The sequence below is a fragment of the Beta vulgaris genome, chromosome 6 (assembly GCF_026745355.1).
Source record: "Beta vulgaris subsp. vulgaris cultivar EL10 chromosome 6, EL10.2, whole genome shotgun sequence".
Taxonomy (NCBI): domain Eukaryota; kingdom Viridiplantae; phylum Streptophyta; class Magnoliopsida; order Caryophyllales; family Amaranthaceae; genus Beta; species Beta vulgaris.
Window position 1 is genome coordinate 51,928,637 of NC_079207.1, and position 72,089 is coordinate 52,000,725.

General features: G+C 35.5%; 2 protein-coding genes across 2 annotated transcripts; one reads left to right on the plus strand and one right to left on the minus strand.

The window, feature by feature from the left end:
• Window positions 1-24,317: 24,317 nt before the first annotated feature.
• Window positions 24,318-25,575, minus strand: LOC104896999 (17.6 kDa class I heat shock protein). Its single transcript, XM_010683798.4, has one exon. The coding sequence runs from the start codon at window positions 25,061-25,063 to the stop codon at window positions 24,491-24,493; it is 573 nt and encodes a 190-aa protein (XP_010682100.1). The 5' UTR covers window positions 25,064-25,575; the 3' UTR covers window positions 24,318-24,490.
• Window positions 25,576-44,241: 18,666 nt separating this feature from the next.
• Window positions 44,242-49,741, plus strand: LOC104896998 (uncharacterized). The gene is made up of 3 exons (XM_010683797.4): window positions 44,242-45,165; window positions 45,248-45,436; window positions 49,250-49,741. Exons 1-3 carry the CDS (start codon window positions 44,506-44,508, stop codon window positions 49,286-49,288), a joined length of 888 nt encoding a protein of 295 aa, XP_010682099.1. The 5' UTR covers window positions 44,242-44,505; the 3' UTR covers window positions 49,289-49,741.
• Window positions 49,742-72,089: the final 22,348 nt, after the last annotated feature.

Here is a 72,089-nt window from a genome sequence, read left to right on the forward strand (position 1 = left end):
CTGTTCTTCCTCCTTTAACACACTTTCTTACTTCTCACTTCAACTAAACTAGGTAGAAAGCAAGGGAAATCTATGAGTTTTAGTATAATAAGCAACACGTTTTTGCATACTAACAGTACGAAACAATAAAACATTCCCATAAATTAATCAAAAACAACAAAAATAGGGCATACATGCGTAATTTCCACTTCTCATCAAAATTATTAAATACACAAAGGTTCAGATATAGTAATTAAACTTTTGAATCGTGAAACTGAAAACTTAAAAAGCGAAAATTAAAAAACTGAAAAGTGAAAAACGGAAATCCGAAAACAAAAATTCAGAAACGAAAATTGAAAATCCAAAAACTGAGAATTCAGAAACTGAAAATCCAAAAACTGAGAATTCAGAAACTGAAAATTAAAAATAAAATAAAATATACCTGATAAAGAAGAGGCGGTGATGCTTGAAGACGGCGATGATACTCAGAGAAATAACCAAAAAAAAACCCTAACCCTAACCACAACCAAATACCAGATCTAAACGAGGGAAATAACGAAATACCAGATCTGAGGAAAATGAAGAGTTAGACAGAGGAAAGAATTGAGGTGAGAGAGAGCGGTGAAGGGAGGATTTTATTTCTTATTTAGGACAATTGGAAGGTTTGAGGGAGCGATCGATTTATTTTGGTAAGACCACTAAATTAGCGTCTGCCAAACGGACGGTAATTTACTAAACGGACGCTAATTAGTGTCCGTTTTTGTAAACGGATGCTACTTAGCGTCTGTTTACAAGAACGGACGCTAAAAACAAGAGAGCAGACGCTAATTTGCATCTGTTATATATCAGACGCTAATTTTGAATTTACCGTCCACTTATACTATCAGACGCTAAATTCAGATGCTAAAATGACGGATTCTATCTTGTTGTGTTGGTGGCCTCTGCGTAGAGTACCCTTCTTCCAGTTTCTCTCTAGTATTCATATTTTTCAAGATCTTGAACTCAACAGGGTCTCCTGGTTATTAGAGTTCCCGCTCTGATACCAATTGTTGTATAATATGAGCACTATAAGAGGGGGGTGAATTATAGTGAGAGAATAAGCTATACTTTTTGCGGAATTAAAAGTAAACTTGGGAACAAACAATGGGAACGAGAGAGATTTTACGAGGAAAAACTTCCTAGGCCTAGTAGGAAGAAACAACCTCGACCACAAGGGATTTTAAACAACTTTCCACTATAATAGGCCAAAACAACTCTGATTACAACCTATTACTTTTCTCTCGATTCTCAACTTAAGTCACTCAACTCAAGTTCCCAACGACAGTTCCCAACAACTGACGTTTTCTCTCAAACTTCACTCGAAGTTCCTTCTCTTTCTTCTCTTCTCTTTCTCTTTCTCTTGCTTCACTCAAAGCTTTCTCACACTTACAAGAGTTCACTCAAACCCTTTTTCTCAAAAATACACTTTATAAAATAATGGAAGAGTAATAAACTCGATTAATGTAAGTATGAATTCTCTTAAGGAAAAGGCACTGACACTTTAGATAACTTAAGACAAATTAACTAAGTCAGACACAATTTTGCTCAAATGAATTAGGCGCCTATTTATAGACAATTAAGACAAGACATTACCACTAATTAGACCATTATCACATATTCTCCATGATTTTAATTAATTAATTAAATTAAATTAATTATTCCATGTCATGTAAAGCATACTAATCCACTACTTCACTTCATAGAAGCAGTAACACATTACGTGGTTTTTACAAACTTGGATAATAATTAAACTTATTTAATTAAATAAATACTTGGAGGATAATTAACTTAAGCCACTAAATCCACTAACTACATAAAACGTGTAGCATTAGTTTTAGGCGTGCAATCTAGTTTTTAGGAAATAAATAAATAAAATACTTTAGCTAGTTTTTAGGAAAAATATCTTTTTCAAAATCTTTTATAAAACCGGAAAAACAGTTTTTATAATTTAAAAATCCGAAACATTTAAAAACCGGAAATATTAATTTTCGAAAACTAAATCTTTTAAATAAAATATAAAAGATAAAATATAATATTTTAAAAAGATAATATTGAAAATCAGTTAATTTAAAATCAGAAATCTTTTTAATTTTTCCTAACAAACTTAAACTGAATTCCTAAAATAGTGGATCTTAGTCAAAATATCCTAAAAACTCTAACAACTATATTGGGCACAGATTTCACTTAGGCGCACAATATTAGAGTCACTTAGGAGTTCCTAAATTAGTTTTAAGTCTTGTTCCCTAATCTTTAAGTCTTGTTCCTTAACCTTGTTCCTATAGTGCCAGGTCTGTTCCTTTCATGAGAACATAACCGAGTTCCTTTGAGAATTCACCACGAACTTAATTAAGCTTTTACTCAACCTTAACAAGAAGATTAATAAATACCCTAATGTATTCTAATCTTCATTCCATGCTTGAATCTTCATCTCTCGAACATCTTTACTTCGATCTTAATTCTCCGCTTTAATCTTCAATCAAGTATTCTCTTAGCTCGAGCATGAATTACCTTGCAATAACATAAATAAAATATACTATGTCTTTTGTGGTTAGGGCATCTTCAAAACTCAAGGGTCAACATAAAAGAAATAAGAAGTGGGCCATTGCAAACTTGTAGCTCATATGCATTTGAGGCCCACATTTTCAGTGATCATATTTCAACTATGATCACCTTAATTAGAATTTTCCTAATTTATGATAGGCAAAGAAAGGTGAAATGAGAAAAATTTTACTGCAAAAATAATAACATATAACTGGTAGGACATTTCAATAACAGAAAAAATAGTATTAATCTTATAAATAATAATGCAAAAAGAAAATCGAGTAAACTAATAAAAATTGAAGGGAATATGTCCTAATACTAGAGTCCTGCTATCGCAATAATATCACATATGATATTCTATTCTCATAATGAAGAACTCCATCTGTATTTTTTTTATATTTCTCACTTGTAATATTGATATATTCATAATTAGAGAAAATTCTCTAAATTCTTCTCAAAATATAAGAAATAAATGTAAAGATCATGAATTTACATTGTATGGGTCAACGTTTGGATGGATCGAAGGGTTTGAATGAGGGGTAAAACTTGTGTGCAAGTCTCCTAGCTTGACTTTTTATTTCTTTTTACCTTTGGCTCTTTATTTTTGCACTTTTGTATGTTCTGCTTTTGCTTTTGATCTTTTTTTTTTGTTTTGTTTTATGAAATTTTTTCTTTTTTTTTTGTTTTTGGATGGCATTGATTTATTTTGATGTAGTAAGGCTTGCACACAAGATCTTGGTTTAGGAAAGTAGAAGGTTTGCAGGATATTTGTGGTGTTTTAATGTCGAAGGGATATTTGGCTAATGATGGTTTATGGATGATGGAGGGAAGAGAAAATAACTCTTAATCGAAAGTATGTCCATTTTTTATTTTTCTTTTGTTTTTTATTTCAAATCTTTTTTATTATTACTATTAATCAAATTCGTTAAGTGATTTAAGTTTCATCATTCAATTGAAAGCATAAATAAAATGATGGAAGACGGATGAAAACAAAAAGAGAAATAAATTTAAACGAAAATGGAAAGGCTATAATAGATGATGCCCAAAAGTGACATAGACTCAATGGAAAATGATAGAAATGGCTCAGGGTAAGGACTCTCTGACTCATCTTAGGAAATCAGAACACAAAATAATAAGACTATATTGAATTGTTGATGCACTACGCAAAAGGGTTGCTAGTTGTCTTGATTCTCATTGTAGCAAGTATTAGAAGTTTGTTGTCATCGACCATGTTTTTGAGTGCATTGGTGGTATTCGACACTAGATGTCAGGTGGAATTATTCCTTTGGAATTCGTTGCAAAAATGTTTTTTTTTTTGATAAGCAAGATGTATTTTATTGTATCAAAAAAAACCAACACCATAATCTCTACTTAGGACAAGTCCCCAAGCTCAGAGCAAAACAACCAGGCTAAACATAGCCTATATACAATTTACAAGAGAGAAAAGTTCTCTAAACCAACTAACATCATCAGATCCTTTACTATGTGGGATAATACTATGAATTCTATTGAAAACATCCTTCTTTATCCTCTTTACAGTATTATCTATACTACTAATTTGTGCATTCCATAGGACATTATTCCTTTCTTTCCAGATATACTATACTGTACAAAGTAACGCAGTGAAGTGAACCTCACGCCTGAATTTCTTCATTTTCCTCCTGCGCAGCCTAGTTATCATCTCCAAGATTGTATGCCCATGTCTGTTATTGCCTAACCATATGTTTATAGTTTTCAAGCATTGAAAGCTATAATGGCACTCAAAGAATAAGTGCTGGTGAGTCTCATTGGCAGCCCCACATATCAGACAACTTGCATCCTATGTTATATTCATCTTCATCAATCTATCCCTAGTATTCAGTCTATTGAGCATAGCCAACCAAGCAATAAATCTATGCTTTGGTTGACTTAATCTACACCAGATTCCTCTAGTCCAGTGCACTGTATCACTAGGCATTATCAACAGTTTGTACACTTTATTGATGGAATACTTAGAAAAGCTGCATAACTGATTGTAAGTAACCCATCCCTTCATTTGCTCCTTAATCTGGCAAATTCTCCTCCAGTACCAACTGTCACTACTCTTTGGCTGGTAATCCCACCACTCCTGACCCTTGAGATACACAGCGTGCACCCATTGAACCCAAAGATTCTCCTTCCTAGTAGCAATCATCCAAACATGTTTCCCCAAAGCTGCAATGTTCCACTTACTGATATTAAGCAACCCTAACCCACCTACCTTCTTAGGTTTACACACTGCACTCCAAGCTACCTTCCCAGGGTAATTTGACTCTGCAACTCCTTTCCAAAGGAAGTTCCTACAGATTCTATTAATTTGGTCATACAGACTTTTAGGAAGAGAAATCATCTGGGACCAGTATATCTGGATAGACATCAGCACAGAATTCACCAAAATAGCCCTCCCAGCAAAAGACATATGTCTTGTGCTCCAAACCTTGATCCTAGACCCCATTTTTTCTAGGATGTTTTCACATTCCCCACTGGAAATCTTCTTTGAACATATGGGAAGTCCCACGTATCTAAAAGGAAAAGTTCCTTTTATAAAGCCAGTCATATCTAGAATCCTTTGCACTTCTTCATTTGACATCCCTGAGCAGTATACTGAAGTTTTTTCAGGACTAGCCTTCAGCCCTGTTGTATTAGAGAATAAGTTGAAACCTTGCATCAGTAGCAAAACAGACCTATAATCACCTTTGCAGCATAGGATTATGTCGTCTGCAAAACACATATGGTTCAACTTTAAATCTTTACACCTTGGATGAAACTTGAAGCCTTCTTTCTCCCCCACCATTTTCAAGAGTCTGGAAAGGTATTCCACACACAGGAAAAAAAGAAGAGGGGAAAGGGGATCACCTTGTCTCAATCCCCTCTTTCCTTCAAAAAAACCATGTAATGTACCATTTATGGACAGTGAGAACCTAGGTGATCTCACACAGACCATTATTAACTTGATGAAATGCTCTGGGAATTTTAAGGCAACAAGCATTTCCTCCACAAAGTCCCATTCCACTGTATCATATGCTTTCTGAAGGTCAAGTTTGATTATACATCCAGGGGAGTTATTCTTCCTTTCATACCCTTTAACCAAGTCTTGACACACCATTATATTATGTCCTATGAATCTGCTGTGCACAAATGCACCTTGATTCTGTGCAATTATCTCTGGCAATATCTCTCTCATCCTAGTGCATAACACTTTGGAAATGCATTTGTATAGGACATTACAGCAGGAAATTGGCCTAAAGTCTTTCACACTTTCAGGGCATTTACCTTTAGGAATAAGTGTTATACTGGTAGCATTTATTTCCTTTAAGAGTTTCCCAGTGTTGAGGAAATCTAAGATAGCATCAATCACATCAGTGCCCACCACATCCCATGCATCTTTATAAAAGGCACTCCCAAAACCATCAGGCCCAGGGGCCTTGCTTTCATCTATAGCCCACATAGCAGCTTTCACTTCATCCCTAGTATAAGTTGTCATCAGTAAATTCTGCATTGAACTCCTCAGAACTGGACCTTCATTGACCACTCTTTGCTTCACCCTAGTTCTTGAAACAACTTGGGAACCAAGGAGCCATTTATAGTAATTTAGGAACACTGTAGGAATCTGTCCAGGATTCTCAGTCCAGCAACCATTCATGTCTTTAATAGAGAGAATTGTGTTTTGCAGTTGTCTCCTTCTTATTGATCTATGAAACATGGCTGAATTTTCATCCCCTTCCTTTGCCCAAGCCATTTTCATCTTATTTGAGAGAAAACTAAGGTAAGCTTTATGCACCCTAATGTATCTTTCCAAAGCCATGTGCTCCAATTCTGCAATATTCATATCTGCTGGGTTAGAGTGAAGCTCAGTTTGCCATTTATTCAAATCCTGCCTTGCTTGAGCCTCCTGCACCTCAATTTCATGAAACCCTATCTTGTTCAACTCCTTTAAACCACCTTTCACCTTTTTCAGTCTTTGCACCACTCTATACATCTTGGTTCCCTGAACCTACTCTTGCCATGCTTGTGATATAATATCTCGATATTGCGGAGCCTGTTGCCACATTTTAAAGTATTTAAAGGCCTTTCTACCCGTGGGCCATATAAATTTAAGATTAGGTACAATAATAGAGACTCATCCCATACTTGTGGGAATTCTAAAAACTCAAAAATTCACCTTTTGAATATTCTTTTAGGTGCAGGGTTTGGCGTAGACCCTATGAAAGTGATCATCGCCTCTCTTATGAAGGCGATAGACCCTATGAAAGTGATCGCGCCTCTATTGTGAAGGCGGTAAAAAGTAATCTTCATGACTTCAAATGAAGTCGGGGTGGTGATAGTGCGATTTCTGAGCTCCAGAGTAGGCTCACATTTCGTTCCTCCATTAAGCGTTCCTAAGTTGTAATATCTCGATCATTCATGAACAGAATCAAGTGGATCTTTTAAAATGTTAAGAAATGACATCTTCAAAATGAGAAATGGGAGAAATGAAAAAGGAAATGAGAGATAAAGGAGAAAGTGAGAAAGAGGTGTCCATAATATTTGTGTAGTATACAAAAGTTGGAAGTAGAAGAAGAAAAGATGCAGAATATTCTTGAATTAATGAATTTCAGTATGTCTTTCTAGAAGAAATCCCTGGAATGCCTCGAATAACGGAGGTGGAGTTCGCCATAAACTTAGTGCCTGAAACTGGCCCAATATCTAAAGCAGCAGATCGTATGACTCCAGCTGAAATGAATGAGCTTAAGACCCAATTAGAAGAGTTATTAGAAAAGGGCTACATAAGGCCTAGTGTATCCCCATGGGGTGCGCATATCTTGTTAATAAATAAGAAGGATGGTAGTCTAAGGTTGTGCATTGACTACCATGAGTTAAACCAAGTGACCATCAAGAATAAGTATCCTCTCCCAAGGACCAATGATTTGTTTGACCAGTTGAAACGAGATGAAATTTTCTCTAAGATTGACTTAAGCTCAAGGTATCATCAGTTAAGAATTGTTGATAAGGACATTGCTAAGACCACTTTGAGGACGCGTTATGGCCATTATGAGTTTATAGTAATGCCTTTTGGATTGACTAATGCGCCAACGGTATCTATGGATCTCATGCACCAAATTTTCAAGCCATATTTAGATAAATTAGTAGTAGTATTTATAGATGATATATTAGTTTACTTTAATAATAAAGAAGAGCATGAAAAACACAATAGTAGAGGAATGTCGATTTGCGTCGAACCTGAGACCCCTATTTGCGTCGGACTTGGGTCCGACGGCACAGGTCTCGACGCAGATGACCTATAAATGATCTGCGTCGTATGCGGAAACGACGCAGATCTTTTACCTATTTGCTTCGCACGTTGTATACAGTGTGACGCAGATGGCTCTCCCTAGCCCCAGATAGAAGGGGAATTTGCGTCGCACATAGTACTGGGTGCGACGCAAATCAAGCATCTGCGTCGCATCATCAGCAATGTGCGACGCATATTAGGCCAAAGAGTTGTTCTATTTTCAGTAATTTGCGTTTTTTTTTAATTTTCAGCTTTTTTTTCCTCTCAAATCACAGTATTGCATATTCCCACAATATGACTTAAAATCGCAATAGTTTTGCATTGATATGTAAATATTATATACAAACAAACCTTTACATTAATATGTAAATATTAAATACAGACATATGTAAAATGTAAAAAAATATATACAATATATACAAAACAAATTACATTGTAAATATGTAAAAAAAATGTAAACTAAATGTAAACAAATTACATTACAAATGTAAAAATAAAACTGAAACGAGGATGAGACGCGCCCGGTTTTCGACGAAGAAGACTTCGAGAAGGACAAATTACAAAGATCTGCAAATGAAAATAAGAATTTCAGAGAATTAAAAAGAAAATCCTAGACTAGGATAAATGCCAATAAAAGTAAAAAATCAGATATAAAAAATAAAAAAAAACAAAAGGCCATAAATTTCAGTTGCATGAACTGAATCTAGAACGTTTTTATTTTTCAGATACGATAATTAAAACATAAAATTAGATCTAAAAAATTAAAAACGAAATAGACTACATAAACGCCAAAAAGAAAACAGAAAATTTGATCTAAAAAATGAAAAACGAAATTGTAGATCTGAAAACCTGAGATGCACGAAGAAACTCGAAGAAGTCGCCGGAGATTATACTCGAAGAAGAAGCCAATAAGCGTTTTTCAATTTTTTCGCCGGAGATCTTCAATTTTTTGGCCTGAGGCGCGGCGCGGCGGTTCGAGTGGGAGAAAGAGATAGAGGGTTTGAGAGTGAGAGAGACGAGTTTGAGGGTGAGAGAGGGTTTGAGGAAGGGATGGAGAAAGAGAGAGGAGTTTTTAGGGTTTAAGGGAGGAGGTAGAGAGAGAGAGAGAGAGAGAGAGAGAGAAAGAGAGAGAGGAGTTTTAGGAGTTTTAGTGCGATTAGATAGGTCGAAGGAAGGAAGAAGGAACGAAATGAAGCGGCGCGGTGAGTAGTGAAACTTTTTAGGTTAAATATTTGGATGGGCCGCAAATCTGCGTCGTATGGGGTACGAGGTCCGACATAATTTAGGCTTTTGCAACGCACTAAAGTACCATGCGACGCAGATAGTGAAAGACGATTTGCGTCGTATTTGCCACGTGGTCTGATGCAAATTGGGCTTTTGCAACGCACTTTTGTTGCATGTGACGCAGATAGCTCATCTTAGTGCTCATTTACCCATGATGTGCGTCACACTCTTCTTCAAGTGCGACGCAAGTAACACTTTTGCGTCATTTTGCTTTAGATCCGACGCACTTCGTGCGACGCAAATCGTTGTTTAAAGGTGAAAGTTGTGGGTTGATGAGTGTAAAAGTAAATATTTTGAATTTACAAATAATGGAGATAGTATTAAGATATCAATATGATGAAAGTATCTCTAATAAATGACTCGTATAGTATAAAGTTTGCTTTTATTATCGTCAAAACTCAACTTCTCATTTTTATATTATGATCATTATCTATTTACTTTGTTTAGTTAAAACTCCCCTGCCCTGAAATCTCTCCCATCCGAACCTAACTCCTCCACTAAACTCGAAGAAGAAGCCCCTTCCTCTACCACTTCTCTGTCTTCCTCCTCATTCGAGCCATTTTCCATCCAAACCCAGCTCTTATGACTCTGACAACCACCCACCCCAAAACCCAGCTCTGCAACTTTAAGCGAGAAATGTGCACCATTTTTGGAGATTTATGAGATTTACTTTGTTGGATTTACTTCAGATCGAACAACATTAAATATGAGAAAATTACTACGAAATGTTCGATCTCTCATCTTTTAGTTGAAGTTTCAAGTTTTTTGTTTTCTTCTACGCTAGTGTAAGTGATGTAGCTCATCTTTTAGTTGATGTGGTCACCATGTTGAGCCTGAAAGCAAGGCATGGGTTAGTTGGGTGAGGGAAGGGAAGAAAATGGGTGGTTTGAGTTGGTTAGGCAAGGGAAGGAGTAGGGACCAAGGGTGGGGTAGGGTGAGGGAGGGAGAAAGAGGGTGGAAGGGAAAAATTGAGAAGAAAGGAAAAACAAGTAAAACAGTTTTTGTTTTATAAATTTAAATAAAAAATTAAAAATCCAACTAATAGAATAATGACACGTTTTTTCATGAAGGGCACGCCATCCTATTTACCTTCTACAACAAGTTAACAATCAATATGAACCTACATGAAAATTATTTTTAAAAATCTAATTACTCCCTCAATCCTTTAATATAGTGCTTGTTTCTTTTTTACACGATCTCCAAGACGTAACTTTAACCTTTAGTAGCTTCGATTCCGTACTAATAAAAAAATATAAAAAGTTGATATTATGAAACTACATATTGAGACGAATCTAACAAGATCCCACATGAATATGTTTTTTTATATATACAAATGAGAATACTTATTCGGTCAAAAATTTTAAAATTTAATCCATAAAAAATGAAGTAGGCACTATATATACAAGTGTTATAATTTTTACTTATTGATAATTGAAGATCTTTCTTTCTTTTATTTCTTTTGTCCTTCATTTTCACAATTTTTTTTTTCTATTTTTGTGACCATACAAGCACATTAACTCACTTTTAATCAAGACTTAGTACCATAACAACTCAACTCAACACAAATTAGACATACACTCCACTTTGGGGAAAGTTTGGCTATGACTCATTATGTAGGTTAAGCAAAAATAGGATAGAAAGGCTCAGATGGGTTGAGAAGCGGATATTATGCAGGTATTCAAGCTTTTGGTTTTGGAGCTCCTATTACTAGCAAAAGAAACGCCCTAAATCATTCTTCTAGAGGCTCGTTCTTATATAATCTTGGGGAGCTACAATGCAAGTCACAAGTTAGGCGATCGATGTGTGAGGGTTGTGAGTGAGTCTTACGAGGTTCTTGGCCCTCCTTCGGGATTTGTCGCACAAGGGGCAAGGCAATCCATTCATCCAACTCACCTAATTTTAAAGAGACTCTACCAAAAGTTATCGTTTTCAAGAGACGCTTAAAGTCACAACAGGGATTCCAAAATCATCAAGTCTAATATAAGGAAGGTCTTCCAATCAAGTCATGAACACTTTTAGCCACAAATCATGCATGCAACCAAGCTATCCTAATTGTAGAAAAAAGAAGAAAAAAGAATAAAAGAGGAACAGTTTTTTTATTTTTTTTTAAAATATATATATATATATATATATATATATATATATATAATATATATATATATATAATATATATATATATATATATATATATATATATATATATATATATATATATATATATATATATATATATAATATATATATATATATGCGTGTGTGTGTGTGTGTGTGTGTGTGTGTGTGTGTGTGTGTGTGTGTGTGCAAAGCAAAACAAAACTACCAAAGCAAAGCTGTACAGTGAAAGAGAAGTCAGCAGGGGTGGGGGAAGTCAAAACCAACAAACAGGAACAATCACCGACTGATACCGAAAATCAATGAGACCCCTAAATTCTAACCATCAATGACCCCAAAACTCCCAAAGATATAGGCATACATGCAAGTCTCCCAAGCTTAAGCGAAACTCTGCGCTCGGAGTTGCAAAAGGAGGGAGAGGGGTTATGAAAAGCTCCCCGGCAACGACGCCATTTTGATAAGAGGTTTTTAGTGTGTCGTTAAGGCACTAAGAACCGCTTTCCAAACAGTATTTATAATCCTAACAAGCAATTACTAAGGGAATAGTAAGGGCAAGTCAAGGGTCGATCCACAGGGAAACAGGGATTGGTTAAAGTCTATCAAGTCTAGAATACCTAATTGAAGGGTATTTGGGGGTTTGAAAGACTTTTGGTATCGATTGAGTCTAACTAATAGCACGAACGAGCAAATAACACGAGTTTAAATATCAGATAAAAGACACTAGAGTTACGGTTACTAGTATGAATGAGAATAGCCAATGAATGCTAATGCGATTGTGATGTACGGAGATGATTATGCAAGGTTTAGTTTCCCTCTAAATTACTTGAGTCATCTCTCGAATGGTCCTCAAGAATAATCACTTAATCAATCAACTAAATCCTCTCTCGAATGGTCTTTAGTCAATTGATTAAGAGATTCAATAAGTTCGGAAAACCCTAATAAAGGATCCCCTTAATTTCTACCCAATATTTTGGCCTAGAAATGAAGTTGATTCTTGGGGATGATAAAAGAGTCAAAATTCGATTAAAGAACTTTTGAAATCTAAATACCAAAGTATAAATGTGATCAATATCTATCCTAAGGTTTCAAAACACCAAGATCAATGCATAAACTTCTCTAAACATCACAATCACCTCAACAACATATTTAAAACCCTAATTCATACTTTCACCCTAACCCTAGATTATGAAACTACTCACTAATCATGGAGTTAAAGAAATTAAACAATGAATCTATGACTAATCTAACGCTAAACATGATTAAGTAATGATTAAACTAATGGAAATCGCAATTATTAAACTAAGAGAATGAAGATCTAAAATAATCTAAGAACAAAAACGAACACCAAAAGAATGAATTAAAAACTGAAACTTTGAATTAAGATGAACGAAAAGTACCTTCAATATCAATGGAATCACAAACTATGATCACTAATCTCAATTACCAATGAAAACTAAAGTATTTTCTCTCTAATACAAAACCCTAGAATGTTGTGTAAAAAGCTAGAATAAAGCGTAAGTCTAAAACTAAAAGAGAAAAAAGGGTTTAATGATCGAATTTTCCTTTCCGGAACGCATGGTGCGGGCACACCATGCTAAGGTGCGGGCGCACCATACCTCAGGTGCGGGCGCACCAGACCTCACAATTTTTTTTTCTACTTTTGTGACCATACAAGGACATTAACTCACTTTCAACCAAGACTTAGTAACATAACAACTCAACTCAACACAAATTAGACATGCACTCCACTTTGGGGAAACTTTGGCTATGACTCATTATGTGGGTTAAGCAAAAATAGGATAGAAAGGCTCGGATGGGTTGAGAAGCGGATATTATGCAGACATTCAAGCTTTTGGTTTTGTAGCTCCTATTATTAGCAAAAGAAACGCCCTAAATCATTCTTTTAGAGGCTCGTTCTTATGTAATCTCGGGAAGCTAAAATGCAAGTCACAAGTTAGGCAATCAATGGTGAGGGTTGTGAGTGAGTCTTACAAGGTTCTTGGCCCTCCTTCGGGATTTGTCGCACAAGGGGGAAGGCAATCCATTCATCCAACTCGCCTAATTTCAAAGAGACTCTACCAAAAGTTATTGTTTTCAAGAGACGCTTAAAGTCACAACAGGGCTTCCAAAATCATCAAATCTAATATAAGGAAGGTCTTCCAATCAAGTCATGAACACTTTTAGCCACAAATCATGCATGCAACCAAGCTATCCTAATTGTAGAAAAAAAAAGAAAAAAGAATAAAAGAAGAACACTTTTTTTTAAAAAAAAAAAAATAAATATATATATATATATATGCAAAGCAAAACAAAACTACCAAAGAAAGTTGTACAGGTGAAAGAGAAGTCAGCAGGGGTGGGGGAAGTCAAAACCAACAGACAGGAACAATCACCGACTGATACCGAAAACCAATAAATTCTAACCATCGATGACCCCTAAACTCCCAAAGATATAGGCATACATGCAAGTCCCCAAGCTTAAGCGAAACTCCGCGCTCGGAGTTGCAAAAGGAGGGAGAGGGGTTATGAAAAGCTCCCCGGCAACAGCGCCATTTTGATAAGAGGTTTTTAGTGTGTCGTTAAGGCAATAAGAACCGCTTTCCAAACAATATTTATAGTCCTAACAAGCAATTACTAAGAGAATAGTAAGGGCAAGTCAAGGGTCGATCCACAGGGAAACAGGGATTGGTTAAAGTCTATCAAGTCTAGAATACCTAATTGAAGGGTATTTGGGGTTTGAAAGAGTTTTGGTATCGATTAAGTCTAACTAATAGCACGAACAAAAAATAAGACGAGTTTAAATATCAGATAAAAGACACTAGAGTTAAGGTTACTAGTATGAATGAGAATAGCCAATGAATGCTAATGTGATTGTGATGTACGGAGATGATTATGCAAGGTTTAGTTTCCCTCTAAATTACTTGAGTCCTCTCTCGAATGGTCCTCAAGAATAATCACTTAATCAATCAACTAAATCCTCTCTCGAATGGTCTTTAGTCAATTGATTAAGAGATTCAATAAGTTCGGAAAACCCCTAATAAAGGATCCCCTTAATTTCTACCCAATATCTTGGCCTAGAAATGAAGTTGATCTTTGGGGATGATAAAAGAGTCAAAATTCGATTAAAGAACTTTTGAAATCTAAATACCAAAGTATAAATGTGATCAAGATCTAAGGTTTCAAAACACCAAGATCAATGCATAAACTTCTCTAAACATCACAATCACCTCAACAACATATTTAAAACCCTAATTCATACTTTCACCCTAACCCTAGATTATGAAACTACTCACTAATCATGGAGTTGAAGAAATTAAACAATGAATCTACGACTAATCTAACGCTAAACATGATTAAGTAATGATTAAACTAATGGAAATCGCAATTATTAAACTAAGAGAATGAAGATCTAAAATAATCTAAGAACAAAAACGAACACCAAAAGAATGAATTAAAAACTGAAACTTTGAATTAAGATGAACGAAAAGTACCTTCAATATCAATGGAATCACAAACTATGATCACTAATCTCAATTACCAATGAAAACTAAAGTATTTTCTCTCTAATACAAAACCCTAGAATGTAGTGTAAAAAGCTAGAATAAAGCGTAAGTCTAAAACTAAAAGCGAAAAAAGGGTTTAATGATCGAATTTTCCTTTCCGGAACGCATGGTGCGGGCACACCATGCTCAGGTGCGGGCGCACCAGACCTTAGGTGCGGCCGCACCAGAGTCTTCTGTCTCCGGGTAAAAATCCTCCGTAGTTGGTGCGGGCGCACCATTGGTTGGTGCGGGCGCACCAGACACAGGTGCGGGCGCACCAATGTCGTCTGTTTTCTGCTCCAAAATTGGTCGATGGTGCAGGCGCACCAGTAGCGTGTGCGGGCGCACCATCGTGTGCGGGGTATACCAAGCGCACCTCATGCTCCCTCTCATCCTCTAGCTCGTTCCCTTGTGCCATGTCTCGCATTACTCGGCTCCGAAAAGGGTCATACCTGCAATAAAAACACGAGCAAACATGGTGAAAGCATATGTGCTAGAAATTTGATCAAAACAGATCAAAAATCTAGCAAAATGTCGCAATGATCAAGTATGATCAAGTGAATGAAATAGAAGGGAAAAGTGAGGAGAAAGAGGGAAGAAAAGGGGAAAAAGGGAGCCAAAACAAGCGAAAAGAAAGTCATAAAGTGCGTTAGGAACACACTTATCAAACTCCCCCAAGCTTAGCGTTTTGCTTGTTCTCAAGTAAACTAAGAGTGAGAATGAAGTAAAGAAGAAGAAAAGGAGAATAGAAAGAAGAGGGAATTATGCAACAAACTAACCTATATGCTCTAAATGCAAGGTACAAGCATGACATTCAAGCTAAATGAGTTCATAGCAAGATTTAGGTGACCAACCAAACACAAGAGGGAAGATGATTCGAAAGCACAAGAGTGACTCTAAGGTCTCAATCCACCGATCAACCGAGTCGTTTTGAAAGAAGGCTTTCTAAGAGTGATTTCTCACTCTTCTCCACTTCCAAGACCCAAGTTTGACTCCTCCCTAGCTAGGGATGCTCAACCATAATTGCTCGCCTCTACCATGTTTTGATGACCTCATCATGACTTGCACAAAATCTCCCCGCCACTACTAAATAGATCAAGTCCAATCTAGAAGTCAAAAGGGACTTTGTTAAGGTTGTAACGGGGCTAGGTTAGGGGTGTGGATTATATTCTAGGAATGTGGTACAAAAAGGGTAAGTGGAGTAAAACTAGGGGTAAATACTCCCCCAAGCTAGTCCTAACACCAATCTCAACTAAAGAAATCTCACACATATCCTTGAATTTCACTTGTTTCTTTTTCACTTTGTGAACTTTTTCATTTTTCTCATCAATTTGATCTTTCTTTCCTTTCATTTTCAATAAAAAAAACCAAATCAAACAATAAGATATTTCTTTCTTTTATTTCTTTTGTCCTTCTTTTTCACAATTTTTTTTTCTACTTTTGTGACCATACAAGGACATTAACTCACTTTCAACCAAGACTTAGTAACATAACAACTCAACTCAACACAAATTAGACATGCACTCCACTTTGGGGAAACTTTGGCTATGACTCATTATGTGGGTTAAGCAAAAATAGGATAGAAAGGCTCAGATGGGTTGAGAAGCGGATATTATGCAGACATTCAAGCTTTTGGTTTTGTAGCTCCTATTACTAGCAAAAGAAACGCCCTAAATCATTCTTTTAGAGGCTCGTTCTTATGTAATCTCGGGAAGCTAAAATGCAAGTCACAAGTTAGGCAATCAATGGTGAGGGTTGTGAGGGAGTCTTACGAGGTTCTTGGCCCTCCTTCGGGATTTGTCGCACAAGGGGAAGGCAATCCATTCATCCAACTCGCCTAATTTCAAAGAGACTCTACCAAAAGTTATTGTTTTCAAGAGACGCTTAAAGTCACAACAGGGCTTCCAAAATCATCAAATCTAATATAAGGAAGGTCTTCCAATCAAGTCATGAACACTTTTAGCCACAAATCATGCATGCAACCAAGCTATCCTAATTGTAGAAAAAAGAAGAAAAAAGAATAAAAGAAGAACACTTTTTTTTTAAAAATATATATATATATATATATATATATATATATATATATATATATATATATGCAAAGCAAAACAAAACTACCAAAGCAAAGTTGTACAGGTGAAAGAGAAGTCAGCAGGGGTGGGGGAAGTCAAAACCAACAGACAGGAACAATCACCGACTGATACCGAAAACCAATAAATTCTAACCATCGATGACCCCAAAACTCCCAAAGATATAGGCATACATGCAAGTCCCCCAAGCTTAAGCGAAACTCCGCGCTCGGAGTTGCAAAAGGAGGGAGAGGGGTTAAGAAAAGCTCCCCGGCAACGGCGCCATTTTGATAAGAGGTTTTTAGTGTGTCGTTAAGGCACTAAGAACCGCTTTCCAAACAATATTTATAGTCCTAACAAGCAATTACTAAGGGAATAGTAAGGGCAAGTCAAGAGTCGATCCACAGGGAAACAGGGATTGGTTAAAGTCTATCAAGTCTAGAATACCTAATTGAAGGGTATTTGGGGGTTTGAAAGAGTTTTGGTATCGATTAAGTCTAACTAATAGCACGAACAAGAAAATAAGACGAGTTTAAATATCAGATAAAAGACACTAGAGTTAAGGTTACTAGTATGAATGAGAATAGCCAATGAATGCTAATGTGATTGTGATGTACGGAGATGATTATGCAAGGTTTAGTTTCCCTCTAAATTACTTGAGTCCTCTCTTGAATGGTCCTCAAGAATAATCACTTAATCAATCAACTAAATCCTCTCTCGAATGGTCTTTAGTCAATTGATTAAGAGATTCAATAAGTTCGGAAAACCCCTAATAAAGGATCCCCTTAATTTCTACCCAATATCTTGGCCTAGAAATGAAGTTGATTCTTGGGGATGATAAAAGAGTCAAAATTCGATTAAAGAACTTTTGAAATCTAAATACCAAAGTATAAATGTGATCAATATCTATCCTAAGGTTTCAAAACACCAAGATCAATGCATAAACTTCTCTAAACATCACAATCACCTCAACAACATATTTAAAACCCTAATTCATACTTTCACCCTAACCCTAGATTATGAAACTACTCACTAATCATGGAGTTAAAGCAATTAAACAATGAATCTACGACTAATCTAACGCTAAACATGGTTAAGTAATGATTAAACTAATGGGAATCGCAATTATGAAACTAAGAGAATGAAGATCTAAAATAATCTAAGAACAAAAACGAACACCAAAAGAATGAATTAAAAACTCAAACTTTGAATTAAGATGAACGAAAAGTACCTTCAATATCAATGGAATCACAAACTATGATCACTAATCTCAATTACCAATGAAAACTAAAGTATTTTCTCTCTAATACAAAACCCTAGAATGTTGTGTAAAAAGCTAGAATAAAGCGTAAGTCTAAAACTAAAAGAGAAAAAAGGGTTTAATGATCGAATTTTTCTTTCCCGAACGCATGATGCGGGCGCACCATAAGGAGGTGCGGGCGCACCATGCTAAGGTGCGGGCGCACCAGACCTTAGGTGCGGGCGCACCTGAGTCTTATGTCTCAGGGTAAAAATGCTCCGTAGTTGGTGCGGGTGCACCATTGGTTGGTGCGGGCGCACTATTGGTTGGTGCAGGCGCACCATCGGTTGGTGCGGGCGCACCATCGGTTGGTGTGGGCGCACCAATGTCGTCTGTTTTCTGCTCCAAAATTGGTCGATGGTGCGGGCGCACCAGTAGCGTGTGTGGGCGCACTATCGTGTGCGGGGCATACCAAGCGCACCTCATGCTCAGGCCCGGCCCTGAGCATTGTTTGGAGGGGCAAAGGACAAGGGCCCAAGGCTAAAAGGGGCCCAATCCTTAAAAAAAAAAACTAAAAAAAAAGAACTGATTAATAACCCAAATCACGCGTGTAATTCAGGCCTTCAGCATTCCAAATCCTTCGTCTCTTCAACTTCTCTTCCGTTACTTCTTCACTCCTCTTCTCTCTCTCTTTTCAAGATCCATTAAATTCTTCTTTTAATTTCCAAAATTTTCTCTAATCTCACTCATTGAAAATTTTCATTTTCCCAAAAAATTAGCTGTTAAATTTTCCTTAAATATGGCAACGGGAATTTTTTTCCACAATTTAAATAGGGAAAAATTTGATTTCAGTAATGCAATACTCATACGATTTAGTCTCAATCAAGTGAAATTATTAAGATATTATGAAATTAAGAATATGAGTAAGGTTTTGGGGATTTTTTTTTATTCTGATTTGGGTCAGTTCTGATTTTCTAGCGACTCTGACGCGTCGTCGGTGGACGGTGGTTGTTGCGTTGCCGGCTTTCCGCCTGCCGGAGCCTGGATCCCATCGTCGTCGTCGATTGTTGCTGCCGCTTGCGGCCTACTGGACTGTCCTGCTGCTTGCTGTGAAACTGCTCGCCTGCTCTGTTCGTGAATCTGCTTGCTGTGAAACTGTTCGCCTGCTCTGCGCGCCGCCTTCCGGTGGTTTCAAGGTGTTGTTGCTCCTTTCTCTTTTATGAATTATGTAATATGGTTTTAGACTTTTAGTATACTCAATTCTGTTAAACTGATTGTTAATTTCTGTGTGTTATTTATTTTATTTGCAAATTACAATGTTGCCTAAAAAACATTTATCATGAAGTGAAAAAAGGAAAAAAAGAAAAATTGCTGAAGAGTTAATAAAATCACAGCAAGGTGCTATTGACAGATTTGTTCTTAGAAATGTAGTTCATGAGAATTTAAATCAACCAAATGAAAATTTACATGATGAAGTAAATAACAATAATGAAAATGTTCCTAATGAGCCTATAGAAGTTCTAAATGAGCCTATTGATGTTCTAAATGAGCCTATTGATGTTCTAAATGAGCCTAATTTGTCAAATGTTGATATTGACATTGATGAAGAACAACCAATTCCTACTAATAATGGTATTGATAAAGAACAAGAAATTCCTTATATTTGATATTTATGATCCTACGAATTGGAATAACCTTGATAATAAAAAAGAGACATTATAGTTGAAAAGGGGCTATAAGAGAATTAAATCTTGACTTTCCTCTTGATGACAATAATAGGCATTTTTCATATGCTTATTTTTCTAAAAGTTGAACAATGGTGAGATTAGTGATAGAAAATGGTTGGTTTATTCTAAACATGTTGACAAAGTATTTTGTTTTTGTTGCAAGTTGTTCAAGTCTATTACTAACAAAAGTTTGTTAGCAAATGAGGGTTTATGTGATTGGAAGCGTATTAGTGAGAGACTCAAACAACATGAAAATAGTACCGAGCATATGAATAATATGTTTACTTGGAATGAAATGAGAGTAAGGCTAGATAAGAATGAAACAATTGATGAAAATTTGCAAGAAGCGATTATGAAAGAGAAAGATCGATGGAGGCAAGTTTTACTTAGAATATTTTCGGCCGTGAAATGTCTTGCTACTCATAATTTGGCTTTTAGAGGATCCAATGAGAAACTATATCAAGATAGTAATGGTAATTTCTTAGGATTGATTGAAATGATTGCCGAATTTGATGTGATAATGCAAGATCATATTAGACACATTCAAAATCGTGAAATTCATTATCATTATCTTGGGCATAAAATTCAAAATGAATTGATCTTCCTTTTAGCCAATAGTGTGAAGAGTTCTATAATCAAGACTATCAAAGAGGCAAAATATTTTTCCATAATTCTTGATTGTACTTCGAATATTGCTCATCAAGAACAAATGACTTTGATAATACGATGTGTGAATATGACAACAAAAAAGATAAAAATTGAGGAGTACTTTTTAGAGTTCTTAGAGGTAAATGATACATCGGGATTGGGACTTTTTATTGAATTACAAATGTTTTAAAGTCTCTTGATCTTAATGTTGATAATATAAGGGGTCAAGATTATGATAATGGTTCCAATATGAAAGGGAAGCACCAAGGTATACAAAAACGTTTACTTGAAATAAACCCGAGAGCATTATATATGCCTTATGCTTGTCATGGTTTGAATCTTGCTCTTAGCGACATGGCACATTCTTGCACTAGAGCTATTTCATTTTTTGGAATTGTTCAATGCATATATAATCTGTTTTCTGGTTCTACAAAAAGATGGAAAATTTTGTGGGATAATGTTTCCGATCTTACTTTGAAATGTTTATCTAATACTCGTTGGGAGAGTCGAATAAAAAGTGTTAAAGCTATTAGATTTCAAGCTCCCCAATTAAGATTGGCTTTATCAATTTTATATGATTCTTGTGGTAATGATGCAAAGTCAAAGAGTGAAGCGGAGTCTCTATATAACGCACTTGGAAGTTTTGAGTTTTTGCTTGGTATGGTTATTTGGTATGAGATTCTATTTGTTATAAACAAAGTGAGCAAAAAATTACAATCTAAGTCCATGTGTATCGACCACCATAGAACAAGTTGAAGGTATGGTGTCGTATTTCGAAAAGTTTAGAGAGGAAGGCTTCACTTCTAGTATGAATATTGCTAGAAGTATTGCACTTGATATGGATGTAGAGCCTACGCTTCCTACAAAACGTCGTATTATGAGAAAAAAACATTTTGATGAAAATAACCAAGAGGATGAACAAAACCAGTCTCCTCAAGAATTATTTAGACTTGAGTATTTTTTGGTTGTTGTTGATATGGCAATTACTTCTTTGAAAAGCAGATTTGAGCAACTAAAAACTTTTGAAAGTATTTTTGTATTTTTATTTGATTCAAACAAGTTAAGTTCATTGGAGGAAAAAGAATTGAGAGAATGTTGTGTTATTTTTCATTCTGCTTTTTCTCATGGTGATTCATTTGATGTGGATTTGAATGATTTTTACTCAGAATTGAAAGTGTTACAATCTACGTTACCAAATAAATTAATGTCAGCCACTGAAATTTTTGATTTTGTTAAATCTGCAGATTGCTATCCAAATACTTCAATCGCTTATAGAATTTTTTTTAACAGTTCTGGTGACCATGGCATCGACGGAAAGAAGTTTTTCAAAGTTGAAGTTGATCAAAACCTATTTGAGGTCGTCTATGTCACAAGAGCGGTTAAATGGTCTTGCGGTTTTATCAATACAAAAAGAACTTTTGGAAAACATCGATGTTGATATTATCATTAATGATTTTGCATCTCGAAATGCTCGTAGAACTCGTTTTTTATGATATTTTATTATCATGTATTAGATGATGGCATATGAGTTACGTTGCTTGAACAATTTTTTTTATAAATTTATTTGCAAATTTGCATTCGCTTGAACAACGGATTTATTTCATAGAATTACTATCAAATTTTTTATTTTGTTTTATTATAATTTGTATTTTTTAAAGGGTCCCCAATCTACCATTTTGCCTAGGGCCCCAAAAAGATCAGGACCGGGCCTGCTCATGCTCCCTCTCATCCTCTAGCTCGTTCCCTTGTGCCATGTCTCGCATTACTCGACCTCGAAAAAGGTCGTACCTGCAATAAAAACACGAGCAAACATGGTGAAAACATATGTGCTAGAAATTCGATCAAAACAGATCGAAAATCTAGCAAAATGGCACTATAATCAAGTATGATCAAGTGAATGAAATAGAAGGGAAAAGTAAGGAGAAAGAGGGAAGAAAAGGGGAAAAAGGGAGCCAAAACAAGCGAAAAGAAAGTCATAAAGTGCGTTAGGAACGCACTTATCAGTACATGTCAAATTTCAAATGTAAAATCAACATAAGCTCTAAGTTTATGCCTCACATAATTGAATCGTTTCCCAATCTAGTGTTAGAAATTGAACAAATTCCCAATTTGGTATTTGCTCAAAACCTATTCCATAATCTAGTGTCCATGTAGGCTTGGAATTACAAACCTAATATTTTTAGTTTAACAACACTCCAACCCTCATTTTTTTTTGGGTGAAACTCCAACCCTCCTTATCATCTTGTAAATTTTTTTTTGTGCTCCTCCCTTCATCCCCACGCCAGTTTTTTTTTTTAAAAAAAAAAAATTTACTCTAAAAAACAGAAAGAATATTACTATTCATTTAGGACCAAATTACAATCAATCTTCACATTACTAATTTAATCAAGCTGGTTGTCAAAATTGAGACAAATACATAGCGCCACCAAAATAATTAATACTTCATCCTTCTCTGTCTACTCCATCAGCATCAACATTATTACGGCTCAAAGACACAAACTCAAGCTCATATAATCCTATTGGTTCATTTTGTAGTTGGTTGGCCATCATGGATATAGAAGTCCTTAACTGACTGTTATGTTGAGTTTCATATTCAATATTCATTTGATCGATAAAAAATTGGTCATCGTTGAGCATCCGTGTGAATGACCCAATTAATGGATAATCTGAATTTTTCATTTCTGCAAATGATAAAAGAAATGGTTGTATGAATACTAGTGGGATACAAAGATAAATCAAATTCAAATGAACTTTTTTTTTATATTTGTAATATGAGTTTTTCAACTATATTCAAAAATAGGGACTATCCATTTCTGCAAATGATAAAGGAATTGACTTTTTCTTTTTGTCCTCTACCCAAAAATAAAATTCCATACCAATGTTTTTATGAATTGATTGAAAAAAATAAGATATGTGTTTTTTCAATATTTGGGAAAGCATGGAAGACAAAAACATACCTGGAAGGGGAGGGGCTGCGATTGTTTGAGATGTACCACTGCGGTTGCCAGTGGGTGGTGCGGTGAGTGGTGTGGTGTAAACTGCGGTGGATGCAGCTGTAGAATAGTGTAAGGAGCTATAGTGACAGTAAAATTAGACTTTTCATTTTTTTACTGGAGAGAGAAAGGTAAAACCGTAAAAGGCAGTAAAAACAATAGATTTGAGATTTCAAGCCTATGTGAACACAAGAATAGGGAATTAGTTTTAGACAAGCACTAGATTTGGAATTTCCAACACTATTTTGGGAAAACATTCCACATAATTGGAGGAAATTAAGAACTGACATTCAGCAGCTGCAAGGCCACCACCAATAACGCAGCCACACCGCCTCGATGACCGCACATCAGCAGCAGCTGCCTACTAGAATGGGAAGAGATTTGACAATTGACAGCAACAACAATGTAAAACAGAGGTATCAGAACTCAGAAGATAGGCAGCAACGAAGAAGGGGAGAGGAAACTGAAGCGGAAGCTCACAGCCACAACAGCAGGCCGGCTGCACGGGGACTCCCTTGACAACCGAGAATAACCGGACAATCTGACAATGATGGAATAGATTTTCATGAACTTCAAGAGAAAAAATTGTGGTGTTTCAACTCGTCTAATTTGGGTGAATAACCAGAAGTCACATTAGAGTGGTCTCTTCAATTCGAACTACTAAGTACTAACTGGTTATACTGGATTCAATTCGATTGATTAAAGAAGTGACAAACGAACTACTAACTAGTACTAAACTACTAATGCAATGCTCTTGTTTATATTATAGTGGTCCAAGGCCAAAAAGCCAGTCTCGCAAGATAAAAAATAGATTTAACATTTATGACGCTTACTTCCTTTCTTGCTCGTCATAAAGACAAACTCATACGTTTCAATTTCTTTCACTTACTAGATTACTATTAATACATTATACATGCTCACATTATTTTAGTGATCTATGATCACCCTCCTGCACGAGAAGAAAATTTAACACTGATATTATTACAAGATTGTCACACATATGAAATCTTCCAACATGATTCACATTTACATATCAGCCTTACTAGTCTTAAGATCCTCAGCAGTAGACTTATCCACAGCAATATCAATAACCTTACTCTGTTTTTTCTTCTCCTCAGCAAGCTTAGGCACAATAATCTTCAACACCCCATCTTCAAGGTGAGCCTTAATACGATCCAAATCCGCATTCACCGGCAACCGAAATCGCCTCGAAAACTTACCAGTAGTACGCTCAACACGGTGCCATTTATCACCCTCATTTTCCTCCTCAGCCTTCTTCTCTCCACTTACCTTCAACACCCGGTTTTCTTCCACCTCGATCTTGAGTTCCTCTTTTTTCATACCAGGAATATCAAGAGTTATAATGTGGGAAGTTTGGGTCTCTTTCCAATCTGCTCTTGCTAATATTGCAAGGTGTACATTTTCCAAGTGATTGTTTTTGGGAAGAGGAAGGGGAAGTGGGGTTTGCTCTAAAATGCGAAATGGGTCGTCGAGATCGTCCCATAGTGTCCTTGAGAAGAAGGGCACTAGACCCTTAGCAGGGAGGACGAGAAGTCCTACAAATATGAGGAGTATTTTTGTTATATTTGTTTTTGTCATTTTTGTAGTAAATAGTTATATGTTATGTATAATAATATGGTGCGTTAAGGATTTTTAAAGGAAAGGATGCTTGTGTGATTAGAGGGGAATTGTTTGTTTGGTTTTCTCTTTTGGTTAAGTGATGTTGTGCGTGATGAGTTGTAAAGTGAGCAATGGAGGGATAGTCTATATATAAGGGTGGAGTTGCTGTAGATTGTTATGGTCAAGGAGGATCTGGATTGTTCTTGTGTATTGTCGGTTCCATAAATTTTGGTCTGTTTATTTGTGAAGCATTTGGGTTGAGTGGAAATTTCTGGAGATTAGTGGATATGATGTAGTATATTTTTTTTTTTTTTTTTTTACGAGGATATGTAGTTAAAAGTTAGAATTTTGTGGACTTTTCTAGACCATGTAATGAATAATGATGTATGGTACGATATAAATCGAAAAAGTAAAATTTGGCTTGGAAGTCCCTAGCAATCGTTTACAGCGTATGCATAGAAAAAGAAAAAGAAAAAGAAAAAAAAATGGATGTATTACGGAATATCTGTGAATACTTCACGACTACTTTTGTGAATATGCTAGTCATGATTTATTTTGCAAACAAATTTTTTACCAAGTACATAAGAGGCTTTAGGAAATTCATGAGATTTTTTTACGGTTGTAAAAAATTATTGGGTATCTTTTAAGTCTGTATATAATATACCAAACATCCTCGATAATTTACTAGTGTTGATTATGTTAACTTAAATGATCCAAGATCAGTTGACCCCTAACCTAATTTCCCTAATATTTTATATTATGTCAATAAAGTCTTTTAGAAGTAGACAAATTTTTCTAATAGGTACTTAATTCATTATTAAAACTATTTTTGACCGCATGAAAAAAAGGAATTTATATCACTATTTAAGGACATTTTTGGCATAATGTGGGTCAATGTGCGAATTAGGTTGGGATTCAAGTTATTTCATGTCATTTAAGTTAACAGAATCAATACTAATCAATTCTGGTACATTATATGCAAACTTAATGAGGATCCGATGAATATTTGAAAACACAGCGGTACCTCATGAATTTAGTAAAACCTCAAGAGTATCTGGTGAAAAAATTGTTTTGTAAACTTTTGGGACATATCATTAGATATGGTTGTATTTAAGTAATATATTCTCCTTGTTATGTTTAAATAAACTATGCATAGAAAAAGGCCTAGAGATGTTAAATTGGCCGCACTCACCATATCAACTAATGTTGTGGAACTGTGAACTGGGACATACCTTCAAGTCTTCAACTAAGGGTGTTCTATTCATCTTAATAAATTAAGTTTCAGATCTAATAAGTTCAATTTCGTTAAAATAAGTTTAAATAAGTAGGTTAAATCAGGACAATAAGTTTCAATCAGGTCTAATAAGGTACAATAAGTTCCAATCAGGTGTAATAAGTTCCAACCAGGTCTAATAAGTTGCAATAAGTTCCAATCAGGCGCAATAAGTTCCAATCAAGTCTAATCAGGTCCAAATAGTCAATGATCAATAAACATTTGTATTATTATCCATTACTTTATTATTCATATCACTATTAGCTGACTCTGTTATTATTAAATGTTTGTATTATTGTTTATTATTTTACTATTCATATTACTATTAGCTGATTATGTTATTATTAAAGTACCAAAATATATAGTATTATACTTGTATTATTGTCTATTATTTATAATTCATATTACTATTAGCTGATTATATTACTAAAAAAATATTATAATTATGGTCAAATGAGGTTAACAATAATAATCATCATAATTACTATATTTTGCAATTCGTCTTTAAATAATTAGAGATAACATATTTTCGTTACTAATGACAATGAAAGTTATAAATGTTATCAATTGATTGCTTTATAGGAGTTAATGAATTCTACTACCTTCAAGTAAATCAAAGTGGAGAGAGAGTTAATGAGTTCTACTAATTTAGTCATAAACTGAAGTGGAGTGAGAGATAAATTTTTCCATACGTGACAATTTCTCACTTGTTAGCAATAAATGTTAATCAACTACTTTTGGTTTTCTACTAGTGCTATATCAAATCAAAACAAGACTATTAGATATATTAGTGGTGAAAGTTGTGTATAGGCAAATATATAAATAGTATATGTTTTTTGTTAAATTGTTTATCATAAGAAATATATAACAAATAATTATTATTTTTTTAAAAGGGAAAATTTTAATAATTATTATTTCATAACAAAGTTTGAGAGTAGTATTTACTTTAAGTTCCAATAAGGTCTAATAATTTTAATCAGGTCCAATAAGGTATAATAAGTTTCAATCAGATACAATAAGGTCTAATAAGTTCCAATGAGGTCTAATAAGTTCCAATCAGGTTCCATCAGGTATAATGAGTTGAATCAGATCCAATCAGGTCTAATAAGTTCAGTTTAATTTAGCTCGGGTCTAATAAGTTCATTTCATATAAGTTCAGGGTCATTCAGGTGAAGAGAATGCACCAATAGTGTGATTGACCTTATATAAAAATTTGCATAAACATATTTAGATCAAAATAACAATAGCGACAGTAGAAGGTTATAAAGCAGTATAATATTTTTTAATACTCCCTTTGTACTTTTTTAGTGCGCTTGTTTTGACTACACACGTTTGACAATGTATAGTTTTGACCTTTAATATCTTTTATTACATGTCAAAATAAGTAAAACGATTGAATGTAATTAAAATACTATTTGAAACGAATAAAAAAAAATCTCATATGACTATACTTTTTCTTATATATTTAGAAAATTTTAAAAGATTTTTTTTAATGTAAATAGTGTCAAGATTCCAAGTGAGCAAACTAAAAAATACAATGAGAGTATTATCTTAACATGGTTATAAGTCAAGAGTTTAAGGTAACGATATGAAATTGAAACAAGAGTAAACAAATTGGAAGTCTAACTAACCGATATTCAAGTTAGAATACTTATAAGGTAGGGGTATAAGTGAATTGGACTTTGACAAATCCAAATTCAGTCCAAAATTTTTTGGAATAGAGAAATTGAATCCAAATTCGTTCTAAACAATTTTTAAGTCCCGTCCAGTCTAATCTAAAACTTTTTTCTTGAGTTTTGGTCCAGTCCAATTATTATATAACATATTAATTTTTTTCCCTATTTAGGCTTACAATCTTGTCTCATAATTAAATCATTAAATTTGTAAGATTGGACTCATTAAATCCATTCCACAAAGTAAGTTACATACATCTTTAAAGTCTTAAAAAGGTGCCAAATGGGTTAAAGTAATTTTTGTCTTTTCAATTTTCATTTCTCACTTCGGAGTATCGGGGGTAAGTGACGTAAAATGACTTACAGGGAAAATGTTAAAAAGTCCAAATTTCAACAAAAATTTTATTTTTTTTAAAATATACATTACATGTATATGTGTGTGTATGTATATATATATATACTCCCTGTAATATCCCGAAAATTTTAAACTTCCTTAAATTAATTAATATTAATTAGCGGCTAAATTTTTCTTTAATAACAAGTTATGTTAGATGATGTCATTAGTTAAAGTAAGAAAAACAAATAAATAACAAATTAATTACTAAACAAATTGATGACATAAAAAGGAAAAGAAAAAGAGAAAAGAAATGAAAAGAAAAAGGAAAAAAAAAAAAAAAACAGAAAAACGTGAGTTTTCCTTCTCCATAGCTCCATCTCAGTTTTCTTCAAAACCCACCCATGAATTTCTAAATCCAAAATGGGTTATTGAACACAAACAAACTTATTTGCAAAGAAAATTCATTAATCAGACCAAATTACCCAATAACCCATTTTATCCATTCAATTTTATCAATCGAATTGGGCAAAAATTAGAATCAACAATGGCTATAAAAAGCCATGTTCATTCCCTCAAACCACCATTCACTGATCACAAACAAATTCACTCAAGCCTCCTGAGATTATCGCCGGAAAGCACCCCAACCGCCACCTAAACCACCTTCAAATTCTCTGTTTTTCGCAACTCCCTCACCCCTCTGTTTTCTGTTCAGCCACCACAACACCACCACCTCCGACGACGACCTCCTGTGCGTAACCCACCGCCGTCGCGTACCCAGCCGCACCTCTCCGTCGACCGTCTCTCTCTCCTCTCGCCCAGTTCTTTCTCTCTCTCCTGCTTGATCTGCCGCGCGCACCTCCCAGCACCACCGCGCGCCATCTCGTCGTGCCGCCACCTCACATTCTGCCTCGCCTCGCCTCCAGTCGCCGGAGTTTCGCGCCTTTCGCCGCTGTCGCCGGAGCCTCGTCCGTCCTCCCCTGCTCTCTTGTCGGGTCTGCTAAGTTGGAGCAGAGGTATAAAACATACCTCCCCCCCCTTTATATGTTTTGTTATATGTTTGTTGGGCTTTCAAGTTTAAAAGCTTGACAAATTACTTGGGTTGATTTAATTAAATCAGTAAATTAGTGAGCTATTTGAGATGGTTAGTCAATTATGTCCATTTAGTTAATAACACATATATAATAAATGACTCACTATATAATACTTGTGATTCGATAATTAATAAACGATTAAACGATAATTAATGTGATAATACTTAACATATATGTCATATATATATATTAACCTTTGCAATTTGATTATTATGAGACTAGATTGTGACTAATAAACGATTAAATAACAATATACTATGCGATAATCTTAATATTATATTTCATATAACTGTAATATATCAATTAAAGAGTAATAGTAAATAAGTATAGTTTACTTGTTAAATTTTTATATATAATAACGTAGCAGACACTTATTTATAGAGTTCGGATTTCAAGAATTAAAGTGTTATATTACGAAGTTCATAATTACAAAGTATTAATCCCGAATCATGAACCATAAGATTAATGACCACTGTTTCAATTTATAAAATGACGAATAATATGTCAAAAGGCGCTATGACTAATATAATGAAGTTTTGAATTAAAGTTTAACAAAACTATAACGTTTTGAATTTATAAAATACGAAATGGTTATAATAAGACGTCGTCTATAAATAATAAATTACGACTTTCTATAAACCACCAAAGTCCTAAATATATATAAGTCCTAAAATGGACACGTGATGGAAATGGATCAATAAACTCAGAATTCCGAATAAGATATTAATAAGTCTTCATTAATTCCTGAATTTATTATTAGATTAAAAAGGAAGAGATATTACAAGTCTTCCCCTACGATCAAGGTTGTTAAGCAGGATTCCAGGTAACGTCTACTGCTAACACTCGCACTCCCCTTCCAACTACGTTTTATTATGCTTTTATATAATGTTTATGCTATGTTTTATATGGTGTGCGGGATATAAAATGTGCGACTATGTAACGTCTACTGCTAACACCCGCACTCCCCTTCCAACTATGTTTTATAGTGCTTTTATATAATGTTTTATGATATGTTTTATATGGTGTGCGGGATATGAAATGTTTGGCTATGTAAATGATTTGATGACGTTATGCAATGACTTTATTATGATTTCTGAAAATTACTCGAAAGAAACGAAACATGATAAATGAAAGTGAAAGATGGTGAATGGCAGTACTATGTTCTCTGGGCCGTGCACGTGTCATAATGTTATCTGCGGCAACGCCACCTTCTGATGGGGGACAACGTCCTCGGTGGCACCCGCATTATGGCATTATATGCCACTTCTGATGGGGACAACGTCCTCGGTGGCTTTGCCTGGCATTATATGCCACCTTCTGATGGGGGATGAATATCCTCGGTGGCTTTGCCTTCTCTGTACTTGCCAAAGTAACCAAAGAAGTTTTCTGATAATGAGATGTGATAATGGAGATAATATGAAGGAAATGACTTTTAAATTCCTGATTCGAAGTGTATGTTTACGAAATGATTTTTACTATATTCTCTCCTCCCTGTTTGCAAATAAAATGAATTGAAATGAATTTACGTTGTTAGAGTAGTACGTTACTGAGCCTCGGCTCATGACGTTTTGTTTTTCTGTTTTAGGTATGCATATGAAGATGGGATGACGTAGCAGTGAGGATTAAATTACGACTATGACGGTTATGTAATCCAAGTTTATGATCACTAGATTTCGTAACATTAGCTATGCTTAAGCTATCTATATATATTTCTAGAATTACTACCACTATTATAGAGGTTTAATTATATGAAAGAATGTTGCCTTGTACTTTCCTGTGTGGAGAGTACGGCAGTGACGCACCGACTAAGCTAAGAAGGTCTTCCGCTGCTAATCCTTGCAATTAATTAACCTAATAGTGATGCTTAAAAGTCGGGGCGTTACAGAGTGGTATCAGAGCAAAGGTTCTGAGGACCATTAGTGAAACTCGGGTTTTCATGCCAACGAGTTTTAGGGAAAAGAAAGTTAAAATGAGAAATAGGATATAAAAAGAAATAAAGAATTAGGTTATAAAGTTGTAAAATGGTTTTAAGAAGGAGATCTATATGATTATGAAAATGGTAAATAAAAACGATATGAGCGTGAGTGTTAGGAACGGGATGGGAAATATTTTATATATTTACTCTATGATGCTTGTGCATGAACATCTGATGATTTTAAAATCAATATGTTAGAAATGGCTTTAAGTGAAAGTGATCCCACTAATGGCGCAAACGACAACCATGAGCCTGATGTTCGCTAGATGAAATAAGGGCAAGACTCGACATTTTACGAAATGACCCCATATTCGGAGATGCCACGGGAGACGTTGCAAACGATAATCGAATGGATTTGATGAGGCTCGTGGTGATGGAACTACTACACGGGAATCGACAAAGGGCCAAGACGGAGCAAGAAGAATGCTCGAATACGTTTAAAAGATTTTCTGCGCATAACCCATTATATTTCTCAAGTTTCGAGGACGAAACTTTTTCTAAGGGGGTAAGAATGTAATATCCCGAAAATTTTAAACTTCCTTAAATTAATTAATATTAATTAGCGGCTAAATTTTTCTTTAATAACAAGTTATGTTAGATGATGTCATTAGTTAAAGTAAGAAAAACAAATAAATACAAATTAATTACTAAACAAATTAATGGCATAAAAAGGAAAAGAAAAGAAAAAAAAAAAAAAAAAAAACAGAAAAACGTGAGTTTTCCTTCTCCATAGCTCCATCTCAGTTTTCTTCAAAACCCACCCATGAATTTCTAAATCCAAAATGGGTTATTGAACACAAACAAACTTATTTGCAAAGAAAATTCATTAATCAGACCAAATTACCCAATAACCCATTTTATCCATTCAATTTTATCAATCGAATTGGGCAAAAATTAGAACTCAACAATGGCTATAAAAAGCCATGTTCATTCCCTCAAACCACCATTCACTGATCACAAACAAATTCACTCAAGCCTCCTGAGATTATCGCCGGAAAGCACCCCAACCGCCACCTAAACCACCTTCAAATTCTCTGTTTTTCGCAACTCCCTCACCCCTCTGTTTTCTGTTCAGCCACCACAACACCACCACCCTCCGACGACGACCTCCTGTGCGTAACCCACCGCCGTCGCGTACCCAGCCGCACCTCTCCGTCGACCGTCTCTCTCTCCTCTCGCCCAGTTCTTTCTCTCTCCTCTGCTTGATCTGCCGCGCGCACCTCCCAGCACCACCGCGCGCCATCTCGTCGTGCCGCCACCTCACATTCTGCCTCGCCTCGCCTCCAGTCGCCGGAGTTTCGCGCCTTTCGCCGCTGTCGCCGGAGCCTCGTCCGTCCTCCCCTGCTCTCTTGTCGGGTCTGCTAAGTTGGAGCAGAGGTATAAACATACCTCCCCCCCCTTTATATGTTTTGTTATATGTTTGTTGGGCTTTCAAGTTTAAAAGCTTGACAAATTACTTGGGTTGATTTAATTAAATCAGTAAATTAGTGAGCTATTTGAGATGGTTAGTCAATTATGTCCATTTAGTTAATAACACATATATAATAAATGACTCACTATATAATACTTGTGATTCGATAATTAATAAACGATTAAACGATAATTAATGTGATAATACTTAACAATATATGTCATATATATATATATAACCTTTGCAATTTGATTATTATGAGACTAGATTGTGACTAATAAACGATTAAATAACAATATACTATGCGATAATCTTAATATTATATTTCATATAACTGTAATATATCAATTAAAGAGTAATAGTAAATAAGTATAGTTTACTTGTTAAATTTTTATATATAATAACGTAGCAGACACTTATTTATAGAGTTCGGATTTCAAGAATTAAAGTGTTATATTACGAAGTTCATAATTACAAAGTATTAATCCCGAATCATGAACCATAAGATTAATGACCACTGTTTCAATTTATAAAATGACGAATAATATGTCAAAAGGCGCTATGACTAATATAATGAAGTTTTGAATTAAAGTTTAACAAAACTATAACGTTTTGAATTTATAAAATACGAAATGGTTATAATAAGACGTCGTCTATAAATAATAAATTACGACTTTCTATAAACCACCAAAGTCCTAAATATATATAAGTCCTAAAATGGACACGTGATGGAAATGGATCAATAAACTCAGAATTCCGAATAAGATATTAATAAGTCTTCATTAATTCCTGAATTTATTATTAGATTAAAAAGGAAGAGATATTACAAGTCTTCCCCTACGATCAAGGTTGTTAAGCAGGATTCCAGGTAACGTCTACTGCTAACACTGCACTCCCCTTCCAACTACGTTTATTATGCTTTTATATAATGTTTATGCTATGTTTTATATGGTGTGCGGGATATAAAATGTGCGACTATGTAACGTCTACTGCTAACACCCGCACTCCCCTTCCAACTATGTTTTATAGTGCTTTTATATAATGTTTATGATATGTTTTATATGGTGTGCGGGATATGAAATGTTTGGCTATGTAAATGATTTGATGACGTTATGCAATGACTTTATTATGATTTCTGAAAATTACTCGAAAGAAACGAAACATGATAAATGAAAGTGAAAGATGGTGAATGGCAGTACTATGTTCTCTGGACCGTGCACGTGTCATAATGTTATCTGGCGGCAACGCCACCTTCTGATGGGGACAACGTCCTCGGTGGCACCCGCATTATGGCATTATATGCCACCTTCTGATGTGGGGACAACGTCCTCGGTGGCTTTGCCTGGCATTATATGCCACCTTCTGATGGGGGATGAATATCCTCGGTGGCTTTGCCTTCTCTGTACTTGCCAAAGTAACCAAAGAAAGTTTTCTGATAATGAGATGTGATAATGGAGATAATATGAATGGAAATGACTTTTAAATTCCTGATTCGAAGTGTATGTTTACGAAATGATTTTTACTATATTCTCTCCTCCCTGTTTGCAAATAAAATGAATTGAAATGAATTTACGTTGTTAGAGTAGTACGTTACTGAGCCTCGGCTCTGACGTTTTGTTTTTCTGTTTTAGGTATGCATATGAAGATGGGATGACGTAGCAGTGAGGATTAAATTACGACTATGACGGTTATGTAATCCAAGTTTATGATCACTAGATTTCGTAACATTAGCTATGCTTAAGCTATCTATATATATTTCTAGAATTACTACCACTATTATAGAGGTTTAATTATATGAAAGAATGTTGCCTTGTACTTTCCTGTGTGGAGAGTACGGCAGTGACGCACCGACTAAGCTAAGAAGGTCTTCCGCTGCTAATCCTTGCAATTAATTAACCTAATAGTGATGCTTAAAAGTCGGGGCGTTACAGAGTGGTATCAGAGCAAAGGTTCTGAGGACCATTAGTGAAACTCGGGTTTTCATGCCAACGAGTTTTTAGGGAAAAGAAAGTTAAAATGAGAAATAGGATATAAAAAGAAATAAAAGAATTAGGTTATAAAGTTGTAAAATGGTTTTAAGAAGGAGATCTATATGATTATGAAAATGGTAAATAAAAACGATATGAGCGTGAGTGTTAGGAACGGGATGGGAAATATTTTATATATTTACTCTATGATGCTTGTGCATGAACATCTGATGATTTTAAAATCAATATGTTAGAAATGGCTTTAAGTGAAAGTGATCCCACTAATGGCGCAAACGACAACCATGAGCCTGATGTTCCGCTAGATGAAATAAGGGCAAGACTCGACATTTTACGAAATGACCCCATATTCGGAGATGCCACGGGAGACGTTGCAAACGATAATCGAATGGATTTGATGAGGCTCGTGGTGATGGAACTACTACACGGGAATCGACAAAGGGCCAAGACGGAGCAAGAAGAATGCTCGAATACGTTTAAAAGATTTTCTGCGACCCATTATATTTCTCAAGTTTCGAGGACGAAACTTTTTAAGGGGTAAGAATGTAATATCCGAAAATTTTAAACTTCCTTAAATTAATTAATATTAATTAGCGGCTAAATTTTTCTTTAATAACAAGTTATGTTAGATGATGTCATTAGTTAAAGTAAGAAAAAAAAAAAACAAATTAATTACTAAACAAATTGATGACATAAAAAGGAAAAGAAAAAGAGAAAAGAAATGAAAAGAAAAAGGAAAAAAAAAAAAAAAAAACAGAAAAACGTGAGTTTTCCTTCTCCATAGCTCCATCTCAGTTTTCTTCAAAACCCACCCATGAATTTCTAAATCCAAAATGGGTTATTGAACACAAACAAACTTATTTGCAAAGAAAATTCATTAATCAGACCAAATTACCCAATAACCCATTTTATCCATTCAATTTTATCAATCGAATTGGGCAAAAATTAGAACTCAACAATGGCTATAAAAAGCCATGTTCATTCCCTCAAACCACCATTCACTGATCACAAACAAATTCACTCAAGCCTCCTGAGATTATCGCCGGAAAGCACCCCAACCGCCACCTAAACCACCTTCAAATTCTCTGTTTTTCGCAACTCCCTACCCCTCTGTTTTCTGTTCAGCCACCACAACACCACACCCTCCGACGACGACCTCCTGTGCGTAACCCACCGCCGTCGCGTACCCAGCCGCACCTCTCCGTCGACCGTCTCTCTCTCCTCTCGCCCAGTTCTTTCTCTCTCCTCTGCTTGATCTGCCGCGCGCACCTCCCAGCACCACCGCGCGCCATCTCGTCGTGCCGCCACCTCACATTCTGCCTCGCCTCGCCTCCAGTCGCCGGAGTTTCGCGCCTTTCGCCGCTGTCGCCGGAGCCTCGTCCGTCCTCCCCTGCTCTCTTGTCGGGTCTGCTAAGTTGGAGCAGAGGTATAAACATACCTCCCCCCCCTTTATATGTTTTGTTATATGTTTGTTGGGCTTTCAAGTTTAAAAGCTTGACAAATTACTTGGGTTGATTTAATTAAATCAGTAAATTAGTGAGCTATTTGAGATGGTTAGTCAATTATGTCCATTTAGTTAATAACACATATATAATAAATGACTCACTATATAATACTTGTGATTCGATAATTAATAAACGATTAAACGATAATTAATGTGATAATACTTAACAATATATGTCATATATATATATATAACCTTTGCAATTTGATTATTATGAGACTAGATTGTGACTAATAAACGATTAAATAACAATATACTATGCGATAATCTTAATATTATATTTCATATAACTGTAATATATCAATTAAAGAGTAATAGTAAATAAGTATAGTTTACTTGTTAAATTTTTATATATAATAACGTAGCAGACACTTATTTATAGAGTTCGGATTTCAAGAATTAAAGTGTTATATTACGAAGTTCATAATTACAAAGTATTAATCCCGAATCATGAACCATAAGATTAATGACCACTGTTTCAATTTATAAAATGACGAATAATATGTCAAAAGGCGCTATGACTAATATAATGAAGTTTTGAATTAAAGTTTAACAAAACTATAACGTTTTGAATTTATAAAATACGAAATGGTTATAATAAGACGTCGTCTATAAATAATAAATTACGACTTTCTATAAACCACCAAAGTCCTAAATATATATAAGTCCTAAAATGGACACGTGATGGAAATGGATCAATAAACTCAGAATTCCGAATAAGATATTAATAAGTCTTCATTAATTCCTGAATTTATTATTAGATTAAAAAGGAAGAGATATTACAAGTCTTCCCCTACGATCAAGGTTGTTAAGCAGGATTCCAGGTAACGTCTACTGCTAACACTCGCACTCCCCTTCCAACTACGTTTTATTATGCTTTTATATAATGTTTATGCTATGTTTTATATGGTGTGCGGGATATAAAATGTGCGACTATGTAACGTCTACTGCTAACACCCGCACTCCCCTTCCAACTATGTTTTATAGTGCTTTTATATATATGTTTTATGATATGTTTTATATGGTGTGCGGGATATGAAATGTTTGGCTATGTAAATGATTTGATGACGTTATGCAATGACTTTATTATGATTTCTGAAAATTACTCGAAAGAAACGAAACATGATAAATGAAAGTGAAAGATGGTGAATGGCAGTACTATGTTCTCTGGGCCGTGCACGTGTCATAATGTTATCTGGCGGCAACGCCACCTTCTGATGGGGGACAACGTCCTCGGTGGCACCCGCATTATGGCATTATATGCCACCTTCTGATGGGGGACAACGTCCTCGGTGGCTTTGCCTGGCATTATATGCCACCTTCTGATGGGGGATGAATATCCTCGGTGGCTTTGCCTTCTCTGTACTTGCCAAAGTAACCAAAGAAAGTTTTCTGATAATGAGATGTGATAATGGAGATAATATGAATGGAAATGACTTTTAAATTCCTGATTCGAAGTGTATGTTTACGAAATGATTTTTACTATATTCTCTCCTCCCTGTTTGCAAATAAAATGAATTGAAATGAATTTACGTTGTTAGAGTAGTACGTTACTGAGCCTCGGCTCATGACATTTTGTTTTTCTGTTTTAGGTATGCATATGAAGATGGGATGACGTAGCAGTGAGGATTAAATTACGACTATGACGGTTATGTAATCCAAGTTTATGATCACTAGATTTCGTAACATTAGCTATGCTTAAGCTATCTATATATATTTCTAGAATTACTACCACTATTATAGAGGTTTAATTATATGAAAGAATGTTGCCTTGTACTTTCCTGTGTGGAGAGTACGGCAGTGACGCACCGACTAAGCTAAGAAGGTCTTCCGCTGCTAATCCTTGCAATTAATTAACCTAATAGTGATGCTTAAAAGTCGGGGCGTTACACTCCCTCCGTTTCTTAAAGATCTTCTTTGTTACTGTTACTACAGATACCAATAAGAATTAATTTGTGTGGGGTGTGGGATGGGTAAAGTAGGAGAGAGAAAGGGGTTAAGATAAATAAACAAATAAAAAGGGGTTAAAGTATTCTCATACACCCTAAAAAAATTTGTGTAGATTGGTTCATGAAACACATAAAAGATCATATTTTTAGTGATATGTTATTAATCAATCAAAATTATAAGGTTACTAGCAGGTTGTTCAAATTATTTGATTAATATTAGAAGAATTATTAAGGTATTTGATTAACAATAATAATCATGTGAGGTGATGAAAAAATAAATAAAAAGAATAATAGAGGGTTAGAATATACAAAAGAATAATTTTTAGATTAAATATCTACATCAGAAAAGAAATAGTTAGTAACTTCAATATAAAAATAATAAATAGATTCAAGGACCCTCAGGAGTACTGTGGCTTGTGTCTGAAAGATTGACAACCTTTTCAATCGTGAAGCCTGAACATCTAAACATGTATGTATGTTTGAAAGTATGTGTTTTGCATTTGTGTGTTGTATGTAGATTTGAAAATATGGGAGTTTTTTAGAGAGAATTTGTGAGTGTATTCGTAATATTGTCGAAGTCTATGAAGTCGAAGTACTGAAGTCCTATTAGATTCGGAAAACCGTAATGTATTTATAGGAAAAAAAAAAAATAGATCGCGAGTCACATTGAGGAGTACGCCAGGCGCACAACTTCGTGTAACACAGAGCCACGTGTCAAGGCGCAGATTGGTGTGTCTGATACAACTGGACTTGTGCGCTTGACACACATGGTACGCCAGACGTACCGCCTTGTGCCTGACACGCTTTAACATCCTTTTTTTATAAAACGTGTTTCAAAAGATTTTCTTTTTTCCTTTTAATCCTGAAATCTGATTTTACAGGATAAAATGCGACTTCAATTAAAAAAAATATCTTTGACAAATATTTATCATATTTTAAGTAAAACAATTAATTATCATTAAAGGGACTTTTCAAAGATTGGGCTCAAAATATTATTTTTGGGCTCAAAATGCAAATAATTATCAAGAATAATTGATTGGACTTTAAAAAAAGATTTCAGATTACTAAAATAAACTTTAACACTTTTAAATTAGTTTTCGCTCTTCGGACTACTCTGTCCTTAGGTCGGACCAATTAAGACTGCAATATGTTTCATCATCGTGCTCTTAAATGTGGAGACACAATTATGTGTCTACATAAGCCCCACTTTGACTAAGGTTAAGGAAACTGAAAGTCAAAGTATACAGTGTCGGGACGGAGAACGAATCAAAACACTATGCAGTTCAAAACTAATCTATATACACCAATCTCTGCAAAATAAATTTAGTATGCAGGATGATAGCTACAAGCAATTTGATTACCTACAGAGAAGATGTTAGCAGATAGTTGAAAACAACTGTATAGCCCGATTCATAAAAGTGTTTTATTTGGCATTAATTATAATTATTAAGTTGATTATATTGGGATGTGCTATATACAGCAAAAAAAGGCTAAATACAACAACATATATTAAAGACTAACCTACCCTTTATGGGGTCATCTATGACAAATGACCCCCTTTTGGGGGGGGGTCATCTATGACAAATGACCCCGTCTTGGGGATCATCTATGATAAATGACTCCCCTATAGGGGAGTCATTTATAATAAATGACCCTATTTTTGCCATAACCTTACCGCGTCAAACATATAATATAACCTGACACGAAAACTTTAGGCGCCGGCTATTATGTTAGGGGCGATGCGATAGGGGGTTCGTTTTAGGTTGTGTTTATTTGAAATTTGATGAGAAGTTCTTTAATTAATATTGTTCAACTTATTAGAGTTAGCTTAGGGCCTGTTTGGAAACCACCATCTCATTTGCAATGATGGAATTGGCCCAAGTCCCTTGTTTGGATAACTAATGGAACTGTAATTGAAATTGGGCCAATTTCAATCAAATTCTAAGCCTTTTGATAATTGGAGCATTAAACATATCTAATGCGTGCATTAAGCTCCCATGAGCACAATGAGAACTGTTTTCCCACAATACAAACTAGAACATTTACGAATACGAAAACTAACATTTTGAAGTGGAATATTACAAAAATTTACTTACGAAAACAAACATTTTATTGTTGAAATGGAACATTATAAGAATTCATTTACGAAAAAGAACATTTTACTGTTGAAGTGGAATATTACCAGAATCCAATTACGAAAATGAACATTTTGTTATTGAAGTGGAATATTATTAGAATTCAATTACTTAAATAGACCATATGGTTATCAAATATAGAAATATTTTCAGGGAAATTAGAACATATTTTTAGAGAAAATAGAACATATTTTCAGGGAAAATAGAATATATATTTTGTTGGTGGAAAATAAGTTTTAAAAGAACATTTCAAAAATAGAACATTTGCTTACAAAATTGAACAATTTTCACGAAAAATAGAACATAATTTTCTACTGAAAAATAAGCTTAAAACGAATATTTGTTGAAATAGAACATTTGCTTATTGAAAATAGAATAATTTTTACAAAAAATAGAACATATTCTTTGCTGAAAAATATGCTTAAAAGGAATATTTACTAATCAGAAATGGAACGAATAGGAGCACAATAGAATTTTCAGACAAAGTAGCATATTGGATAATTCATGTTGGGTATTTAGTTGATTCTTATATTCTCATTAAAACTTGTAATAACTCAGCTCTAAAATCAGTTATTGTAAATGATACATTAGGAGCTTCCCTCATGCAGACCTAATACTCTTTTTTTCTTACCGTATAAAAAAACTTAATCAAGTGATGATATTATTAGTATGGATTTTTCTAACTTGAATAGTATACCTATTCGTTTTTACTTTTGCTCCACAAAGATGATATAGATGACATAGATGACATAATCAATTAATGACATAATTGTTTGATATTTAAAGAGATTGGAAGAAAGATGAAATTAGATATGTATTATTAGAATTATATCCTGAATTAGCTATGTCATATGTATCAGTTTTGTTGAGCAAAGATAAAAACAAATAGCTAAACTTATGCTTTTTATTGTTGATGCATAGGTTAGAAAATCCATACATGCATATACTTGTATAGGTGGTGGAGTAGTGACATCACATTCCACATCATATCTTTGAGCTCTATAGATTAAATCTCATGAGACTCATTTGAGGAATTCGCCTTATCCCGGTACTTCAATATATATATATATATATATTAGTATAGTAAATGAATGACTATAGCAATGCTTGGGAAATCTATACAAATATATTAAAAAGCGTGCGTGTGAATGTATACACGCCACATGGCACCACTGAAACTCCACTAGAGTTGTCCAATGTGTACATAAGTCATGTCAATTAACAGAATTAAAATTAGCTTGTAACAAGATTTGAACCCGTGACTTCCTAATATCATATCTGACACAATTACCATCTTAACCAACTTTTAATTATGCTTTAAATGTCCACATTATTATATTTGTACCTTTTAAATGTTGAGTTTCTCTTAACATATTTTAATGGAAATGGAAAAAAATGCATATCAAGTTCGGAAAATAGTACCAACCCGGAGCAACGACGTCCGGGTCCAAATACTGTTGTAAAATGAAACGGAGAACCGAGAACCTCTCACCCTCATGCCTCAATTTCAAAGAGTCTCTAATAAAGCAATAAGTAGATGTTAGTATGAGGTGTAGGATGAGCATCCTACACCAGCTCCAAAACGCAATGCAAGAAGAATAAAACGCATCAATGAACATGCAAAATGATTTGACAGCCAACGTACATTTCCTTACTTCCAATGTACATGTCGAAAATTCAAAAAATAATTGATTTGACAGAACTGTTCACCATTAAATTCGGGTAAACCACCATCCCACTTCTCACTTTCCCACACTCAACCTCCATCATTTCACTTCCCTCTACATTTTCTCTCTCCAAAAAATTCAAAAACTCCATAACCTCCATAACCTTCATATTTCCAATCACTATAATTATTTCCACCATCCCAAAAATTAGTCATAAATTTTGCAAATAGTTCATTAAATATCCCAAATTTCGTTCAATATCCCAACAATTGAGTAATTTTCTCCTCCTTCCATGTTTAATGATTTCGTTTTTTAAATTTTGTCCTTTAGTTACTAAATTTCGTTTTTTTGGGTTGCAAGAACACAAAGTGAAGAAATACCATTGGCCACCCTTTTAAGAGCAAAGGGGAAAAATCTGAAGAAATATTTGAACCTCTACTTTGAATGTTTGTATTGTGCATTGTGTGTTATCACATTGTTCACTATATCACAATAATTGTACTTTGGATGTCTGTTATTGTTCATTGTGTGCTATTTGCGATTTTATGGGGTTGCATGATGGAATTTGATTTGAACAATTGACTTACATTGTTAATCTTTCTGTTGTACAATAATGGACTTCCATTGAACATATGAACTATGTTGTTATTTTTATGAACATGCAAACAAACTGTGCTTACTTCTTATTATTTACATTGTTGTATATTAAGTGAAATTGACTGTACATTGCTGGGGTAAAGGTACAATGATAGACTATGGTTGATCATTAAAATTCAATATATGTACAATGACACTAACAAACCCACAAGTAAAGAGTGAAACATTACATGCAACTAGGATGCCAAATGAATACTTTTATTCTATCATGTTTCTTTGTACATTCTTGGTTTCGTGGTTTTCATTAACAAACTCAAAATGTACAATGACAACACCCACATGAAAGTAACCCAACTCTTGAAGTTGATGTCAAGTGAGTAATTCGCAATCTTTGTTTCTTTGTACACTGGTGTGTTGATGTTTGTTCACTGATGAAATTCAATATGTACAATTACAGTCCCATACCTCATAGTGCTCCAGGTGCCATAATTCAAAGTGATGAAATTCAATATATTCACTGGATATGATTCAATGTACAATATTAATTTATTGAATATTCACTGGTTATGACTCAATTTATAATGTTATAGCAAGATTGTTCAATTTCTATGCTTGAATGTACAATGTTGTTATGACTGGATGTTCAAGGTATTTTATGAAGCTGATATTGTTCACTGGTTATAACTCAAAATATATACATTATTGTTTGATTGAATGTTCACTGTATATGACTCAGTGTATAAATGTTCTAGCAAGATTGTTCAATTAATACTAAACCTGAATGTACAACGTTGTTGTGACTGGATGTTTAAGTTATTTTATATAGTTGATCTTGTTCCGTGTACATTACAGTTGCGTTAATGTTCACTATGTATGACTAAATGTACAAGGTACGTACATGCAACTGCAGGTGGAGCTAGTAAGTAAAAAAGGTACCACAACTAACGTAATAAGAATAAATCACAATGTACACTGATGGTCATTACTTTGATCACTGAAAAATATAAAATGTACACTCGCATATTATTGTACAACAAACCATGTGCATTTGTACATCAAAAAAATTATTTCAACAAATAAATACCAGAATTTTCTGGTAATTCATCTTATTCTCTTTCTCCTCCATCACCAAAATCTCCCATTGCATTAGAAGAAATAACATTATTAATTGAAATTCCATCATTTCCACTTATATCCCCCATTTTACAAATTGAGTACATAAAACATGCAAAGTTTTAAAAATGCAAAACAAAAAATAAAATCAAATATCAACTTGTGAGAATTTATGATAGAAATGAATGAAAATCAGGGAGAATTAAATGAAGAATAAAATAAATGAGAGAGAGAATTGAAATGGTTCTTGAAAAATAATTTAGAAAGAAAGAGAGTGAATGAGTAAGAGTAATGTAAGTAACAAAGTACAAAAGCTTGAAATGGGGGAGTTGACTCACTCTCAAACGACCGCCAAAAGCCTGCCAAATTTTTGACTCCCCTAAAACATGAAACGACGTGACTTTGGAAAAGTTGTAGGTGTGCTAATAAAGTGGCCAACCATTACCACTCGGCCAAGACGACTCCAAGCTTTGCTTGGTTAATTAGTCGTGTTTAGGAAACACGAAATAGGTTAATCGAATAATTTGTGAAGTTCTCCCAGAATACGGCGAACACACCCTTCGTTCTCTCTCTGATCTCTATACATACTTTCTCCATAAATCAATAAATCAAAACCCCCCTTCCAAAAAATATAAACATAATCAAAGCCCTATTTGACGAACTTATTCTCTCAATTGCGTTCAATATTTTTGTAGGGTTTTACAGAAAACAATGGATGAAATAGATCACTACGAAGTTCTAGGGCTAATTTCAGGCGAAGAAGGATCAATACTCACTGAGAAAGAAATTTCAAAAGCATATCGTAAAAAAGCCCTAGAATTGCACCCAGATAAACACCTCAACGATCCAAATGCTCCGGCAAGATTCCAGAAACTTCAATTTTCTTACGAAATCCTCAAAGACCCGAAAGCTAGGAAAGAATTCGACGAATTGCTCAAGGTTAGGAGAGAGAAACAGGCGCGCAGCAAGCAGTATGATTCGAAACGACGTCGGATGATGTCGGATTTGGAGGAGAGAGAAAGAGCGGCAGCGTATGTTGATCCGGAGAAGAAGGCCAAAGATGAAGAAGAGAGGATTATGAAGAAATTGAGTGAGGAAATTGCTCGAATTCGGGCTATGATGGCGAAAAAGTATGAGGTTGAGAAACAAGGGAGGAGAGAGAATGTAGGTAGTGATAATGGAGGTGGTGGTGGTGTGGAATTGGATAGGAGTAAGGTGTTGAACGTGAGTTGGGAGAAGGTTGTTTCCGATTATACGGCGAGTCGATTGAGGGAGTTATTTGAGGAATTTGGAGAGGTTGAAGATGTTGTTATTAGGAGTTCTAAGAAGAAAGGTCGTGGAATTGTTGTTATGGCGTCAAAAGAGGGTGTGGTAAGTGTAGAAATTCAGTTTCGAATTTTGGTTGTGTTTTGATTGTATCTTTGTGTAAATGGTTTGTTTGTTTGATTCATAGGTTGCTGCTTCTGGAGTTATGATTGGTGATTTATCGAATCCATTACTGGTTTTGCCGCTGGAACCGGTTAATCCAATGCCGTGTGTAAGAGCTCAACAGCCAGTGGAACAAGATGAAGCACTCCGGGGGAATATTATTGGGGCTGGATTTCAGGCTCGCGAGGATTCAATTCTCGAGAAAATGCGAAAGGTCAGTTCTTTTGTTTATCTGTGAATTGTGATTGTAGTATTCATTCTTTAATGTATTGTCATTGTTTGTTGAGGTTTGTGGGTTAAAGGTTGAGAAAAGATTTCGGGTGAGTTGGTCAATTGTTGGAATCATAGCATACTCTTTCATGTTTAGTTGTTTATGGAAAAAAAGATAATTTTGGCTTGGAACAAGTGCTACAATCAGGGTAAGTTTATTGCAATACTCTAAGACTATACTTCAGACTCTGCCACATCAGTTTTCCACTAGCTTAACTCATTTCAGACTCTCTTTACTTTTATACTTTATCCCAGACTATTATCAAGACTCACTTTTTTTTTTTATTAATCAGATTTTTTTATTTGGGCAAATATTTTAAAAAAAATTCCAATAGAATTGAGACATGTGGCAAGGGGAGTCTTGAGTTGAGTTTTGGAAATCAAAACTCACTTTAAGACTCTATGGAGTCTTAGAGTAGTTTATTGCACAAGATCCGCAAAAGTCTCAAGTCAAGACTCCTTTCAAAACTTGCAATAAACTTACCCTTATATTTTACAGTTTGCTCATAAAATTTCCTATGCTTTTATCTCTATATTTAGCTTAGCTAGGTCTGAATTATGGTTGGAGTCATATGTGTAGAGGTTTCTGGAAAGATAAAAGAAGACCTGCAGAATTAGGTGTAAATATCTGCTGGCTTTCATTTTCCTTTTATCTATCCTGAGGGGCTGGTTTGGCGTAATAGCCAATGCTTATGGTTCCATTTTGCCACGTCTGTGCTCTTGTTGTAGGACATCTTGGAGATGTTATTAGCTCTGTTCTTAAATGTTTTTACCTGTAGAAAAAAAGAAGAGAAAGTATTATGTCAGCATCCAACTTATGTGTAATTGCGTTGAAATGATAGTACAGATGAGTAGAACACATAAATCTATCGCATTCCTCAGACAACAATAGTCTGTGACGCTTCACACGAGCCTATCAATCTAAACCAACCAAACCTTGAGGGCAGCGATGTAGGTTTTCTGGTGGCAATGTAACAAGAGTAGTTTCTAGCAATGCCACTATGCATAATATATGGTGCAAATATCTGAGTTGAGATTATTTTGAATTATTTGTAGTGTTTTCATTAGAACGTAGACTTTTGATCTAGTTATAGATGTGACCTACTCGCAGAAACAAGAACAAGAAATGGCAGTTTGCAGAGAATGCAAGAGAAAATAAAAGTTAATCAAATAATTTATTTTCTGCAAAGATTTTGAAAACACTACCAGCTAGTGTTTATCTACTATTAGAAATGTGTTGGTAAAATGGAAAAAAGAAATAATTAAATCCAAATTGGTCTTCCCCCGTTCAGAAAGTTGAAATTTCATCTCAACACTCCAGTACCCCACTTTTTTAATCTCCAACTTACCCTCTATCAATAGAAGTAGTTTGGATGCTCTTTCTACTTTCTAGGAAACTGTATGAATTGAGGTTCACATACTCTCATCTCAATTGTATGTCACCTTTATTGACGAAAAACATCGCCCCTTAGTGGAGACTGTGGTGCTTCAATTTAGTTGACTCATCTAAGAGCACACAGAAACATCAAGTCATTAATATCACCATTTTTTCCTTTCATTGGATGTCTCGTCTCTAGGTAGTAGGTAGGAAATGTTTCAGAACATTATTCTAGCTTGGCATTTCGAAAGCGTGAAAGTATAAAACTTCTAGCATGGTCAGAAGGAAGAAGAGAAAGAGGAAGGTGAATTAGTCTTCATTGGAAGCTTAGCATGCTTAGACCTGACAAAGTTGGTCCTGATCCGAAAATCCGGTCCGAAATATCCGATCAGTGGTCCGATCTGGGTCCGAACGAGACAGTCCGAACCTTGATCCGAATCCGAAACGGTCCCGATCTGGTCCGAATCCCGATCCGAAATAATCTTGATCCGAAACTCATCCGAAATCCGAATAATCCGATATAATCTTACCCGATCCGACCCGATCTAAAACTGATCCGACCCGAAGGTAAAACGATCCGAAATTATTGGTTTCGATTAGGCTTTGATAATACCCGAAACTTACCCGTTTTTTTATATAAAAAAAATATCGTTGGCATAAGTATTCCATTCATTCCACCATAGTCCGATTCCGATCCGAAATAATAGTCCGAACGATGACCCAATCCGAAACAATCCGATCCGGTCCGAATGTAACTTGATCCGAAAACGGTCCGATCTGAATTGGTCCGGTCCGATTCCGATCCGAAATAATAGTCCGAACGATGACCCAATCCGAAACGGTCCGATCCGGTCCGATCCCAGTCCGAATGTAACTTGATCCGAGAACGGTCCGATCTGAATTGGTCCGGTCCGAATCCGAGCCGATTGGTCCGATTGCCAGGTCTAAGCATGCTAATTCCACCTATTAGATCAGGCAAATGAGGGAAGCAGCAGTGTCATTAAGTGCCCTTTTGAATAATGTTGCATCTTCCTGTCATAGAAGCACTTTGGCTTCTAGTGGGTATATATGCACTCTTGTTTCCAGGGTAAGACAAAATAAAATTTTGGCAAGCTGAGGATGATGTACTATCTGTGATGAAATTGACCTGATTTAACCTCTAGATGTTGACCAATCACCACCACCACCACCACCACCACCACCAAATATCACTACTAGCCGGCCTAGAGCCTGTTGCCTTTAACAAATGACCTCTCCAACCATTTCACTTACTGCACCTGGAAGATTGGAAGCAGCAGTGTCGTTAAGAGTCCTTTTGGACAATGTTGAATCTTTTTGTTATAGAAGCATTTTGGCTTCTACTGGGTATGTATGCACCCTTGTTTCCAGGGTAAGACTAAGAATATAATTTCGACAAGATGAGGATGATTTATCATCTGGTGAAGTCTGATGAAATTTAAGTGATTTCACCTCTAGATGTTCACCAATCACCACCACCACCACCAAAATCACTACTACCCGGCACAGAGCCTGTTGTCTTAAACAAATGACCTCTTCAATGTTTTTCACTTACTGCAACCTGTACACTTGTTACATGCTTACAACTCAACTTCCACTTATCATCTTTGTCACTGATATTGACCAGAAAGTTCTGCATCATGCATCAACTGTAGTCTTACTCAAACAGAGGGGGAGGGGGGGGGGGGGGTCAGTTAGGGGGGAACTGAGGGAGAGAAGAAATAGATCCTCAACAGCTTTGTGTATGCACTTAAATCTTGTAGATTGGGGGGTGATGGGTTGATGTTGAATTCTCCTCCTGCTGCCACCTTATGTCCCATGGGAAAAACAATTACCCTCATGATGGGTTGATATTGAGTTGTATGTTTGCTATGTAGAATGGTTGCTCCAACCTCTGATCTTGGAGGCATAGACTGTTGTGCTCTAGTGAGGTTTATGTTCTGCCCAAGTTAATGCAAAGTAGAAAAGTTATTGAATGCTGTATCTTTTGGCTGTGCGTTAAATGACAAATTCCCTTCGATCAGTATACACTAGTAGTCTAGTATTCAAGGTTTCATGTGAAGTTTAAACTTTAAAGGATCAAACGCAATTGGATTCATGAAAATATGTAGCTGGATTTGATTGTTTATCTTCTCTATGCGTTCAACAGGTTGTTTTGAATTCTCATTCTTGAATTTTCACTGGCTTCACTAGGGTATTGAGCATGCGTTTTAGAATTCTATATTGGCTTGGTTAGCTTTTCCTTTAATTTCTGTTTCAGTTGATGAGCTGTATGGTATGATGCTTCCTTGTTGTTGGTTACCTAGATTTTTCTGGGTATTGAATTGCTCCTTACTTTCCTTATTTTCTTGTGTTGAGCAGGCTGCAGAGAGACAGAAAGCAGCCAAGAAGGAAGCATAAAACAAAGTGCTATTTTTGGGGCGTCCTTGAGCAGAGCCTTGGAGCAAGAGAGGATTGTTGCATCTTTTTCCAGTTTTGGTTTCTTTATATCTCCAGATAGCATACAACTCATGTCTTAAGAGACATTTAATGGTAGAACCTTAGGCTTCACCAAACAGCCTGTCAAAGGCAGTTGACTGAAGCTAAGATGGTCATCGGAGAATTACATCGTAGCCCAATGGTCTGCAGACACAAATATCGGGTTGGAAGCTACCTGTAGCTCGCTAGCTTAAACACTTGAGAAATCTGTATATTGCTTTATCGTGAGTCTTGACTGCTGTCCTAGAAGCATTACTCGAGTTGCTAACAATCTTTGTACCAATCAGAGTGTATATGGAGAATTGTAATATTGAATTTATCTTAGCGACTGAGAGTCGTTCACATTCTAATACCAAATAGACATGTTGGTACCAAGCACCGACTAGTTAATTCAAATATGAAATACTCGTGGTTGAGACCTACTAGTGGTAAATATTTGTATTTTATAATTTCTAACGTCGTGAGATCAAAATCCAACATCAGGGGTATTTGAAAATAGGAATTCCCTACTTCTCCTTCCAAGGAATCTTGCAGTGTTAAGCTACACAAATTAGATCCAGGAGAAGGGAATAGGATGAGCATCCTACACCTTTTCCCTAACCTCTAAGCAACGTCGTTTCATTAGTTTTAGGGGAGCCAAAAATTTGGTTGGCTTTTGGCGATAATTTTTGAAAGTGGGCCACCTCTCGTATTTCAAGTTTTTGTACTTTGTTGCTTACATTATTCACTCATTTACTCTTTTTCTCTCTCATTTATTTTTCAATAACCATATCTATTCTCTCTCATTTATTTTGTTCTTCATTTATTTCTCCGTGATTTTCATTCATTTCTTTCATAAATTCACAAAAGTTGATATTCGATTTTATTTTTTGTTTTGCATTTTTCAAAATTTGCATGTTTCATGTTACTCAATTTGTAAAATAGAGGATATAAGTGGAAATGATGGAATTTCAATTGATAATGTTATTTCTTCTAATGCAATGGGAGATTTAGGTGGAGGAGAAAGAGAAGAACATGAATTACCAGAAAATTCTGGTATTTATTTGTTGAAGCAATTTTTTTGATGTACAAATGCATATGATTTATTGTACAATAATATACGAGTGTACATTTTGTATTTTTCAGTGATCAAAGTAATGACCATCAATGTACATTGTGATTTATCCTTATTGCGTTGGTTGTGGTACCTTTTTTGATTACTAGCTCCACCTACAGTTGCATGTACATGCACGTGCCTTGCATGTACACTTTGTTGACATTCATGTACATTAACTGGTTTATAATAATTTTGTTATGTGTTGACCTTTTCTTTTAATACCCATATTGAGTTTCTTTTTTGTTTGTGTCTACAGTCTGAGACATCTGAATTGATATTCAAAGAGGTTACTAATGACGAAGAAGCTTACAAATTATACAATGACTATGCCTTTAAATGTGGATTTGGGATTCCCAAGGCCAAAGTTTGTTGGAGATATGATACAAGACCATCAGACAACGATTTTTAGTTTGTAGTCGTGAAAGTGTGAAGGACACAAAAGGTGGTCTGCCTAAGGTATTTTTTTTCTTGTGTTTTGTTTAATGTATGTTATGGTTATAATGGTTGTAAAAATGATTACCCATGGTTAGCATATGTTCATTGGTTATGATAATATGTACATTGTAGTATAGTATATATTTTTTTTGAATTAATATATGTAAGTTTACATGTTATTTGGGTATTTTTCATGTAATGTTAATTTGTAAACATGATATAGTTATTTTTATATAGTGTAATTTATTGGGTTTTTATATATTCCACATTATCCTTGCAAATTAGTTATTTGTTTTTATACTAATGTATGTGGTTTAAATGTAAATTGGGTTTTTCATATGGTGTAATTTTTATATTATTGTTTGGATACTTTATAAATTAGTAAACAGGAGATAGTTATTTTATTTGTCGTAAATTATGGGGTTTAAAATATTTTGGGTAAAGATGTACATTTTTTTTATATTATTGTCTTGGACATGTTGATGATCATTAATTATTATAAGATTATTATGATTTACTTAATTAGTTTGTGGTTTGAATAAAAGGAGTCGTTGATGATTCCCGAGTTGTAGTTACATTTTATTTCCGCTGCATTTCAGTTTTTGAAACAATGATTTGATTTAACATTCCTTTTAATAAGCCTTGCGTTTCATCGCGGCGGTAACATTCCCAAAGTCGATGCGACGTAGTCGTAGACGTGTATGGATTTTGGGGGTGTTACAGTCTATTTGTGTAAGATTGTTTCTGGTGTGATGTACAATACTTATGGTTCTATATACTTCATCATTGTGTGAGTTGTACAATATTAATCTATCACGTTTAAATGGCCAGTAACTGTTTATGTTGATAATAGAATACTATGATGGCATATGTGTACAACATCGTTGTACAAATGTACCTTGATATTATGATATTGGACAATAGCCCAATTGTGTATGATTGCTTCTAGCACGATGTACAATGTGTATGGTGCTATGTACTGTGTGTTCGGTAAGGTTGAACAATAACTATATGGTGAATATTCATTGTATTTAAATGATTAATTGGTCCTTTTGTATTTTAGTCAACTAACTTTGTCTTATACAAGAATACATTGATATCCCTCAAGAAAGTACTGTAGCTCACTCAACATACAACAAGTCTCTTCTTGATGACTATGGCCCCGACGATTATTTTCCTATTAACCACATCCCCGTTGAGCAGCCGCATCATAAAGCTGCTTTGGATGTCTACCATAAATATTCTGAGAAGCTTTTTGGGAATTGAGACGTGGTCTCTGGACGTCTAATATGAATATGTTGAAGAGCTTTTTGGGAAATGAAACATAGTCCACCATGAATGAGTTGTTGATACACTATGTTTTTTTTGGGTTGAAGTGTTTTTGTAATTCATGTAGTTCATTCATGTTGTACTTGGTCTAATGCACCAAAAAACTACTTGTTATTAATTGAAGGTGATGTTAAGTTATAGTTTAGAATTTGTCTATATATTAACTGTAGTTAGTGAACAACAATATAAAGTCAGTGAACATGAAAGTAATAACAATGTAAAATTTAAAAATATTAGTAAAGATCATTGTATTTTGTATCTAATGTGATGCAAAAGTGTTCAAGTCGTACACTTGAGTGTTCAAATCACCCAAAAACTGGTTGTTATTATTTGAAGGTGATGTTAAGTTATACAATGTTTAGAATTTGTCTGTATAATAACTATAGTTACTGAACAACGCTACAAAGTCAGTGAACATGGAAGTAATGATAATGTACAACTTAAAAATATTAGTAAAGAGCATTGTATTTGTATCTAATGTGATACAAAGTTGTTCAAATCACACACTTGAGTGTATATATGTCAAATATTTTGCAAGATAGTGAATACAAGCATTGGTATGTTTTTGTTAAACCAAAAATTTAGTAGCTATACAAAAGTATTCTAGAAAGCAGGGAATACAAGCATTGGTATGTTCTTGTTAACACAAAAGTATTTCTAAAAAGGGGGGGGTGGGACCATTCGTTGTATACATAGTATCAATGTAAATTGTTTTATAACCCAAAAGGAACACTGTCAAATGTTTGCAAAAAGTACTTAAATGCATCTATGTGTCTTGGCATTTCCCTTTCGCTCGCCTTTTGGCATTATCCGCAACCCAAGATGCACAGTTGTTGACTTTGCTCATGAGAATTTCAATGCAGTACTGTATCCTGAGCTGTTTGATCCTGTCAAACTAAGTACCAAATTTATTTTGTAAGGTTGGGGAACATGCAGTCAAAAAGTTTGTTTTTATTAGAACTAGTGAATGAGATGATGTAGATATAAACAAATGCAATGGACACATAAATAACTACAACGTACACAATTACAAAGTGAGGGAATATTAGCATACGAGTTGCATATGCACACGATACGCGCGTCGACAATCTTATGTAAGTATATACAAATGGACATGTTTTTTTATCTAAAATTATTTTGGTAGTGATGTAAATTATTGAGGTTCTTTTGTAGATGTTATTATCTTTCTAAATTAAATTAGGTGAATGATTTTTAACTATTCAATACCGTCACTGAAAAATTTGGTCAATGATTTAATAATTTCTTTTCAGCGACTTTAGTATAGCTCTTTAACAATTATAAATGTTAATAGACCATTTTATTTGAACTTTGTAAATATGAAATATTATGTTATCACGATATATTGCAACTTTTTTTTTTTGTTGAAGATTCTAATTGATATATGATTTCGTGAATTGATTGTATCAATCTAGTTTGTCAAGTTATTAATGGTATTGCATATTCAATTTTTGGCCTACTCATATGTCAAGTGTAATTGATTCTCATTTTTCAATTTTTTATATAAAGAAAAACATTGTTTTAAATTATTAGAGGGTATTTTAGTCACTTCAAAAGAGGACACCACACCTCCTCCCTTCTCTTATATAATAGAGATATAGAAGTATATTTTTGAGTGAATAACAATGGACATGTATAACAAGGAACTGAACAATGACCATGATGAAAGAATTGCTTACATTTTCAGCTTCAGGCCAGTTTCAAATTTGGTTTCCCATTCGCCGTTATATTTTTCCATGTGTCGCATCGCAAAAATGCCACAATCCAAAGTGTTGTTGTTAGTTTTCCATGACATTTCCACTATGCGAGGCTTTAGAGGACATGTTATCATGTTGAAGCCAAGGGATACCAAGAACCTACCATAACCAATTGTCTGCACACAAGCGATAGTTTAGAATATTGACAAAAACATGAGATAGTACTTGAGAAAATCATTTGGTACATACGATTTTAGCTGGGTAGTCTTTATACTTGTCGTGAATGGAGAGACATTTTCTGGTGTAATTTTTATATTATTGTTTGGATACTTTATAAATTAGTAAACATGTGATAGTTATTTTATTTGTCGTAAATTATGGGGTTTAAAATATTTTGGGTAAAGATGTACATTTTTTTATATTATTGTCTTGGACATGTTGATGATCATTAATTCACACCTGTTGTTCACTGGAGTATACTTTATATTCTTTTGGCACAAGCATATACTAAGCTTGATCAACGATGTGGATGTAAAGCATATATTCAATTTGATGTTTCCCAAGAGTCTGGGGTCTTTATTGTTACTAAGCACGACATGATTGACAATTACCACATGGTACCATTGAAACAAAGACATTTAATAAGTTCTCTAAGGAAGGTTACTGTCGAACAGTACATGCTTAATAATTTGAGAAGTTGTGGGGTTGGGGTTGTTGAAGTTGTGCGTGTATTGAGGAAGGAAGCGGGTGGATCTGCTAATCTTGGATTCACGAACAGGGATGCCTATGATGCAGTGGCTGCTCAAAGAAAAAAAGAACTTGATGGTTGTGACAGTAACCAACTGATTAAGTACTTTACACAAAGACAAGCAGACGAAAGTGATTTTTATTACGATGTTCAACTAGATGCTGGAGGGCACTTAAATAGTTTTTTTAGGAGAGATGGAAGAATGAAAAGGGATTATGAAGTGTTTGGGGATTTAGTTGTTCATGATACGACATACCGCACCAACAAGTATGGGATGATTTGTGGCCTTTTTGTAACGGATGAACCATTACCAAAGGAATGTGATGTTTGGAGTTGGTTTCCTATTAAACGAGGATACCGATTCTTTTGTGTGGTTGTTTGAATCTTTTTCGAAAAGTATGGGAGGTAGTTCACCCATAACCATTATGACCGACCAAGATGCCGCCACGGCCAAGGTTATAAGCATTCTTTTTCCCAATGTTATACATTGTTCGTGTATATGGCCAAGGTTATAAGCATTCTTTTTCCCAATGTCATCCACCCTGGAGCGCTTCCCATGTGAGGTAGTCTTAAGCTTTGCATCAAGGGCAGACTCATTTAAACGAACAGATGCAAAGTGAAACTTAAATTGCATCAATTTCAAGAGTAAAAAACTATTGTTTCTAAAACAAAAGAAATTAGCTACAGCTACCTATATTGTCACTAATAAATTACAGTTCCTAAAAATAACAATTATCACACATACTGAATCTTTTCAATTATTCTTACACACGTAAGGAAAATAATCAAACTGATCTAAACTTTGCAACATTTTAACATTGCATTAACACAAAATGACACTTAAATTGCATCAATTTCGAGAGCAAAAACTATAGTTTCTGAAACAAGAGTAATTAGCTGCAGCTACCTATATTTTCAATGATAAATTAGGGTTCAAGAAAGTTTACAATTCAATTTTTATTGATCGAAAAGTGAACAACATTTACACATACAAAGCTCAAAATATAATTCAAGACTTCAAGTTTCTATCAGGTTCGCACAATGTTATCAGCCATATATAGAAATCTCTTCAAATCTTCGAAAATCGAATAAAAAAGCTACAACAATTAGGTATTCTTATATTTCGAAGGTTTTTACACAGGTTTAATCTCTCATACGTAAACTAATTAAGTTCAATACATCAATCGAATAAAAAAACTACAATATTAAGCTATGAATTACCTAAAACTACAAATTCATGAGCGAAATTAGATCAAAATAGCAGAAAATTGGATCATAATTTCGGCTAAAAAGCACGAAATTAGATCAACAAAAAACATATATGATGTGAAGAAATGTACCCGGAGATGTAGGATTTGCCAGAGAGATGATCATCGAGAGATTTGAGATCAGTTTCAGTGTGAAGATCCTTGAAAATAACTGCCATTGTTAGATTCAAATAACTGCCAATAAGATTAAACCCTAGAATTAATTCGAGTAGTTCATAAAATAAAACCTGAAGGAGTTGTTGATTGAAGAAACAGCAAGGTCGACGCTGAGGAGCGGAGCAGCGAGGTTGATTGATTCAACCAATTGAACTGCGGCGGAAGGATGGACGACGTAGGGATGGACGAGGGGGGAGTACAGTGCGAGGTTTCATTTGAGAGAGCGAGGGAAAACAATAGAGGAAAGGAGTCAAAGGACTCATTAGGATTAAGGAGGGTCGAATATTATTTATGTAGGTACAATGCAAGTTTCATAAATTGAGAGAGGGTTCAAATGTTCGGATTGTCAACCGGAGCATTTGACATCAAATGCTTGGGTTGGTTAATCAACCCGAGCATTTGTGAGTTTTTATATAAAAATTTTCACAAATGCTCGGGTTGATTAGTTAACCGGAGCATTTGAAAAGTAGAAAAAGTAGTTTTTTCCACTAGTGCTTGTCGTGAATGGAGAGACATTTTCTGGTGTAATTTTTATATTATTGTTTGGATACTTTATAAATTAGTAAACATGAGATAGTTATTTTATTTATCGTAAATTATGGGGTTTAAAATATTTTGGGTAAAGATGTACATTTTTTTATCTTATTGTCTTGGACATGTTGATGATCATTAATTCACACCTGTTGTTCACTGGAGTATACTTTATATTCTTTTTGGCACAGGCATATACTAAGCTTGATCAACGATGTGGATGTAAAGCATATATTCAATTTGATGTTTCCCAAGAGTCTGGGGTCTTTATTGTAAGCACGACATGATTGACAATTACCACATGGTGCCATTGAAACAAAGACATTTAATAAGATCTCAAAGGAAGGTTACTGTCGAACAGTACATGATTAATAATTTGAGAAGTTGCGGGGTTGGGGTAGTTGTTGAAGTTGTGCGTGTATTGAGGAATGAAGCGGGTGGATCTGCTAATCTTGGATTCACGAACCGGGATGCCTATGATGCAATGGCTGCTCAAAGAAAAAAAGAACTTGATGGTTGTGATAGTAACCCACTGATTAAGTACTTTACACAAAGACAAGCAGACGAAAGTGATTTTTATTACGATGTTCAACTAGATGGTAGAGGGCACTTAAATAGGTTTTTTAGGAGAGATGGAAGAATGAAAAGGGATTATGAAGTGTTTGGGGATTTAGTTGTTCATGATACGACATACCGCACCAACAAGTATGGGATGATTTGTGGCCTTTTTGTTGGGATGAACCATTACCAAAGGAATGTGATGTTTGGAGCTGGTTTCCTATTAAACGAGGATACTGATTCTTTTGTGTGGTTGTTTGAATCTTTTTCGAAAAGTATGGGAGGTAGTTCACCCATAACCATTATGACCGACCAAGATGCCGCCACAGCCAAGGTTATAAGCATTCTTTTTCCCAATGTTATACATTGTTCGTGTATATGGCACATAGGGAAAAATTCCATTAACAATATAAAAGGGTTGAGGCGAATGGCTGGATTTGTAAATCTATTCAATTATGTTCTAAAACAATGTGAGACCAAGTGCGAGTTTTAGCACCACTGGAAAAAGTAAAGGATGAATTTTTTTACTGTAAATCGTTGAGTCATAATATTTTTAATTATATTGTTCATTGTTTTCTGTAATATGATCACTGCATTATGGAGGTTAGTTCAATGTAGGGTGTCTTGATCAATGCAATTAGAGGTGGGCATGGGTCGGGCCAGCAAGATTTGGGCCCGGCCCGTTGTCCGCTACGTGGGCCGCAGGCCTATCATGGTCAAGAAATTATATTTTAGGCCCGCACCGGCACGAGCCGCGGGCCGAACGCTCATTTCCTTTGGTTTTTAAGCCAAATGATCATTGTGTATCTAAAAAATGTAGACTGTTTCATATATGTATGATTTTTCTTGTAAATTGGTGAGTCATAATGTGCCATGTTATATTGTTCATTGTAGTCAGTAATATGATCACTACAGTATGGAGGTTTGTTCAGTGTAGGGTCACTGCAATCTTTAATGCTTTGTATACATGTACATAAGAAAGAGGTGATTTTTATCTCATTAAATGTCATGATTTTTGATATTGTTAATATAATCATTGGAAATATTTATTTGTACATTAGAATGTGGTTGTTAACAAATTTATGTTCACTGTTTAAATGAACTTGTTCACTGGTTTAAGGCAAATAATCATTGTGTATCTAACAAATGTTCATTGTCTTGTATATGTAGTATGATTACCAAGTACAATTGTGTTGCATATGTCCTTATTGATTAGGTTGTACAAGTTAAGGAAGATGTGGTGTCCAGTTTACTTCAAGGATTACTTCTCTGGGGGGTCCTGTCTTCTCAAAGAAGTGAGACCACCAACCATTCTTTGAATCAAAGGCTCCATAGCATGCAAGGTTTGTGCGATTCTACAAAGTTTTTATAGATGTTGTTGAGGAGTGGAGGGACAGGGAGAATGGTGAAGATTAGCATGCACTATATGGCAAAGAAGTTATACACTATGGCTGTCTATTTGACATTTGAGGAAAATTTCATAAGAGGCGCATCGTTTTGCCAGAAACTACTCAAGTATGACCCCCCGTTCTTTGAATACCATGTGGGGCGTACCGAGAAAGAATATCTAATGCATCTTGTTAAATTTGACCAATAAAATTTGACAATTGATGGCACATGAGAGTATTTCACTGAATGGGTCTCTTATGCTCTCATTCTTTGAGGATTTTTCACATACATAATGTGAAAAAAAATCCCCCAGAGATACATATTGGGTAGATGGGTAAAACATGCAATGTGCACAAGAGTAAATGATGATGCTGACAAGGATGTAAATATTCTCCAAGCGTCGGTTTGGCGTGTTTAAACTACAAGGGGTGCTTTTTCAATAATAAATTCAAGCCAACATGACACAACTGCTAGAAAGCTTGTGGAGAATGTTTTTTGTGATTTGAAGATAAAGGTTGACTCCCTTATTGGGAAGGTTGATGAATCAATCATAATAGATGCTATGAAAAATTTGTTATATCCTATTGTCAAAGATCCACCTAAAAAGAGGAAGAAAGGAACTAGAGATGTAAGGTTGAAAAGCACTATGGAAAAGCAGGTGAACAGGCTGAAAGGTTGGAAAGAAAATTTTGAGAAAGCTGCAATTAGAAACAAGGCAAAAGCGCAGATGTCTGTCCATGTACCCTTTGTACATTGCAATTTCCAAAATGTTCATCTCCTAAGTTTACATGTTCAGCCACTGGTTTTGTGGATAATAGGATACCATGATGGCATATTTTGTGTGTACAATATTAGTGTATTAATATACACTAATATTATATACAATAGTCTATGTAATACTCCGTATTTTTGGAGTTAGTTATTTATAATTAAGAAAATATAAAGAATAGAATTGAAAGGTATTTTTTAGTATTATTTAAAAAAAAAATAGAATAATAATAATAATACAGTTTGAGTACATTAGAACTTTAACCTAATTCTATTATAGTTCGGTTTAGTTTAATTTTGGAATTTAAAAGACTAAACTGAGTCCTACTAACCTAGATATGCCACATTATAAAATCAGAAAAAAACCCTAACTCTCTCTCTCCTCTCTCAGCCGTTTTTTCTCTCTTCTCTCTCAACCGTTTTTTCTCTCTTCTCTCTCAAATTCTTTCTCCTCTCCCTCGCTGTTCTCTTTCTCCTATGTCCCTCTCTCTCGTCGCCTTCGACGAAGTAGAGTGCAGGGTGTGCGAAGCGAACGAGGGACGTCGTGTGCGAGGGTCGTGTGTGTGGTGGTCGGACGCTTTGTGCGTCATCGTGTGTGGCGAACGAGGGAGTTCGAAGGCCTGTGCGAGGTTGGCTTGCGAACGAAGTGGTGCGAAGGGTGTGCGTGTTCAAGTGCGAGCAAGCGTGCTTGTGGTTCTGACGAGGGTTGTGCGCGACGGTTCGAAGGGTAAGCGGGGAGTTGGGGCTGTGCAACGCTGCTGTGCGAAGTGGCGAGGAGTTTGTGCGGGTGTGTGTGTGTGTGCGCGACGCTGTACGGGCGAGTGGACGAATGTGCGACGAGGTTGTGCGAACGAACATCGTCGAGGCCACGAGTCGTCAAGGCTACGAGACCCTTGTGCGTCGTTGCCGGAAATCGGTCTCCGGAACTCGGTTGCCCGCGAGTTAAGCGGTCCCAATTTCATAAGCGGAACGTTTGGTTAAGACAGCGAAAATTCTCTGTTACAAGGTACGTACGCGTACCAGTTTAGTTGCAAGTACTAGTATCATGATTAGGTTGTGATTTATTCTATCGGAACCTAGAATCATGATAGGGAACGTTTTGATTGTTGAGATTGTTTAGTAACGTGTTTATGATTGGAAATCGATATGTGGCATTGAAATGTGTAATTCTATCGTATTATGAACATGAGCATTGTATTCGTATTATCTGACCCATGGTCTAACAAGAGTGTTACAAGAGAAAAGATTTGAGTACTGTAACTAAGAGAACAGGTTAAAGGATTCTATGTTATTGTGATATGAATCGACAATTAAGAATGAACTATGGCAATAAACTTGTAGTTAGACTCCCTACTAGTGATGAACAATGGGGGGAGTGTGGGACTTGTTCTACACTGCTACACAGGCCTACTGTGACTATAGTAGTGTCTTTATAAATTTTGATAACTCAAGTAGGCGGAAGGTTTCGTACGATCTTAGGGGTATGAATACTAAGGTGATGGGTATGAGACGGAACGAAACCGTATTTGCATTTCATCTAATAGACCAAGTTGTCTATTAAGGATTAAGTAGCCCGTATGATTCTAGTAAGATGACGGTGCTCGTTCGCTGCCAACTAAATAAAGAGTAAAGGATGTAACGTTATTGTAGTATCATGTTTAGGATTGTTCATTATTGCTTTGTTTATGTTATATGCATTCAATGGTTTACTATGTACTCAGCATAGCTGATTGTGTGTTATTATGTGTTTGTTGACTTGTGATGAAACATTGATGCTATAACGGGGAGCAGACTAGGTGTACTGGTGCTGCTGCATGATACCGAGCATACGGGAGAATAATCCTTAGTCTTTGAACTTTAAAGCGTTTTAATTAATTATTATAAGATTATTATGATTTACTTAATTAGTTTGTGGTTTGAATAACAGGAATCGTTGATGATTCCCGAGTTGTAGTTACATTTTATTTCCGCTGCATTTCAGTTTTCGAAACAATGATTTGATTTAACATTCCTTTTAATAAGCCTTGCGTTTCATCGCGGCGGTAACACTCCCAAAGTCGATGCGACGTAGTCGTAGACGTGTATGGATTTTGGGGGTGTTACAATCTATTTGTGTAAGATTGTTTCTGGTGTGATGTACAATACTTATGGTTCTATATACTTCATCATTGTGTGAGTTGTACAATATTAATCTATCACGTTTAAATGGCCAGTAACTGTTTATGTTGATAATAGGATACTATGATGGCATATGTGTACAACATCGTTGTACAAATGTACCTTGATATTATGATATTGGACAATAGCCCAATTGTGTATGATTGCTTCTGGCACGATGTACAATGTGTATGGTGCTATGTACTGTGTGTTCGGTAAGGTTGGACAATAACTATGTGGTGAATATTCATTGTATTGAAATGATTAATTGGTCTTTTTGTATTTTAGTCAACTAACTTTGTCTTATACAAGAATACATTGATATCCCTCAAGAAAGTACTGTAGCTCCCTCAACATACAACAAGTCTCTTCTTGATGACTATGGTCCCGACGATTATTTTCCTATTAACCACATCCCCGTTGAGCAACCGCATAAATATTCTGAGAAGCTTTTTGGGAAATGAGACGTGATCTCTGGACGTCTAACATGAATATGTTGAAGAACTTTTTGGTAAATGAAACGTAGTCCACCATGAATAAGTTGTTGATAAACTATGTTTTTTTGGATTGAAGTGTTTTTGCAATTCATGTAGTTCATTCATGTTGTACTTGGTCTAATACACCAAAAAACTACTTGTTATTAATTAAAGGTGATGTTAAGTTATAGTTTAGAATTTGTCTATATATTAACTGTAGTTAGTGAACAATAATAAAAAGTCAGTGAACATGAAAGTAATAACAATGTAAAATTGAAAAATATTAGTAAAGATCATTGTATTTTGTATCTAATGTGATGCAAAAGTGTTCAAGTCGTACACTTGAGTGTTCAAATCACCCAAAAACTGGTTATTATTATTTGAAGGTGATGTTAAGTTATACAATGTTTAGAATTTGTCTGTATAATAACTATAGTTAGTGAACAACGCTACAAAGTCAGTGAACATGGAAGTAATGATAATGTACAACTTAAAAATATTAGTAAAGAGCATTGTATTTGTATCTAATGTGATGCAAAGTTGTTCAAATCACACACTTGAGTGTATATATGTCAAATATTTTGCAAGATAGTGAATACAAGCATTGGTATGTTTTTGATAAACCAAAAAGTTAGTAGCTATACAAAAGTATTCTAGAAAGCAGGGAATACAAGCATTGGTATGTTCTTGTTAACACAAAAGTATTTCTAGAAAGGGGGGGGGGGGACCATTCGTTGCATACATAGTATCAATGTAAATTGTTTTATAACCCAAAAGGAACACTGTCAAATGTTTGCAAAAAGTACTTAAATGCATCTATGTGTCTTGGCATTTCCCTTTCGCTCGCCTTTTGGCATTATCCGCAACCCAAGATGCACAGTTGTTGACTTTGCTCATGAGAATTTCAATGCAGTACTGTATCCTGAGCTGTTTGATCCTATCAAACTAAGTACCAAATTTATTTTGTAAGGTTGGGGAACATGCAGTCAAAAAGTTTGTTTTTATTAGAACTAGTGAATGAGATGATGTAGATATAAACAAATGCAATGGACACATAAATAACTACATCGTACACAGTTACAAAGTGAGGGAATATTAGCATACGAGTTGCATATGCATACGATACGTGCGTCGACAATCTTATATAAGTATATACAAATGGACATGTTTTTTTATCTAAAATTATTTTGGTAGTGATGTAAATTATTGAGGTTCTTTTGTAGATGTTATTATCTTTCTAAATTAAATTAGGTGAATGATTTTTAACTATTCAATACCGTCACTGAAAAATTTGGTCAATGATTTAATAATTTCTTTTCAGCGACTTTAGTATAGCTCTTTAACAATTATAAATGTTAATAGACCATTTTATTTGAACTTTGTAAATATGAAATATTATGTTATCACGATATATTGCAACTTTTTTTTTTTGTTGAAGATTCTAATTGATATATGATTTCGTGAATTGATTGTATCAATCTAGTTTGTCAAGTTATTAATGGTATTGCATATTCAATTTTTGGCCTACTCATATGTCAAGTGTAATTGATTCTCATTTTTCAATTTTTTATATAAAGAAAAACATTGTTTTAAATTATTAGAGGGTATTTTAGTCACTTCAAAAGAGGACACCACACCTCCTCCTTCTCTTTATAAATGAGATATAGAAGTATATTTTTGAGTGAATAACAATGGACATGTATAACAAGGAACTGAACAATGACCATGATGAAAGAATTGCTTACATTTTCAGCTTCAGGCCAGTTTCAAATTTGGTTTCCCATTCGCCGTTATATTTTTCCATGTGTCGCATCGCAAAAATGCCACAATCCAAAGTGTTGTTGTTAGTTTTCCATGACATTTCCACTATGCGAGGCTTTAGAGGACATGTTATCATGTTGAAGCCAAGGGATACCAAGAACCTACCATAACCAATTGTCTGCACACAAGCGATAGTTTAGAATATTGACAAAAACATGAGATAGTACTTGAGAAAATCATTTGGTACATACGATTTTAGCTGGGTAGTCTTTATACTTGTCGTGAAAGGAGAGACATTTTCTGGCAATATTCTGTTGTCAAGTATATCCAAAGTCATTTTGGAGAAGTTCAATCAAAAAAGATAGAAGTGCCCTCCTGCGCACACAGGGAAGAAAACCTGCGACAATAGAATGTACAATCAATCAAACGCACTCAACAATCAATTAAATGACAATGTACATTAAACAATTGACATTATACAAACAGGGAAGAAAACATGGCTCAAGGCAATGTACAACTGAACAATCACACTGAACATTTTAACCATTAAAAATGTACATTACAGTATTGATAGAGCTTACTAACTCAAACTGGTCTACATTTGCAATGTCTTGTTCTTTGCACACTCATTTGTGAGCCTCCCCACAAATTGTTCCATTCTTGAGTGCTTTGTGAGTCTTGCATTCTTCCTCTCTTCTTCCTCTTGTTCAGGGGTGCTCGGGGGAGGGTTTGCGACATTTGGGAACAATAAGTACTTTAAAGAAAATCAGTAATGTACACAATACAAGTATATAACAAAATTAGAATAAAGTGAAAGAGATCTACATGTGATGTATGTAGTTGAGAAGAAAAGTCGTTGCATGAAAGGTTGTCGAACACCCGTCAAAAAAAATTCTTGCAAAACCTTCTAACAATATAGCAGGGTAAGTAGGGTCGAATCCACAGAGAGATGGTCATTTTATCTAGTTTATAAGGTATAGAGAAACTAAACAAGATCACATATATTTGATTTAAAGTTCTAAACTAATTAAACTACGAAAATCAAACTAAAAAGGATCTAGGGTAATGGTTCACCATGTTAATAATTCCTGCAAAACCTTCTAACAATGTAGTAGGATAAGTAGGGTCGAATCCACAGAGAGATGATCGTTTTATCTAGTTTATAAGGTATAGAGAAACTAAACAAGATCACAAATATTTGAATTAAAGTTCTAAACTAATTAAACTACGAAAATCAAACTAAAAAGGATCTAGGGGAATGGTTCACCATGTTTATAACTATAATCTATCAAAATGTCATCAATAGTTCAATCAATCTGATAACTAGAGCACAGGTTAATCCTTGGTCAGGCATTAACGCTCTCAAATCAACATATGCTAGTACGGTCGCTCAACATAATATATAATCAGATTTGCTAATTGTAGGTAAGCCTCTAAAGAGTACTATCTCTCGATCTATGACTCGATATTAGCAATATTTAATCAAACAATTGATCATATTGCAAGATTAACAATAAAACACTCATCAATTAGAGAAATCAATAACTAATCAAACCATGAATAAATATCAATCAAATCATAGCATATAAACATGGATTCCCAAACCCTAGAAATAAAAACTACTCTATCATGAAATAAATAATGAAATCTAAATCTACCAAGAAAAGCATAATCAAAGAAATCAAGGAAAGAAACTCATGGAACTCATGAATTAATGAAGAAGAATAAAAACTAGGGTTTATAACTAAAAACTTGAGAGAAAAAGAGAAGAGAAAACTAAAACCTAAAACCTAAAAAAATAACGTGAGAAAGGAAGAGAGATAGAAAGAATGAAAAGCTATCTAAGTAATATTCACCTAATATCACTAAGAAAGTAATTTACAAGATAAGGAAAGTCTTAAATAAATCATTAATAGGCGGATTAGTGATCCGCGTACGCGTGGCAGATTCCAGCAGAAACAGTGCAATCTTCCGGAAAGCATAACTCCTTGACTAATTGTCTTCTCGGGGTGTTCCACCTACTGTTGGAAAGCTCTTCAATTATAGTTTTCAAATATGCTAGAATTATTCGATTTTAATAAGCACAGCAAAAGTTATGATCAGAAGAGTAGACGTGACTCTTTTTCACATTTCTTCTTATGATTTTCCGCTACGTTTTCGTTCAAACTCGTACTATGACATATCCATACCGTCCTTATACATTGTTGCTTCTTTCCAAGTGCTCCTAATCCACAAGTTTATCTAATCATATTCCAAATACGTCCCCAGTGCCCGAAATTCATCAAAAACAAGAAAACATACCAAAAAGGAGTATAAAAGCATAACTTAAGAATATAATGCAATAATGAACCTAAATATGAAACTAAATGCTCTAAAATATAACCTAAATGTACCTAAAAACTATATGTAAATATGATTTATCAAACTCCCCCAAGCTAAAACATTGATTGTCCTCAAGCCATCAGACATAGACATCGGGAAAGTTAGACAACCTACAATATGGGACTACAACAGGGCTAAACACTCAATTGAAAACACAAGAGATATAATCACTACATGAACCAAGCATTGAAACAATCTCAAACAAATCCGCATAGCATATCATGTATCGCAATCGACTCTCCAATCATACCACAAACCATCTCTCCCAAACTGGATTTAACCAAACATGACAGATCTCACTACAGTTATGTGCACTCAAATCTCTCATGTGTTTTTAAGGGTTAAACAATGACTCTCAACCTAAATATGTTGACTCAGATGAAGCAAATACCCTTTAACTTTGACTTTTTGACTCACTTAATACTCAACAATACAATACACAATGATCAAGAGGATTTTTAGGGTTTGTAATGGGGCTGAGGAATTTAGGAATTGTGGTGGAAAAACCAACAAGGGGGAGCATTATATAACTGAAAACATGACCATAAAAATTCACAACAACTCCGTGCAACAACCAACAATCTCCAAATATAATCAACAACCTTTTTCACTTAAGAAATTCAATCATAACCCTTTTTATTTCACATTATTCACAACTCTTTTTCACTTCTTTTTCTTTTTATTTTCACCTTTTTTTTGTATTTCTTTTTTACAAACTTTCATTTCAATTTTCAAGCTCACTAAACATATTTTTCATTCTTCTAACCGCAAATTGGGCACTTCAATTCAATATAAACCAAACCAAACCAAAACCAATACTCGCTCCCCCAAGCTAGGCTTGGGACAAGAATCAAATAAGGTCAATGGCTTGTAATGTAGGTATCAATCAAACAAAGTCAAAAAAGGCTCAGGGGGGCTAGAGGAAGGATAGTATGAAAATAAGAATAACTCTGGAGCTAAGATCATCAAATGAAACGCCCCAATGATATCAAAATGTATGCACTATCAAATATCAACGAGTACCAAGTCAAAGTCAAGATCAATGCAACAACGAGGAACTAATCACACATGAAAGAATAGAACTGACACATATACGTCAGTTTATAGGCACAAAAGCTCAATTAGGTTAATGTGTCTGCATAGTAATGTTAAATTGAGCCAAAGAGAGATCAATCAATCTTACCACAAACAATCAGTTGCGAAACAATCGTGTTATGAAGTATCATGAACAGAAGAGTGACACTTAACAAATGTAGTAAAATATCAACAAGGTTCTCAAAAAGTTTTAGCAGTAGTCCTATAGATGCAACTAAAATGAGATGAAATCTAATATGAGATGAAATATGCTAATGCAACTAAGAAAGAAGTACAATTTTTTTGGTTACACGTAAACTTCCACTCCTAATAAGTGGTACAAACCGTACAATAACCTACGAAAACAATTAAATCTACATTAAAAAGCAATAAAAGTTAGAATATGCCTCCCCCAAGGTAGAATGTGCAGTGTCCTCACTGCATCAAACAAGATTAGAGAAGGAACCAGAACCAACCCCGACAATTATCCAACACCAAAGTCACCCTCCAACAACCGCAACTCCACAGAAACCACAAACAAATCCCGACAATCCAATAAGTCAATCAATGTGTTCAAAAAGAATTCTCAACAATATGATATCCAAATAAAAATTCAGAATGAACATAAATAACAGGGACAGGTGTGAATAGATGCTTACTGCCCAATTAATTAGGGAGAAGAGTCAAATATGGGCAAGAATCATATCATAATGCTTCACGATAGTGAACTTGGACCAATTTGGATTGATGCATACTTGAGAGAATCCTACAACAACAATGAAAAAAATAACTAAAAGTTCATTGGGAAAAAGAAAGTAACAAAAAAAATGAAAATAAAAGAGAAAAATCAAATTAAAACAAAGAAAAAAAGAAAAGAAAAAGAAGAAATAAAAGAACAAGGAGAAACAAAGAAAGAAGCGAAAGAAAAGAAGGGAAAAGGTGCGTGAAACAAGACATGGAAGGATTGGGGCTGGGGGATGGCGGCTGGTGTGTCGAAGGAGGTGATGTGGTATGGTGGTGCAATGGCTGGGCGCGCGGTCAAAAGTTTGTGGGTGCAGATGAGGGCGGAGACATGGAGTGTTGTGGTGCGATGTGGCGCGGTACTGGGCGGAGAGCAGGATGGGGGCGAACATGTCGGTGGCCGGGGCGCCGGCGACGGTGACCGGTTGTTATGCGAACGGAGGAAGTTTGTGGGTGGGTAAGTGAGGACAAAGGACATAAACAGGGGGAAGAGGTCGATGGTGGTGCGGATGTGTTCGGCGAGGTTGGTGTTGGGTTAAGGGATGTGGCGCCTGGCAACGAGTGGGAGACACGAGAAAGGCTCGGTGGGCCGATGGTGGTGCGGTGTGTGTTGGCTCTTGGTGGTCGTGCAGGGGGTTCGAAGGTGAGAATGAAATGACATAGAGGAGTGTGTTGTGTGGATGCGGGCGATAAGTTGGTGATAGTGCGCAGCGTTTGTGACAGGTGATGATGGTGCACGGATGGGAGAAAGGCCGGCGTCGGGTAGTGGTGGTCTGGGATGGAGTGAAGCAGAGGATGCGTGATGGAGGAAAGAGTGAAACAGGGGAAAGGGAAAGCCTGATGAAGGAACGTTGGTGGTTCGCCAGCGATCGCTAGGCGTCCAGCGTGCCAGGCAGAGAGCTGCAGTTTGTGCAGTGTGCGAGACCCATTGGGCAATGGATGGGCAGCAGGCTCTCGACAAGAACGCCTAATTAGTCCAAACGCGCAACTTGTATATGCTTTCAAACCTTGCAAACCCCCCTCCCAGCCTTCCCCACCCTTGCAAACCCCCCTCCCCAGCCTTCCCCACCCCTACAAACCCCCCTCCCCAGCCTACCCCAACCTTCTGCCACCCTGCAGCACTGCTACCCTCCACCAGCCTGCCCCACCTTCCAAACTGCAGCCTGCCACTCTCCCACCTGCCAACCCTCTTCCTTGCACAACCTCTCTTGCAATACCTACCACCTTCCCACCTGCCAACCCTCTTCCTTGCACAACCTGCCATTCTCCCACCTGCTAACTCTCTTCCTTGCACAACCTGCCATTCTCCCACCTCCCAACCCTTTTCCTTACACAACCTCCCTTATTAATTTATTATTTTATAAAACTAACACTTGTTTTTCTATAAACTATGTAGATGAGGCTCAAGCAGAAAGAGGTTAGCGGCGAGTTCACTCCCGAAGCCAACAAAGATGATCTTTACGAGACTCTGGGAAAGAACCATAATGGACGTTTGAGGGGTTTTGGTGGTATTCATCTCGGTGTAACAAAAGCCTACACTAAAGATTCTTCAATGGGTAGAAAGTCACACTCTAATGTTTTCGCACCACATGATATGAAAGTTATGGCACACTAGTGGAAAAATAAGGAAGGGCTGCGCTAAAAAAGGCCCTTAGGGCTGCGCTTTTTGACAGCAGCCCTTTCAATAGCAGTCCTTCACTTTTTAAGTAGGGATGCGCTAGACAAGCGCAACCCTTCATGATTAAAAGGGCTGCGCTTTTTACCTAAAAACGCAGCCCTTTTACAAGTGAAGGGCTGCGTTTTTAGGTAAAAAGAGCAGCCCTTTTGACCCAAAAATTTTTTTTTATTAAGAAACTGAAATGGTTGTATGTATACCGCTATGATTTTTGAAAGATGATATTGATTTTTTTGCCATTAAGAATGTTTGAGCTTGCTTTAAGATAAAAACGGCAGCACTAACAACAACATGGAAACTAACGAAAATTGGAAAAAAAAAAGGAATGAAAATACAAACAGAAATTAACAAAACTGAACAGAAAATGAAAAAAAATAACCCTAAAATTATAGATCTGAAAATGAATTAATCTGAAACTGAACAAATCTGAACATCAACAAAAATGAAAAAAAAATAACCCTAAAAAAATAAACTAATCTGAAAATGAACAAAAAATGAAAAAAATAAACGAAAATGAAAAAAAAAACTAAAATTATAGATCTGAAGTTGCTGTCGTGCTTGTTGTTGCTGCCGTGCTTAAGCGGAGTTCGACCAACATTTGCTGTCGTGCTTGTTGTTGCTGTCGTGCTTGGTGTTGTTGTTGAAGGAACGACAGACGAGGAACAGAGAACGGAGAACTAAAGCCGACGAAGTTGTTGTTGAAGGAATGACGGACGAGGAACTAAAGCCGACGGACGAGGAATTAAAGCCGACGAACGGAGAAGGAACGCCGAGATAATGAAGGTGAGAGAGAAACGATATGGGGGTGAGAGAGAATGAGATGGGGGTGTTTATGTCGATGGTAAGGATGGAAAGTCCCAAGCCAATGCTGATTTCTTGTTGTTGTTGGGTGAAGAGAGAAACGAGATCCGACGAAGGTTGAGAGAGAAGAGAGAGAAGAGAGAGAAGAGGGAGGGTGAGAGAGAAGAGGGGGGCGTGTGAGAGAGAGGGGGCTGCATAATTATTTTTTTTAAAAAATCCCATAGAAGGGCTGCGCTTTTTAAAAAAGCGTAGCCCTTCTGTAACAGTAGGGCTGCGCTTTTTAAACAAGCGCAACCCTTCACAAAATAGGGCTACGCTTTTCTATTAAAACGCAGCCCTACTTTAACGAAGGGCTGCGTTTTATTTAAAAGCGTAGCCCTACTGTATAGAAGGGCTGCGCAATAAAGAAAGCGCAGCCCTTCCGGCGCAGCCCTTCCTTTTTTTTCCCCTAGTGGCACAAGCTCTTCGGGAGAAGCTTATGGAGGATATTACAGAGAAGGTTACGGAGAAACTCACGAAAAGTTTCAACGCGATATATCCTTTTAGAGTATGGTTTATCGGCGATACGTCAGCCTAAACTGGATCCTCCTTTGGAGAACAGAGCTAGCCATCCTAACACACAAAAATCACCACCATCTATACTTGAGTTAGAGGTAACTACTATCCTTCTTATAATTTCAAAAAATAAGTAATTATATAAATTAGCCTCAATTCATATACTTTTGAAGGAAGAAACGCCTTGCCTGTTTTTAATAGATGTAAAAGATGAGGGTTTGATTGTGGTGGCTGAAGGAAATGTACAACCATAAAGTGAACAAGCAATAGTCCATCATGAGTCTGTGGACAATGAGCACTTGGCGGCTAATATAGTCACCATCACTCCTGGTTACGAAGACTTTGCCCTCCCATTGCCTAACCCGTCGGTTGATATAAATGTCTTGATCGGCACTCGTGGTGGTTATGTGTTGTGGCCGTCAGCATGGGTGAGGTTTTCAGACGAGGTAAAATGAAGCAACTAAAGTCTTCATTCATATTAATTTATTTAATTCATATCTATTAAGTATTAACTAAGTAAGTTGAATGTTTTTCGTTTGAATCAATAGGTTTTTGAAAGAATAAAGAAGCCCAAGGAAAGCAAGGCGGGCTCACCTCCTCTAGAAAAGGCGAAGGAAAAGGAGGGTTCAAACAAGCCAAGATTTCGGGGAAAGGAACGCAAGTCTCCAAAGGTTCAGGTCGCCAACAAAACCCTTCTAAATATACTTGGATTGAGTCATCAACGCTTTAATGTCTCACTAAGACATGCTTATGGCTACATGCAAATATGCGTGATATGTCGGATGAAACTCATATGGAGGTGAAGTTGGACACCACGGAATTCAACTACCACAAGGGAACATCGACATGGGTGTCCAAGGTTGATGTGAAGGAGTTCCTTTGCGGAGAGATGTTGAATGTTTCATTGATTCAAGTATGATCTTGAGGTATAGCATTTGTACTTATGAAATATATGAACTTTCTTTGCAATATCTAATAAAATATCTATGTTATGTACTTGGTTGTGCTTTGAATTGAAGATTACTCCAAGATTCTCCTTGTGCACGCGATCAGTTTGGGTGGTTATGTCCAACTTTCATATGAGCCAACAATTGTTTGCAAAACACGA

Excerpts from the sequence above, each read along its gene's own strand:
- LOC104896998 (XM_010683797.4), top strand. The coding sequence starts at position 44,506 with ATGGATGAAATAGATCACTACGAAGTTCTAGGGCTAATTTCAGGCGAA. Across the intron at positions 45,166-45,247 it reads TGGCGTCAAAAGAGGGTGTG|GTTGCTGCTTCTGGAGTTAT; the intron begins GTAAGTGTAGAA and ends TTTGATTCATAG. Across the intron at positions 45,437-49,249 it reads TTCTCGAGAAAATGCGAAAG|GCTGCAGAGAGACAGAAAGC; the intron begins GTCAGTTCTTTT and ends TGTGTTGAGCAG.
- LOC104896999 (XM_010683798.4), bottom strand. The coding sequence starts at position 25,063 with ATGACAAAAACAAATATAACAAAAATACTCCTCATATTTGTAGGACTT.